A 72,089-nucleotide genomic window follows, 5' to 3' on the forward strand; every position below is an offset into this window, starting at 1 on the left:
GTTATAGTGAATCATAAATGGGTTGACAATTAAAGCTCTTAACTTCAGCAATAAATACTTCTATTACTGCTTGTGTGTGTAACGCTCGGTTTCCATTGTAGAAACACATATAAAGAACATATTGTTATCTCTTTCTATTTCAAATTAAATTATGGATAACTATATGTTTTCGTATTCGGTAGTGATTACCAACATTATAAAATATATTATATCGATTTAAAAAACATATTTTTCCACTAGAATTTAGAATTAATGTAATTATAATACTTCGTAGTTAATATTTCTAATATTTTAATTAATGTTTTGAATAATTAACTTTAATTAATGATGAAATTATAAATCTAATTAATGCTAATTAAAATAACAAAAGGTGATCGTTTATTACGTATACAAAAAAAAAGAAAACATTGATAAAGATCTCAAAGAACATTTTTTCTAAACATATTGATTCTAATATATTTAACCCGAACGAGATAATCCCAACAAAATCTGTTGTGACGTAACGAATAAAAGTTTTTAATAAAAATGATGAGGGTCAAAGTTTTCGGCCAAATGTAATTGGAAGATATTCGAAAAAACACATACGAGGACTTTTGTTTGTTCCGAAGTTATACGGAAGTATACGAAGTTGAAAGAGTAACATATGCTCTGAAATCTGACCTTTTCACTTTGAAAGGATGATTTTATTAGCGTTTGTTTTTTTAAATTGTGAAAATGACATCTTAAAAATATATTAAGGTTCAAAATGATAAATATCGATATTCTTTCGTTTCATATATTCGTAATATTTTATTAATTATGTTCTGTCTTATTTATAGTTCTAAAAAACACCCTGTAGATTTTTAGTCTGGATATTCTGATATTAAAAGATCCAAACTTTATGATCGCGCACTAACAGCAAGGCACGTACGCCCACTGTTGGTTTTATCAAGCGTATCAGCACGCGTCTCCATCTATATTCTGTCGATAAAATAGTGTGCGCAGAATCTCGTGCAAAATTGCGAGCTGCTATAAAGTTTGAATATTACTGTACTAAACCCTTTAATACGATGTAATTTTACAATTAAATATTAAAGTTAATTATTTGAATCACTGTTTATGATATAAAATTGTTAGTTATAATAAATGTTAGTTTAATAATATTTATATAAGTAGTCATACTATCTATATATAAACTTTCTACGTGTTATAAATATCACTATATTTTTCTATATAATCTAAAAGACTTTAAATTTTGTAAGTTAATCACTTTTATTAGAAGTTTTCTTAATTAACTTTTTTTCGCAGAAAATAAATCTATACAATTTCATACATCACTAGATTCTCGTGATGAAAAGATTTTTTTTTGGGAAATGCCTAACGCTTACTCATATCTGGGGAAGACAGTAGTTATGGACAGATTTACACTTTCGTTTTTACTATAATATTAGTAAAAAACGGGATTCTCACCACTGAAATATCGGGAGCTCAAACAACTCAATCCTGGTAAGAATTCCGGCTCTTACGAATGTTATTAAAGTTATGAACAGGACGTAAACTATAATTAACTATAACTGTTGTTAAGTTATTAAGTACTGGCAACTCCTATGGGAATGAAAAAGTACCTTATATTTCCTGTAATATTTATGAAGGTAAACGCCTTTTGTTTTCTCAATAGTAAAAGCTAATTATAAATTTAATTGGACTCTCTTTTGTTTTTAATTAAATTATGTAAATTAGTTTTGTCTTGTATTATCGGAAATAATTTCTTATGTATTTAGGATATTCTTTAATCGTACGGCTTATTAATTAAATATAAATTTACTAAATTTATAAAAAAAGTCTTATTTACAACATTGCTATTATTATATTTCAGGTACAAACATAATTTTTCTCTAGTCCTTATTTTCTAAGTTTTTTTTTTAATTCAGTCTTAGACTAAGCGTTTGTACAAAACCCTTATTACCCTGAAAGGGAAATTGAGCTTTAACATATTATAGTATTACAATTGTCTTTCTAACTGTGGGTTTCTGAAACTAAAATCTCTATATAAAACACATCGTCATCCATGACAAGAGATAACAATATGTTTTAAACGGGATTTCGGTTTCGGAAACCTACTGTTAGACCTCTAAACTTTCTAATTGAGTATTTTGTTTAACATAACTATATTATACAATGAAAATCAGTTTTAAACAATATAATCTAAAATACATATGGCCTATAAACGTTACTATTTTAGTAATTAATAAAATTCATCAAAAAACTAAATATGATAAATATATTTCAGTTTTTATATCAAAATAATAAAGATTAATTACAATATAATCGAACCTCTATAAGCGAGAGTTATCGTTCGGTCACAATGTACGACCTCTATAAGTTAGAAACTCGAGTAAGAGAGAAACCTAAGTAAAGAAAATATCGCGGACCTTTGGACTATCGCTTACCCTAATACGACTGTATATCTTTTGAAGTATAAAACTAAATTATTAGAAGCAACTTAAGAACTTTATAGACAGGATAAAATGGCCTATACTGACTGATTTCGTTCATTACTTCTTTCCTGAAGCGTTGCCACATTATGAAAGCGAAACGCAAGCGAAGCGAAGACAAATATGAACCTGTCATTAATTTGGTTCGTTCCGAAAAGCCTTAGAGAGCAAAAATCTAACGCGTAGAAAACTCTGCGTTCTTTTTTCAATTTGTTTTCATATGATAGCTTTTGTTTCGCTTTCATGACTGTGTGCTAGGTGCGAACTATACAGAAACAGCGTACAGTGAAGACAAATTGCATTCGATTCTATAAGGAACTTCAAAAATGTATAGAACTGGCATCAACTTTTAGTATCATGTATCCGTGGCACGGCGATTCAGTATGATTCATATCACCTATCTACATTTTGGGTTGACACGTTTTGAAGCGACAAGCCTGCGCCGCGCCTTCACTTTACGCCGTTTCTGTATTCGTGTCTGAGATGGATCAAATTAAATATACTTCTAGTTTTATTAGTTTTCAAGTTCTTTAAAATATTCAGTGATAGCGTTTATGTAATGAAAGTTATTTTAAAGTGTTATACTTTCAGAATACTATATACTATTATATATAAACTGTTTCTAAAGGAATCCTAAAACTGAGCCTTCTTTAGAATTAAGTAGTTTTAACTTAAGAATCTGTATACTTATGTTTCTATGTTTGAAAATATTTAATCCACGTATGACATATTTAATGATTAATATAGTTACAACATATAATGTGTGGTTTTATTTATGATTTCCTCTCTTCTTCTTCATCATCGTCTTTTTACAATAAAAAAGGCAAATGACCAAAAATACTGGCAGTGATCAAATGCCTCATAACCATTGAACTCTATAAATGGACAGGCTATAAACGTGATATTTTGTGCCTGTTTCATTTTCGCCATTTTGGCGCAGATTGTATGTGACTCTACCACAAAGGTAGTGAGAATTGGAACTACTAAAACAGATAAAATTAAATATCAGTAACAGTAATAGATGCGTTTTAGTCGGAACTAAGCAAATGCTGGCAAGCAATAACATATCCATTTAAAGAGATTAGTGCTTAAAACGAAATTAACCTCCTTTGTTTACAAATAAACAATTGACTCACTCTTGCGGTTAGCCGTCGTCAATGCGTCAATTCCGCGTGGCCGCTTTAGTCAGACAATCCCTGATGATTCTAATGAAATTTGACTTTTTAACAAAAATGTATTACTTAAAAGGCTATTTCTACTAGCAAGCCACTCGACTCTAAACGCGCGCCTTTACTCTTGTTTAGTCACAATCGCTTCAGTTGAAATAGAAACACCATACAAGGAGTCTCTACTTAGTGGAAATTGGATCTAAGCATTTTAATGATGTTGCGTCAGAATTATATTTTATTACTCTTTGTTTCCGAGAGCCATAACTTGTTACTTTCATTGTATGAATAAATAAGACAGAAGTTTGTCGCTTTCTGTGACTCTTTATGAATCATAAAATATTCAAGTAAATGCAAAAACCAGATGCGACTTCAAGAGCGCTGATATAAAATTTGTTTGTTTTCTATCTTGCTAATATTATAAATGCGAATATTTAGATGGATGGATGAGTGTTGTTTGAAGGTACCTCTGGAAAGGCTCAACGTATGTATATCGCTGAAATTTGTTGTAGATGTAGAGCATAATCTGGAAGAATACATAGGCGACTTATTAAGGTATTTTTAATTCCACGCGATCGGAGTCGTGTGCCACACCTAGTATCTGTATAAATACTTGGAAGTTTCTGTACGAATCATTGTACTTAATTTTATTTCATATAACTATTGAAATTTTAATATTATTTTAATTAATGTATAATGGCTTTTAACGTTCATTAGTTTTTAATAAGACTTTTAATTTAGCTGCGAAAGTTACGATGTTTTAAATATTAGCAGGTAAATTTTCAAGCAAATTAAGTAATAAAATATAATAATATTTGTTTCATCAATTTTGTTAATAAAACAAGCAAATCTTTTTTCATAAGATTGATCTGACAGAATTCAATTTACTATGAAAATGTAAAGTTTTCGCAGACGCGAGAGATCTCCACCTTTCTTATGAGAACAAACATTCTTACGTCAATGACATTATTGATGATAAAACGTGAAAAGCCTCAAAGAAGTTTACCAAACTCAAAGTGAGATAATTTTTTAACATAACGTTTTATAAAAAGTAATCGTAACGTAAATGAAATTAAATAAATAGTGAATACATGACGATCGAACCTACGACCACTTTTGTCACAACCCGTAAACAACTGAGCTATTAGCCTTTGTTACTTATCACTAAAGTTTACTGCACGTATGAAAGTTAAGGGTGAGACATAGTCAACTTAACAACTTAAAAAGCGTCAATAGCCTAATGGTTAAGGGTACGGATTTCCAAAAGGTCGGGAGTTCGAATCCCGCCATTCGACTATAGTCGTAAACCATATCCTAGCACAAGCCTACAGCTTAGTTGGAATGGTAAAAGAAATAATAGTAAATTTACAAAAAATCTGCTAATATTTATTGTAAAAAAAAAACTACGCTGGGCCAGTATTAGTTGACTTCACACTTTGATATTTTTTCACAGATATTTACAGCACCACAATGTTTACCTTCCCCATAAGAACGTCGGATAAATGTATATATGTAAATCGAAAGATACATTTAACAGCGGTAGAGCCCGCTTTAACATCTTCGCACGAATCGGCCCGGCTCGCCCGGTGAAATACCACGACCACACAGAAGACAGGCGTGAAGTGGAAGTAATTCCGCGTTTCGTCTGATGAGTGTGCGTCCCGGAGGCCTAATTTAGTCCTCTTTCCCTTCTTTTCTCTTTTCCTTTTTCTTAGAAGGAAAGGATGGGAAGTGGAAGTGGACTTTCCGGATGAGAGGATGCATGGGAAGGGAAAATATTTTCTTTCTGTGCATCCTCTCCTCCGTCGATTAAAGGTAGGCAACGCATATGCGGCTGCGTATGTCTATGGGCAACGGTCACTTCGCTATTTCAGCGATTTTGGGTGGCCGATTGCTCGTTTGCCATCTTTTGATATAAAAAAAAAAACATGGCGGGATTCGAATCCAGGACATGTAGATTACAAGTCAAGTGCTTTAAACGTTGAGCCATTGACGCTCCTCCGTAATTATATAGACGTAAATAATATAATTAACATCAGCGTATTTTAATAACCACCTTTGTATACAACATATTTTTTCTAGGAAATAATAATGTCTGAAATTTTATCAGAGTACAGCCTATATTCAACACAGCGTTTCTTTTGTAATGAATCTGATAATAAGAAACCGCAGAATATAAAAGATATTTTCCTTTCTCCAGGTTAATATAGAATATAATTTGATGTCATCTTGTCTTTTTAACATTCATGAAATCTGTCATAGGGTTGGACAAAAATTATGCACGATTTAATTAGGGTTGTCAACTCTTTTGACGCATATTTTCTATTTTTGTATTTCAATTTTCATTTTTCTATTAAAACAAAAAAATAATGATCTTAATTATAGTTTAACTGATTAATTAGTGTTTTAATTAACTTTGACTTAATATAAGTATAAATATAAGTTAGTTAAGTTAATTAACGTCTAAATTAAGTAAAAAATATTACACAATATTAGTAGAGAAAATTGAATTCTCTCCATCATTACTACTAAGGCGTTGGTTTTTTCTTTAATCAAAAGAAACAAAAGCTCTTTATTAAGACGGTGGGAAGACTCGAAGTATATTTTACTAAGTGCCAACAAACCCCAGGTGAATGGAAAGATAAAAACTTGACAAAAGACGATCGTTATAATATATCAACACGTAAGATTAAGTACACTCAAGTAGTTAAACTTTGCTGTGTTGTTTTTGCTGAGAATTTGCAAATGCAGCTATAAAACTACTAAAAAACATAAAAATAAGCAAGAATAAAGACTCTCTGAAAATGCTACAATTCAAATAAATTACAGAATGTAATCAACAGTAGACGCCAGCAAAAACATTCGTTGCAGAATGTGTCGGCTCGCCCGTTATACCACGACCACACAGAAGACACGTCTCATCTCGGCAAGGGGATACAATTCCCCGTTTGGTCTGAAGAGTATAGTGCCGGCATTCTAAGCACTCTTTTCCTTCCCACCCTTTTATTATAAGGAAAAGATAGGATGTGGAAGCGGATTTAACGGAAGAGATGACTCATAGGAAGAGGAAATAACCTCATTCTGTGTTTTAGTGCGTCCCCCTCATTAGTAGGCAATGCATCTGTAATTAAGGAAGTCTATGGCCAGCGGTCGCTTCATTTTTTCGGTGAATTCAGGTGGCCAGTTACTCGTTTGCAGCCTTATAATATTAAAAAAAGAGTTACATATACTATCACATTTCTTTCGAGATGTTACTGTTTTCATTCGATGGATACTATGTGAGTGTAAGTAAGACTTTTTTAATTATAAAATTTTCAGAGTGTAAAAGCCAATAAAATAAATTAACAATCTGTCTGTATGTAAATACACAGATTCTAAACAAAAGTTTATTTGAGAAGTAAACGTTTGAAGTTCGGACAGACCTAAATAAATAAAAAACAATTCGAGTCTGTATAAAATAATAACAAAGTTATTTCTAAACTCTTCAAAAATTTTAATTTGAACGAGAGTTATTTGATGTTTATAAAATATGTAACAATTTTTAATTAGCGGTTTTCAATTAATAAATGTTTAAAATAATTTATGTACATACCTTGATACTTGATACTTGATTTTAACCAATCTTTGATCTTAAAATAAATGTTATTAATATTATAATATAAATACGAATGTTTGGATGGATGGATGGACGTATCAAAGGTATCTCCAGAACTTCTGCAATGATCTCTATAAAATTTTGCGTAGATATCGAACATATTCCGGAACTAATAAAGTTTTTTTTAGTAACGCGCGGACGGAGTCGCGGGCGTCAGCTAGTAATTCATATTAGTACACGACAAAAGGTAGGGTTCAAAAATTGAGTGTGTAATGTTTGTATTTATTTACTCCCAGAATATGATAAGTATATTGAATACTTAGTACTTTAAAGTAGAAGAAATAAAAAACAAAAGACAAGCCCAGTTCATTAGCAAGACATGGTACCTTGACCTTTGTAAGGTGTAGCGATGTTGACGGCTCGTTACAATTTTGTGTCACCTGTCCCGTCACATTAAACATGTCGACTGACACAAATGCGACATGACACCTCATTAATTGTTTATCCAGCTTATATAACGTTTAATACAATATATTCTATCAATTATACTATGAGTTTCCATTGTCAATATATATTACTATCTCAGTTTTTTAAAAATGAGTAAGCGGGATGGTAGATTTCATCTGTGTACCTGAGTACCTAGTTAAAAAAAATGGCAATTTAGTTCTACAATTGATTTAGCACATAAATTTTTTTGTTGTTCTCTTTTTAAATTGTTATCAACAACTTCATCGATTTTGTGGCCAATGTCAAGTGCGCTTACCCTAAACCTTGTTAAGAGTAACTTAAGTTAAGCAGATCCACGAAAGTCTACTCATAAAATATTTAAAAAATATTAAAATATAATACTTATAATTTGTAATGTTGACTTAGTATTCATGATAAAAAGCAAGAAATATTTATTATATAATCTTTGTAGTAACATATATGATGTCAAAATACTTATTTAAAACAATTAAAGAAAGCAGATGTGAGTAACTTTTATGATAAATTACAAACAATAACCGTGGATTTCTAAGACAGAAATCCCAGTTTAAAATATGTATATCTGTTTTGTCAAAGATTATGAGAGGGATGGCAATATGTTTTTTGTAGAGACTTTGCTCTTAGAAACCAATGGTTATAGCCATTTTTAGGGTTCCGTAAAACTAAAGGAAAAAAACGGAATCTTTATAGATTCAGTTTGTTGTTCCTCCGTCTATCTGACAAGACCCTTTTTGTCAGGGATGCGTCAAGATATCAAGCTGGAATTTATTCATACTACGGTAAGGTAATTGCACTGAGTTACCTTATTTAAAGTTTAATTTATCTCGATTTAAAAGCTTGATAACCTTTTAAGAGAAGATATTATGCAACAAGCAGCAAGGTGATTAAAAAGATAATTAAAAACAGCAAAGGCTTGCTCTTAATATCAATTTCTGAGCTCGAGCCCGTAATGAAAGCGATGCCTTTGCGGAAAGAAATATTTGCAACATTACTTTCTTACCTCCTACAAAGATTTTATTATAAAATTAAAAAAAAAAACACTAGAACTCTACTACAAAAACTACTACTAGTTTGACGTTAGACAACAGATTAAAAAAATCTTTCTCAAATGACTCATTAATTGTATTGTTTAGTGCAGCATTAAACATTGCCAAAAACGTGGCATACTGGCTACTAAGAACTTTTGCCTTTTTAAAATAAAAAATATAGATGAAAAAAGAGAGAAGAGAATCGCGCGGGAAGTGTCAACTACGAACTACGTTTACAACTACGTTTGATGTTTTATTAATGTACATATTTATATGTATAATAGTTTTAACGAAAGGATTTTAACAAAGTAATAAATACACTTTGGCTGTCGTGCTTTTAATTTATACAGGTATAAAGTTGAGCGATAATTATGGTCACAGAATAGTGCAGCTAGTTGGCAGAGTGGTCGGCCGGTAGGTTTGCTCTGAAACTATTAGTCTGTAATTACGTTACCGCAGCGCTGCCACTCGCCACTCGCTCGCCACTTGAACAGTGCTGGGCCATGAAAATTGCGATACGTAGAATTTGAAATAAAAATTAAAAAAAAAAAACTTATTTATATATTACAGATTTTGCTGGTACGTGTCTGGGATTTTGGAATTATTTTTATTATAGTCAAAATGTCTGATTAATTAGATTTTCACAAATTTTCTCACAGATAAAATATATCACATTGACTAAAACAATTGTTGCACAACCTTTTTTCAATTTAATTAAACAAGTATATAAGAATTATAGCAAACATCAGCGTAAAGCAATCTAAAAATATCTCAGTCCATTTTTGCAGCGATATTTCTCTGTTTATTGGATTGAAAGTGATTTTGACAGGCGGCCATGTTTGTTTTCATCACGCCTGTTGATCAATACACCGACGGCCGGACTATTGATATGGCAAATTGTATTTCATTTTAAAATAGCAATTTCTATAGCAATCATACTTCAAGATCGTCTCTGAGAAAGATCAGTAAGTCAATTTTATATGACGCTATCGAAGTTTATATTTCGTTTTTCCACAACATTGATTGTTACATTTTCAATAACGTCTTTTGTTATAATGTTACTAATTTTGATAAGTTTTCTTTAGTAATTTAGCAAACAATTCCGCTCGACTGACTTAATAATGGATAACTTATGTATTTGATCAACTTAATCATACTGTCAGCAGCGACTATGTCGTATAAAAAACTTAATTAGTAGCCCATGTGCTCTTTCAGACTATGTTCTAGAACTTTGCCATTTCATCGAGATCCGTGCTGCTGCAGATACCTTGTAAAACATCCATCCATCTATCCAAACATACGCATTTTTAATATCAATAAGATAACAGTTACTTTTACTTAAACTTGATACTTGTGAATTTAAAATAAGCAGAAATTCTATAAAACTTTTCTGATTTAATTATAAATGTTATTAAAAAACATAACATAGATTTCTTCAGTTACAGAGTTAACCAATGTATTAAGTTTTTACCTTTTAAGGTACGCGTCTATTGGCACGCGCCGGGCACACCGTACGCACGGCCCGCAATGGATTTTAATTTCCTTTGTATGATTTTACATAGCACTGCGTCTATCATCCGCTTCAAAGAGAAAACAAATCCGTTTGATCCGTGCGTACGGTGCGTCCAGCGTGTGCTAATACACGCGTACCTTTATACGATTATCCTATTTTAATATCACGTTTAATTAAAATCTGTTATTAGATATTGTTTAAACTCAAAGGGAATTTAATCGTTCAACGCAGAATTTCAATATATTTTGTTAAAGCTAACTTTAATTACATGTTTGTGATATTTATCTTAACTGTACATACAAAAAGGATAGTATAGAACAAGTTGACTGAATAGAAGTGTGAAATATGAAGAGTGAGGTAACGTCGGAGCGTCGGTGGCTCAGTGGTCAAGCACTTGACTTGCAATCTGCAGGTCCTGGGTTCGAATCCCGCCATGTACCAATGTGTTTTTCGATGTCCGATTTACGTATGTACATTTATGCGACGTTCTTACGGTGAAGGAAAACATCGTGATGCAACCTGCACATATCTGAGAAGAAATTCAAAGATATGTGTGAAGTCAACCAACCCGCACTTGTCCAGCATGGTTGACTATGGCCTAATCACCCTCAACTTAGGGTAGGCTCCGAGCCCCTCGGTGGGGACGTATAGTGAGCTGATGATGATGAGGTAACATCCGATTTTCTTTTTAATTATTTACGGCTTTAAGGTATGATGATCATTTAAAAATGTATGTATACTTCTATAATATTTAATGAAAGTTAGAAGGAAATTATATATTTTACTTTTTAATAATATTATAAATGCGAATGTCTAGATGGATGGATATTTATTACATGATATCTCCAAAACTGCTCTATGGATCTCGCTGAAATTCGTCATAGATGTAGATCATAGCCTGGAAGAATACATAGGCTACTAAGTTTTTTTTTCGATTCCGCGCGCACGGAGTTACGGGTAACAACTAGTTAATAATATAATATAGTATACAAATTTGAAGGTCTTTCATATTTTAAGATATCTTTACTTTAATTGCCTTTAGATTGGCTGACAGCCAAAGCAAGCGTGAATAAGCAAATGATGAAGTGTTCTGAACTTTTAGAGTCGACAATCAAGAAAAAAAGCGACGTAGATCGATGGAAGTCTTTTGTGTGCGAAAAACTATTATCTGATAAAAATATAATAGAAATCGCTATTGTTTAAATTAGAAATATATTTATTACTTTATTTCTTACGACAAAGAAGTAATTTTTATTTAATGGACATATTTAATTAGTATTTCCTGAAGTAAGAATGATTCTATTATTATATACTAGTTGTAACATGCGACTTCGTCCGTACGAAATAAAAAAAAAAACTTAATTAATACCCAATGTGTTCTTATAGAATATGTCCTACATCTGTGCCAAATTTCAGTAAAAATCCGATGAGCCGTAAGTAACCTTTCTAACAAGCATCCATCCATTCAAACTTTCGCATTTATAATATTAGTAAGAGTACTACTTACTCACAGTCGTTTTTAACCATTTAACAATTCTGGCAGTGACACTTTATGTTTAGATTTTTAATTATCAAGTTATTCATAACTTAAGTTGCAAGTGTACTTTTATAGTTAGACTCTATTTTAAATTTCAAAGGCAACATATGCATGTTGTTCCGGAACTTTATGCTTTACAAAATGATGAAAATATAAACCTCAACGACGCCGGCGCAAAACGCGCCCCCGCCCCCTCAAGACGCGCCCTAAGAGCGCCAAATAATACCAATACTACTCATCCTGACAAAGGGCCCCCGATGGACTCGAAACTAGTCGGTGTCGCCACCGGACCAATATATGTGTTTAGCCGTTTTTATATCATTTTAATATAAACCTCGTTTTAACTTTAATTTAAATCCTAATTTATATAAGTCCACATTATTGAGGATAGATTTTCTAATCTGTAACTATGTCATAAAGATCCATTGATCCGTTCTGGTGATACCATCTAACAATCATCCATCCATCCATATATCTAAACATTCGCATTTATAATATAAGTAACATAATAACATTAAATTAGGCAAAACATATAGCTTCAAAATAAATATGTAGAGGAAAAAATGCAGAATGAATTGTCGACGTATCACAATAGCTGTGTCATCATGAAATGAGGTCGAGTCACTGCTCAATTCTAATCTGATCGAAGTCGGCAGCCATGGAGCTAGAGACTTTATATACATACTGTCATTTAAAAGTATTATGAATAGAATGAATATACCGCAACATTAATATAACCGCCATTATCTAGTCCTCTTTCCTTTCCCATCCTTCATCATCATCATCTCACTATCAGCTCACCATACGTCCCCACCGAGTAGCTCGGAGCTTACCCTAAGTTTAGGGTGAAGGGTCCCATCCTTGTTATAAATAAAACATAGAAAGTGGGACGGAGGTGGGGAAGTTAGATGTCTATTTGCAGCGGTCACTCCGTTCCATGGTATGATCCTAGGTATCTTTATACTATGTCGACATGTAGTCAAAGAATTATATTCACTTATCACATAGGATCGCACAATAAACTGTCATTGCGAGCAACAAAAACCAATAGGGTAGGGAATATTTGTCCTCTACTATACGTGACCATCATTCTAGAACTTTCCGGTTAAATTTTCCCAACTAATATGAATTATATAAATTAATGACACAAAAAACTTATAACTTATGACTTCCATTAATGTCTGGTAAATTACTAGCGCAAAGTTTCAAGGTAAATAACCTTAAAACATATGTACTTATACAAATGTCTGATCGTTAGGGCACTTGATTAATACTGCAGACCTTTATCAAGCAAACGCATTATATTTGACCTTTATGTAATTCGAATAAGCGACAAATCTTGTTCACTAAGTGCTTTGCGGGCACTCAAATCCATTTCCAGGGTCAAAATTTATGACCTCCTATCAATAAAATTTCATTATAAAAATTAAAAAGCTTCACATCAATAGTATTAAATATTAAACGAAGTTTATGACAATTGCTGATGTCCATGGGCGTCGTTGAACACCTCGATGTTCCCGCTGCTCGTTTGCCCCCTTCTGTTATAAAAAAAGGCAATATAATACGATACACATATAAAACACATGTTAACCATAGAGTAACCGTAGCTTTTCGCGCGGACAGTGCATTGTACTATTGCACCATATTTATATTTCACTGACATAGATGTCAGTGTATAATTACTAGAAGTGACAAATTAAATTCAAGAAACTGGTTCGGTCGAGCTCACCTCAGAGATGCACTATCAAGCCCCAGAATGTATACAGACCATTACTAAAGAAACACATTAAGAAAACTTGAGCCTCTTATATATTTTACACTTAAAATTAACATCGTAACTTTAAAACTAAACCTGACGTAGTAGATATTCAGAAGACATTGTAACGTAATAAGAATGATTACCACATCTATTATTCGTAACTCTATGGACCGTGGTGTCAAGTGTCCAATTAGAGAGGCGTCACACGATAGTGTCCGGAAAGCGTGTTTTCCGGATATAACCGCATTCATTGTTGTCTTTGGACTGCTAATTGCACATGACTAATAAACATTAAAGGTACCATTGGCCGGCACCAGACGCACTGCACGCAAGGCCAGCAACGGAGTTTAGTTAAGTAAGATTTTACATAGACAATCCGTGCGTGCGGTGCGTCCGGTGCGTCCGGCTTCCCTTAATATATGTCATCTTGTCTTATAGCTCACGGACTATTGATAAACCATTGTGAGCTTTTATTTCACAATAATCCTTAAACTTCTTTGATTACAGTTAACACGAATTGTTGCCGTCTTAATTGGTCTGTTTCACGAAACATATTCAAAGCCAATCAGCCTAAGGTAAAAATCTAGTTATTTTTTTTATTTAATTGATTAATTACTTTTAAATATGAATGTTTAGCTATGAGTCACCGAAGTTGTATCAAAAGTTAGCAGCTCTCCGACATCTTTGAGAATTTCATTTGCTTTATAACTTTACTTTGATTATTCAGTCGTGGCTTCAACTTTTACGTGTCTCATATAAATTGGAACGTTAATTAAAGCGACGGAAAGATACACTTTAATTGATACTTCACGTTTAAATGCTATTTTACGATATATAATTAAACACATTTAACTGTTAATACAAATAAAAAACACAACAATTAGACTAATGTGAAGATAAAACAATTTATAACTTAATTACTTAAAAAAAATAAAAATTACTTTACCCATTTCTATATATTATTTATGAAAACTAGCTCTCACCAGCGACTCCATCCGTGCGGAATTAAAAAAAAACTAAATGAGTAGTCTCTGTGTTCCAGATTATGTTCTACATCTGTGTCAAAAGTCATCGAGCCGTTGCGGAGATACCTTCTAACAAATATCCATCCTTGTATCCATTATCATTTACAATACGTAAATATTACTAATTTTTAAAACAGCTGAAACGAATTTCCTTTCGAAAGTTTACGGATTTATAAAAAAATAATAAAAAAATATATAATTTGCATTTCAATGACATCTCAAAGTGTATTTTCCCCGCAGTCACAGAGCTGTATTTATAACTTAATCAATAAATACAAACCTCGTATCGGTAAAAGAGATTTTTCCTTGTATCGAATATTGCTTCTCTAAATGCCGATATTTAATAATCCTAAATGTATTGGCTTTTACATAACAAAATCAATTATTTCTGTCACTTCCTTATATTCATCAACTATTTACTAATATTTCCTGTTGAATTTTCTTGCAATCTTATATCAAAATTACATATAAGTTTCATAAATAAAAACATGAATCGAAAAATGTTATACCCATCAGCTCAGTATTCGACCCCACTGAGGTGCTCGGAGCCTACCTGAAGTTAGGGATGACTAGGCCACGGTGGCCCAGTGCGGGTTGACTTCACACTTATCTTTTGAATAACTTCTCAGATAAATGTACATTTGTACCAAAACACATTGGTAAATGGGACTCGAAGCCAGGACCACACCACTCTCAAACCTTCTTTACTGTCTGTATACATAGAGAACAATTGGAAAATAAAAATAGTAATCGAGTACTCTTTTTAGAGACTATCAAGCATTTCAATTACTCTGTAAAATTGATTCATGAAATAACTTCCCGTTTCATCGAGGGATCCTTCAGTGGCGGAGCTTGCTCATTCAGCCGACAGTCTGACGTATGGCTTTTATTTTCCGTTACGAAAGCCTCACTCAATATGTAGGCTTTCAATGAATACATCAATACTTGTGATAGCGAAACATCTCTTATGAAAACACGAAATGGAAATGTTTTTATTTTTTTATTTAAGAGATAAATGTAATTTAAATTATAATACTATAAATTATTGTTCTTTTTTATATCTTTTCTGTTTACTATTATTAGATGTATTTCGTAGTTGTTTTAACAAAGTTCATACTTTTCTTACTAATATTATAAACGCTAATATTTGGATGGGTTGATGTTTGTTAAAAATCTCCGGAACGGCTGCATAGATCTCGCTGAAATTTGGCATAGACATAGTCTGGAAGAACACATCGGCAACTAATTAAGTTTATACATATAGAACAATAACACTATGTAGGACTGGTCACATGTGTATTCACATAGAGACGTATATCCGATCTCGCGGAGGCCGACCCTCGTCAAACAACAAAACGTCTTCCATTTAACGCGCGCTTTGTCTCCTATCAATGTAATTTCACGTCTTGATACAACGAAACTGTTTATTTCTTACTAAATTGTTTTTGTAAGCGAATGCTTTCACTAAACACATGTTTGTACATACTATGCTAACATATTTAGAAGAAATAAACATAACATTATATTTTGTACAAGGTTTTTTTAGACTAAAGGTAAAAAAGTAATTTGAAACATAACCTCATACATTTTATTGTAGGCTTCGATCCCACTAGTTTCAAGTTTCATCGTATTATTAACTGTGGGTTTCTGAGATCTAAATCTTTATAAAATATATTCCTTTCCTTTGCCAAAACAGTGATAATATTAGAGGGAGCAGAGCGGCAGTTACAGCAATAACGAGAATTTTAAACGGAGTTCCTGGTCTCAGAAACCCACGGTAATAAGGTTATTTAATTAAGTGAAAGAGAATAAATAAATAATAATAGATAATAAAAGAAGAAAAACGTTCACATATATTGTGGATGTAAAATATCGATGCCGGGAATTCATTAAACCCTTTTCCTCCCTCGTGTTCACATTACTCATCTAACCTACGGGATATCACTTCCCCAACGAATAAGCATAACGATTTTTTCTGTGCTGACGACGTCGCAGCCCACCACTAATCTTTTATATGAAATTCTCATGTCAAGATGTTAGTCGCCCTTTTCTGAAGTTTTATATACTACTAGCTGTCGCCTACGACTCCGTCCGCGCGGAATAAAAAAAATAATTAGTAGCATATGTGTTCTTCCAGACTATGTTCTATAATTATGCCAAATTTCATCGAGACCGGTTCAGCTGTTCTGGAGATACTTTCAAACAAACATCCATCCATCTAAACATTCGCATTTATAATATTAGTAAGAATTACGATATGTTAAGATCTGTTTTCTCATAGAGTAACTAGTAGATAGACGGTACAGCGCAACTAAGCAACCCTCTAAATATAGATTCTCTGTCTGTGAGCGTCGGTGGTTTAGGGGTCAAGCACTTGACTTGCAATCTGCAGGTCCTGGGTTCGAATCCCGCCATGTACCAATGTTTTTTTTCGATTTCCGATTTACATATGTACATTTATCCGACGTTCTTACGGTGAAGGAAAACATCGTGATGCAACCTGCACATATCTGAGAAGAAATCCAAAGATATGTGTGAAGTCAACCAACCCGCACTTGGTCAGCGTGGTTGACTATGGCCTAATCACCCTTAACTTAGGGTATGCTGCGAGCCCCTCGGTGGGGATGTATAGCGAGCTGATGATGATGTCTGAGAAAAAATATTCTGTGCTTAATTAATAATTACACATTACTTACTCTTATAAATAAAAACATATGTTTCTGTAAAATATAATTTGATTGCGTGCATTTCATAGCTCGTTGGGTTCGAGTCCCAAAGCGGCAGTTACAGCAATAACGAGAATTGTACATTAAATGATAGTACTTACCATATAAACTAACAATTCCCCAAAGAGATTTACTTTATTATTTTGTGTACATTTTAGAGTTACTCACATGTGTTACAGAAGATATTTGTTATAAATTAAAATGGTCTTGACAGACGGACGGACGGACAACAAAGTGATCCTATAAGGGTTCCGTTTTTTTTCCTTTGAGGTACGGAACCCTAAAAATTACACAAATACTAAAGTAAATTGTGCCTAAAATCTATTTCTTTTCTCCTTCTTCCCTCTGTCCTTTATTCGTCAAAGTCCCGTCAAAATCCATCCGTTCCGGAGATTACTGTGAGCCAACTTGGTCTTGCCGACAGACATACAGACATACAAATTTAAAAATTAGTTTTTCATTATTAGTAACGCAAATACTTTAGGTATACGAAATATGTTTTTTTTTTCGAAATGAGATAAAGGCTCTACAATTTTATTGTTATGATTTTTAGTATCTTTAAGTTGTCTTATATGTTATATACAAATACATAATAAAAGTGTTTCATCTTAATAGGCACTCACCTTTAGTACTTCCCAAGGCACGGTTATCTAGGTCAAGTTATATATAAACTCCTCGCGTACGAATAAAATATTTAACGTAAACATTTTTCACAACATCAGTAGCAATTTCATTTAAGATCTTTACCTACTTTTCATCTCAGTATCACATTTTCTGATCAAGTTTGATTCTGTGAAGTTACGAATTTCGTCAATCATATTATCAACAGCCGAAAATTAGTAAAATCGGAAACATGTCAAATTAATATTTGTTTCTTTGGATGCAATCGAATTTAAAATTATTTAATTTGTTTTTTTAAATTAAGTCTCTTGCATTTAATACAACAAATAGTCTACAGTTGACTAAAACTAGTTGAAACAAAAATTGTCAATTATCACATTTGCCCCGTAACATAAATTATCAAGTAACTTTAGTATTTGTCTTTGCGTGGTCGAATAGGTCTACGATTAAGAGAATTTATAGCAATGGCGACTGTGATAAATCGCTTTTGTCTTTCAAGTCTTTGAGTTGGCAGTAGTTAAAGCGATAAGAGGCATTTGATTAGGATGTTAGCCTTCTAATCTATGGTGATAGATCTTTTAAGGAAAAAAGAAGCTTTATTTACATGATATTTCTAAAGACATTACATTCTAAGATGTTCTACAGGTATATAAGCGAGAGCTATTTATATACTTCGAAATATTGGCTCTTATTTTACTTCTTAATGTACTAATATCATAAATGCGAAAGTTTAGATGGATGGATGGATGGGTGTTTGTTAGAAGGTAGCTTGTTGGTGTTCAACGAATCATATGAAATTTAATATAGATATAGAACATAGTCTAGAAAAACACATAAGCTTACTTAGTTTTTTTTCAATACCACGCGGACAGAGACGTGAGTCACAGCTAGTTTTATATAAGGTTAAGTTTACATTAACATTTACTTTATTAATTTATTTATTCTGAATAAAAACAAGAATAATTGAGTCGATTTTGTAAATCATTTTAGGGATAAAAATCTCTTTTTGCTATTTTATACATTTATATCAGATTTTTTTTTATTGGAGAAGGGGGCAAACGAGCAACGAATCGCCCAATATTATTTGATCCGACGCCCATGGACATCTGCAACGCCAGAGGAACCGCACATGCGTTGCTGGCCTTTAAGGAAGGTGTACGCTCTTTTTTTGAAGGCTCCTAAGTCGAATATTTTATTTTCTAACAATGGCTTTATAAAAACCTGATTACTTTCCTGCAATCATACAATTACTAGACCATTTCAATGATCCGTATCTTTATAATAAGAAGTATAGTTAGCAAATAACCGAATTGCGTAACACATAGTTCCCTGCCGCATTCATCAAGAGGGATTTAATTCACAGGGGTTGTAATGCCGCGGTGGCGTCACGCGACCTCGCAATCACTCGCAGACTCCTCTAATCTGATTACATTTGTCCGCGACCGAACAGGCCCATCTATGTACTAAGCTATTCTTATAGTACATAATGACATTTTAAATATTTATTATGCACTAGCTGTTGCCTGCGACTCTGACCGCATGGTAAAAAACTTAGTAGCGTGTGTTCTACCAGACTATGTTCTACATCTATACCAAATTTAGCCAGATCCGTTGAACTGCTCTAGAGATATCTTTTTGCAAACATCCATCCATCCATACAAACATTGGAATTTATAAAATTAGTAAGATTATCATGTGACTTTGTAAATCATAATCTCACTCTTTAAATGACGAATTAACATTCATACTGAGAAGTTTTATTTTTTAAATTCTTTTGATAAATCAAGTTCAAGAGTGCTACGCACCGTATCTGCTGCTACGGTAGTCCGTAGTAGCAGATACGGTAGTTTCGTAGCAAAAAATATTCATAAATAATCTTATTAATGAAAAGATACAGAGTAACATAAATCAGAACGTAAGTTCGAATAATTAAAAAGTAAGTTTCCCTTACAATTATTTCAAAAATAAAATAAAGTTATAACTGCTTAAAAACAATAGAACTTAAAATTCTTAACAGCTTTAATAATCTTGTCTATTAAAAGTGATAAATCATTTATAAAGTTTAAATTAAATACTTTCTCAACTTTTAGTTCGAACATTAACGATTACCTTGTAGCTTGTAGCTACGCCGTAGCTTTGCTGGTGCTACGCCGCTTATTAACAAAGTTAAGGGACCGAAAATTTTCATGTTCCCGACAGATTTATTTCCATTTCTATATTAATGTAATTCACGAAGTTTACTCGCCGGTAAATTGAATATATTATTTATTGTGATTTTGTGGCTTTTTGAATACACGTTTATCGGTTAAATTATATTTCATTTATATAACTTTATACAAACAATTTTTTTTATTACTGCATTTCTTATAACCCTTACATTGTAAATAATTACATTACTTTTCCATACATATCGAGGAATACGACCTTCTCCAACTAATTATGATGGGCAAAATCGAAAGCAAAAGACGCGCTGGACAAAGAAAGTAATCTGGTTGCGAAATATCAAGGAATGAACGGAATATTACCAGCGTGGAACATTTATTGTGACGGTGACGGCCAACCTCCATTAAATGGAGAGGCACTTTGAGAGAGAGAGAGAGCACAATTGCTGATGCCCTTTAATCGACGGATTAGTGGACGCACAGAAAGATGACATTCCCTCTTTCTGCGCTTCCCCTTCTGCGTAAAACACTTTCCTTGTAAGAAAAAGAGTGGGAAAGGAAAGAACTAAAATTAAGCCACCGACACCATACTCATCGGATTTAATGAATAGTTTCCACTTGACGTGTGTCTTCTGTATGGTAGTGATTGCACCGGTCGATGCAGCGCATTCCTGTAACAGATGTTTCTAGCGTCAACCGTTGATCTGAATTTACTTCGTATTTACATGAACTGTTTTTCACACAATTTATTCTTACGTTTTTCTTTATTAAAATACTACTTTATAGAAATAAAATAAATAAGACAAGCATGTAGGTTGTTATTAAAGTAACGGGCCGTAGAAATGGTATTTTGTGATAAATGGACTCCCCGCGTGGGCTCGCCTTTTAATAGCAAAACCAAGAATTACTATTAAAAGGTTTTCTTGTGTAGTCCATAGACGATGTGGGCTACGCCTTCTCTATATGTTACCTTCATGTATAGAGTTTTTGTTAATCATGCTATGTTATAATACGTTTATATAAGTTTATACATTTATAATTATTTTTATATAACGAATTCACCTTTAACAAAATCTATAATATATTTAAAATTATTAAATTGATTTGGAAAATACCGTAGTAGTATAATGCAGATTATTAATATCTAGTGGTCATATAATAATTATTTCAATTTAATTTATTGTAAGAAATTTATATAAAATATTGTCTTATTATTAATCTATAAAAATAATTTACAATCTAGCTTTAATAATACTAAGTAAGATTAGATGTTTTCATCTACTGTTGCTAAAAGGATTTGTTTTCTAAGAAGAGCTCTGAGTAAAGTACGAGACACTTTTATTTTCTAATAAATCACAGTCCGTCATTTGATTTATTTTTATACTATACATTTTTCTAGTATTACCCATTTTGTTCTTTTATTCACTGAAAAGAATTTTCTTTTCATTTTTTTCTCCACTTACAAAAGAGTAAAGTTTCTTGTTATGTTTTGCATGGATATATGTATGTATGAAGATTACAATGTACGTTAATATATTCTTTATTGGTGAAAAATTTATTTGACATTCGCCATAACTTTTTAAATTAATAAATCATTTTTTTTCGAGTATATTCTTAAATTAGACAATGTTACATATGTTATTATAAAAATACTAATTGCCGCACTCAGAGTTGTAAAGTCGTGAACTAAAACACTATTTAAACGACATGAGTGATAGAGATTAAGTATGTTCATATATCTTTTGATTTTGTATATATTTTATTAAAATGTTGGTGTCAAAGAAACAAAAAAAAAACAAAAAATATATTTTCCCTATTTTAATATTTTTTTTTCGTTCTTTAGATAACCATTCCTATAGACAAGTCACGCCTTTAAGCTTAAGTAGGGAAACTTTGTAAGTAAGTTGAAAGGTTGATATGTAAAAGGTTTCCTTCCTCGAGGTGAATGGAATATAAACGTTAGCTTTACCACGCGACATTTACAAACAGTAAAGCATTTATACAGGATTCACACATGTAGAGCCGCATAAATATGTAGAGATAGTTTATTGAATAAACTATCGATATTTGATCTAACGTTTAAGGATTTGGTTAACGGAAAACTTGTAAAAGTGATACCGATTCACGAAGTTTTATGAGGAAAAAATCAACGTATATGCATAGTTGATAAAAAAAATATCAAATCATCAAATTTTTGTCTGTCTCTCTATATGCCATGCCATATAATGCCATCATTCGAAAGCGCTGCGCCTCCTTACTGCGGCGAGGGAGTGGCAGCCCTAACAGGATCCTGAGCGCCTTGACGGATAGGTGGGACTCGGCGATGCTAGAGCATTGGATACATTTACATGTAGACTAGCGCATTCTGGCGTCGCTGAGGAACCTTCTTTTTAATTTCAATTGTTTATATTAACATTAGTTTTGAAGCTAATAAGAATATGGATCCATGTTATCTGAGATAAATAAATTATTATTATTATTATATGTATGTTTATCTGCAAGATCGCGTTTATTCCGGGTAATATTCGAAACGGCTGGAATGATTTTGACAGGACTTTGATGGGAAAGTAACTGATGCAGGCTGCCATGTTACAGGCTACTATTTTAATTCTGCGCTTACGAAATAGCCGGGTGCTAGGTTTTTGGTAAATAGGAAGTAATTCAAATATATATTGAAATATAATCGTGGTGAAAAATAACTTCTAATATACAATGTCGTCTTAAAAAACATATAATCATTACCCACACTTCAGGTTATTAAAATTAACAGCAATATCAAAATGTCGTTGTACAAAGTACATAATTAATATAAATCCATAGTTTGGAAAACAAGACCTTCATTAAAATATTTTCATAATTTCAATTTCAAGACAATATTTAAAAACAAAAGACGCCGCGCTCAAAATGTAAAGAGAAAATGTTCAAACATTATCTTTTGTATTGGAAAATCTAATTCAAAAGTTGCCGCCGTTTATTTTAAATTTGGAACTCTTTGTCTGTTCCAAATTCAAAATATATTCTTAATGTCGTTGAATTTTTAATACATTATGATAAGTTTCATAGAATTAATTTTATAAAACACAAACATTTTATTAAAAAATAAAATATAACAGTTCTATTTAAATTTAATCATCCCGAGGAAATTCGCAGGCGTTTTCTAGAAAACAACCAATTTACAAATTCCAATAACTTTAAAATTAAATTTAATATTAAAAAACAGGAGACATAAACATTTTTAGAAGCGTAGTAAAATTTAATTTAATGTCAAAGATTAAAAAATATCAGATGGTAAGCTAGTAAGAAAAATATACTTTTTTTAAGATGTTTTTCTGTGATAAAATTTAGATTGCTATTTTATCCGGCGTGGGAAGGCCTTCAACAGTAAAACAAGATATTGAATAAGGCTATTCAAACTTTCGTGAGACATTATACTAACCTGATATAAACATGGCTAAACACTCACGTATATACATTCGTCCGGTGGCGGCACCGACTAGTTTCTAGCCCATCGGGGACCCTTCATCAGGATGAGTGGTACTGGTATTATTTCGCGGACGCGGCCTGTCGCTGTCACTGTGTGAGTGAGCTCTAAGCTATAAAGCTCTTTGAGGCAACTCTTGTGGAAGATCGACGTATAGTCACAAAGTATATTTCTTCTTTTGTCTCATACTTTTCTACAATTTTTTAACTAGTTTTTAATTTAAAAACAAATAATAATAATTACTTATTACAGTAATTACAAAAAATATCAATCTATACGTATCATTGCAATTGATTCAAGGTTATTCAAGGTCGACCTTGAATTATTCATTACGGTTCAACAAAACACGTGGGCATTAATAGAAGCTAATCGGATGACTTAATGAAAGGTCAAACATAATGCGGATTAGAATTATTACTCAATTAACTGCCATCAATGATTAATGAGTAAACACTTATTGATTATAATTTAATAAAGTTGTAATTAAGCAAATAAAAGCCTACAACATTCTTTTACGGGGGATCGGCATAGTATGTGCATCTCTATCAACCGTCATATATGTATCCACCCCCTTCTAACGCACATCCTCTTTCACACAATGCAAACATACTTTTTTTGATCTTCATCTATCTTTGTAGCCGTCCACATTTAATCTTGTTGCTTTTTTGTTTATGTAATCATCATCCTTCTGCATAACATGTCCAAACCAATAACCTTTTGCTTTATAAGTTCTTGATCCCTGGCGCTACTTCCAAACTTCCTCTAATATACATACGTATTGAATAACACCAACCAGTTTAAAATTTAGTTAACCTTACGGTGAGTCTCCATACATTATCTTATATATATAAAAGAAAGTAGTGTTAGTTACACTATTTATAACTCTAGAACGGCTTTACCGATATGCCTGAAAATTGGTGAGCAGGTAGCTTAGAGCCAGGAGACGGACATGGGATACTATTTACTCATTTTTTTTAATTTATGCCTTGAAGAGCTGCTTTTTATTTAACTTATTATACTAATATTGGATGGATGTGATGTGAATGGATGGATGGGTGTTTGAAGATATCACTAGAACGGATGAACGGATTTCGATTAAATTTGGTATAGCACATAGTCTGAAAGAACACATAGGCTACACTAATTATATTTTTTTATATATACAGACAGCTAGTCTTCGATAAAAAGAGAAACAAAATAATTTCTTCAAAATATTTAAAACTTATATATAAAAATTCAAAGTTGTATTTTCTGTAACTTTATCTGTAATGTTACTTTACACATTCTGAAGACAATTGCGTATTATAAGAGAGTTAATATCTGTTCAAGTTTTAGTATATTGAAAAATTAATGGCTGTTCTCAGTCATGTTGCAATTTCATTGGAGCCTGCACGAGCGCACTCTCGGTAATTACCTCACGTAGATATTGACTATCGACCGCTTTGATGTTTAAGAGACAGGACTTGTCAATCCAATCGCATTTCCCTCTATTATACAAACAATAAGTTCAAAATTTACTTACTTATGTGCTCGTTTCGTTAAAAGCTAAAGGTGTTATATTTTTTGTAATCACTATAAGTAAAAAGGTCAAAGATATTTCATGCGTTTAATACATCTGTTAATAAATAAATATTTATTAAATTATTTTAACCATATTTCAAGATAAATAAATTTTTAATTTTTATAAATATAATTTGTTTAATATGAACTTATCTACAAAAGAATAAATATTTTTTAAACTTATTACAAAGTAATATGAATGTTTAAAACATTAGTAAACTTTCATTTAGCGCGAATTTACCTTCAATAAATAATAAATAACGCGCCGCTCCTAAAAGCTTTTGTCCTAATTGTTGGACTAATTCTTAACAGGCCTTTGTCAATCACAATTATTTCATACCTTAATATGTATATACTTGTAAGACTTTATTCTTTCTTTAGTGTGTCTTATTAATTAATTTGTTTTTCTATGCCGCTGTAACATACGAAACAAAAACATAATTATTATGAATGGGAAAGTTTAGATGGATGTTTGTTAGAAGGTATCTTCAGAACAGCTGCATAGTTTAACTGTGGCTTAGTTGTAGAAATTGGTATGGAAGATCACATAGGCTACTAATTAAGTTTTTTATATTCCGCGACTCAAGCGACACCTAGTGAAACATTTTTTATATCATAAGTTAGCAAACGAGCGAGCAGCCACTTAGACATCCGCAATTGCCGATGCGTTGATGCACAGAAACAGAATATTTTCCCTTTCTATGCATCCTCTCATCCGGAAAATCAACTTCTGCTTCCAATCCTTTCCTTATAATTAAAAGGGTGGGAAGGAAAGAAGTAAATAAATAACGCTGTGCTATTATCTCTATCAATTGAAATTCAAATTACCACCAGCATGCCTGTTGCATAAAACGTGGTTAAATTCAACAATTCATTGAGCAACGTACATTATGTGAGCTTCATACAGCTGGCAATTTTAGAAGCGATCAATACTTTATTGTGTTCATTTCCAACATAACGTATTGTCCATTTCATTTGTCGAATGAATTCAAGGAATTAATGTGTTTGTTAATTTACGTTTCGGCTATATTATGTTTCATTTAACGTAGGTTTCTGAAACCTATACTCCCGTTAAAAACATGTTATCTCTATTTTGTCAAAGATAATGACAGAGATAACGATATGTTTTATACTGAGATTTTAGTTTCAAGAACCCACTGTTAGTAAAGCTTGAATTATTTGTCAATATTAAGTGAAAACAGATATCTTTTTTTAAAACATTTATCTTAATTTCATGTGCATTAGTCTGCGTAGTATATTTATTAGATAGATTGAAATAAATCTACTACGCGTCGTTTTATCACACCTTATAACAAAAACCTTTTTTGATACAATAAAATATTGATTCTTTTTAATGTATATATACTTTGATTCCTAATATAATTTCAATACTAGGCGGTTGCCCGCGACTTCGTTAACGCACACGAAAAAGCAGTATCGATCTAACTGTACCGGAAATTACCTGGACCAAACGCGGCATTGCGGACGAAAATTAAAAAAAATTGGATATCAGTTACACAAATACATGAGTACGAAATATGATTTATTAATATAACTTCGATATTACACACAGAAACTCCAATTTCCTTAATATTTAAAGATAAGATTTTTGACGCTTTATAAATTACAAAAAAAAACAAAATGAGAATAATATCATAGAATAAAAAGAAAGTAAACATATACACTAATATAAAATAGCGGTGTTACAAAATACAAATTCAAAAATGTTTTGTACCTGTCCTTAAAACAATTCTAAAATCAAATCAAACGTCAAATTCATGTTGAACTTTACATAAAATAATTTGGGAAATGTTTCGTTGGAAGCCAGTTATTAAATTCCTGCCATATAACGAAATTACAAACGTTGTGTTACAATCCGACTAATATAAATTCTATTTACTGAAACATTTTCTAAATTACAACAACATTCGAAACATTCATTTCGTCGGGCAAATTATTTTAAGGAATTTAAATTGTATTTTTCGTATATTTAATATTTTTAATAGATCCGCTGTTTTCATGGCCCGGTATTACTTAGATTGCAAGGCGGGTCGCAACTTGCAGCGGAGATGCGGTTATTTAATTACCTTGGACATAGATGACAAACATTTGGCACGTTTATAAACTGTCATAAATTTATTAGAGTTTCAATTGGTCGACTCTGCAAAATACACCTTCTAATTTCCTTAAATTTAAGTTGGATGGAAAGTAACATTTAAAATTCTACTTTTTTCTTTCATAGAGAGAAAGATGTGGCAAATGTGTGTCAAAATAAACAGTTTTTATACGTAATAGTGCCAAATGTATATAAGAACACATGTACTTTTGTTGACAAACCAAATAAATAAATAAGTAACCTACAATTTAATCGTAGAATTCTAAGATTATTATTTTGTATAGTTTACATTACATTATTTTTAAAACATATAGATTACATATACTAGTAGTGATAGGCATAGAAAGAAATGGATATATTGCTTGAAATATTACGTGAATAAGAAAGGAATGGTGTCTGAGATGGCAGAAGAAGACCTGATGCCCCGACATTACACGCCTATGATACGGACGCATGATGATTTTTTGTGCCAAAACAAAAAAATGTTTGTAACCCCTGCATTAGTTAATGGTCTCGAAGCATCCCCGCTCGGAGTGGAGACTTGTTGCGCCGCGGCCACAACTTTGATAACCCAATTTACACGACTAATGAATTACATTATGCTATAAAATATTGCTACACGCTGTGTAGTTACAATTTAAGATTTTCACTTGCTGTTAGTTTTTCTAAGTTTTTTCTTATAAATGTAAAACAGGACACAAGTTGTTTATTGTGTTTTCATTTAAAATACTTGAACTAAAATATCAGGCTCAGGGGTTGTCAGTTAGCTTGCAATCTGCAGGTCCTGAGTTCGAATCCCGCCATGTACCAATGTGTTTTTCGATTTCCGATTTACATATGTACATTTAACCTTACGTTCTTACGGTGAAGGAAAACATCGTGATGCAACCTGCACATACCTGAGAAGAAATTCAAAGATATGTGTGAAGTCAACCAACCCGCACTTGGCCAGCGTGGTGGACTATGGCCTTATCACCCTTAACTTAGGGTAGGCTCCGAGCCTCTCGGTGGGGACGTATAGTGAACTGATGATGAAAATGTAAGTATATTCTTAATCTTCATTTTAATTTAAAAACCCGGGATGACATCTATTCTTACGAATCTTCGCCGTTGTGAATTCGCTTAGATAGCAGTGACGTCACATCATACATGTGACGTCAAAATCAAAGAGATTTTAATATAAATATATAGTTGGTTGATCTATGAACTATGTTAAATTGCTTTGGTCAAAACATTTACAATTTACTTATTATCTTTTATACTTAAGTATAATCTTAAAGTTTCAAATAAGTAGCCTTTGTGTTCTTCCAGACGGTGTTCTACGTCTGTGCCAATTTTCATCAAGATCCTTTGAGCCGTGTCGAAGATATCTTATAATAAACATCCATCCATCTAAACATTCACAATTATAATATTAGTAAGATAACAAAACGGCTATTATATTGAAAAATCGATAAAGTTGCGAGATAAATCCGTATCCAACTATTACGTGAGTATTTTCTTCTTATTATTCTGTGAGACTTTGATAGATGTATAAATAAGTGGTAACATGCTACTGGAAAAGCAATATCGTGTCGGAAAGATGAATAATACGTGTTGTACTCATGTCCGAGAGAAAAGGTTTAATCTATACATACAATTTGGGATATGTTGAGATATTTAACAAACTAAGCAATTTTAAAGCAAAGTGTAACCTTTTTAGTGGAATTAAATACATTTAATATAATATTAGTGATTTTTAAAATCGCTAAAATTGCTTTTTGCTAAAGAAAATGAATTAAATAGTGCAGTGTACTTTGCCATTTTGTAAAGCTTTTTGTTCAAATGAAAAAAAATAGGTTGTCTATATTTTAATCTTGCTGTTGTAAAATATTTGTATCCTAAAGTGAGTTTATGTTTACATCTAACTCTTAGACTATATAGTACAGGAGACAACAGTTCTTGAGTTTTCCGTACGTCTGTATAAATTAGATTGCACGAGTTCCGGAGCACTTCGGTTATTATGTTACTCGAAGTAACTTTGCGGCAAAGACTATGTACTATGTTATGTTATTAAAAAATTGTTTTAAACTTATACAAGATTCTTTAAAATTAAATACGTGACACTCTCATAGTAAGGGCTCAGTACGCCTGGCGTAAATATTCCAGAAAATTCATTCTTCATGTATCTTTTTTTAATTATTATTATAAAGATCGTCAATATTGTTGGTATATTAACTTAACAATTATAGTATTCTAGTCTTTAGTATTGTTTCATGTATACATTAAGACAGGGTAATGATTTTTTTATATACTTTTTTTGCTGTGAAAAGTTAAGCAAGTTTCTACAATGTCACTGTCAATAATGTCATTGACCTGAAACCAAATACTTTTGGCCACGATCCATTATACATGGAATAGATGAAACATTAATTTCCATTTTCTTTCGCACGCCGCAACTCCGCTTCAGTAGACTGCCTATGAAATTTATCTTGACATCAAATGTGCTATCATTTATGACGTATCCATCTCCTTTACTTTAATATTTTTTTTAAATTCATTATAATAAAAGCATCTTTGCAAAATCACTGAAAGTCACTTTAATATGGTATTTAATTATTTTTAATTATATGTACTCGTAATTTAAAAAAATATTTGGAGCCTATATGTTCTTCCAGACTATGTTCTATTACTATGCCAAATCTCAGCGAGATCCATGCAATCGTTCTGGAGATAATTTCTAACAAACATCGATCCATCCATCCAAATGTTCGCATTTATAATATTATTAAGATATGATTTAAAATTAATAAAAACCTCAGAAGCCGTAGTGAACTATAATTGAGGGAACTTGATCGTCGCAATTCCGAGATGTTTTGATATAATTATGTGTAGACGTGGAGTTGTTCCCGACTTGGCGACCGAATTGAATTAACTCGAGATGACGTAGTTGTTTACGTTACCGTAGACATCCATTGCCGTACTTTTATATTGTCTTCTCTTTTATCTTCTTTAACATAACAGGGACAAAAATATTATTAATACTATGCAGTGGAATACTACTGTTTTTATTGAACTTCTATAGAGAAAGTTATTTTTGTTGATGGAAAAGAATAAATTTCAATATTTTCAAATAATGTACCAATCTTACTAATTTCATAAATGCGAATCTTTAAATGGATGGATGGATGGGTATGTTAGAAACGAATTTATTTACTAATTAAATTGTTTTTAGGCTTAATATATAAGTAGTTAATAAGCTACATAATTATATTTAAACTAGCTGTCGCCCGTGACTCCATGCGCGGAATTGAAACAAAAATAATTGTAATAGCCTATGTGTTCTTCCAAACTATATTCTTCATTTATATAGAATTTCAGTTACATTCATGTAGTCGTTCTGAAAATATTCTTAACAAACATCCATCAAACTTTCACATTTATTTAGTAAGTTAGTAAGATGTAAATAGCAACGCTTGTAGACTGAACAACTTATAAAAATTTATAAGTTTTCAAAGCAATCAACTTATCCCCGCATCACTCGCTTTATGCGTTTGAAAGATCAAAAGGCAATCGTAATTTATGCGCACTGAAGCAGTGTTCTATTTTCAGTAGCGCTTTTAAGAGCTTTTAATTATTTAATTTGTCTTCTTTGAACACAATTAATTTATAGATTAATTAGTTTATTTATTATTTACTATTAATCATTTTATTATGAAATGACTAATTATTTAATTTAGAGACAGAAAGAAACCAGCGGTAAAATGTATTTACAACCTTTTGTATAGTTTCACCAATCAAATTAAAAAAAATACTTATTGAAATTACTTATTACGCTTACTAATTGAGATGAAAATTTAACATACACGTGTAAATCGCGGACAATAGCATAATTGTCGCCGATCTGATGATGAAGCTGAACCGTCCATAGGAACTTGTAAACGACACATTGGTCTATTTGTAAATATCTTAACGTTCTTTAAATTACTTAAACTTTACTTCTAATTTTTTTTTATTATCTTGAAATCGCTAGTTTCATGGCTCCACAAGCAATGTATTATATCGTAGCACCGTAACGGTCGTAGCCACGTAGCGGTCAAGGAGTCAATAATGCTACGTAATTGCCACAGAGTGCAGAGTGGAAAGCGGTCGTCAATACGCTCCCGATGGAATATGAGTGGATTGCAAAATTTCAATAGCAATTCACTGTTCATACAATTTTTATGTATGAATGTAGTCTAAAGCCTATAGAATAAACTACTTGACATGCTTTTTTTTATATCATAAGGTGGCAAACGAGCAAGCGGTCACCTGAAATCGCTGAAATAGCGAAGCGACCGTTGCCCATAGACATACGCAATTGCATATGCGTTGCCTTCCTTTAAGCGACGGAGGAGAGGATGAACAGAAAGAAAATATTTTCCCTTTTCATGCATCCTCTCATCCGGAAAGTCCACTTCCACATCCTTTCCTTATAAGAAAAAGGATGGGAAGGGAAAGAGGACTAATTTTGGCCTCCGGGACGCACACTCATCAGACGAAACGCGGAATTGCTTCCACTTGACGCCTGTCTTCAGTGTGGTCGTGGTATTTCACCGGGCGAGCCGGGCCAATTCGTGCGAAAATGTAAAAGCGGGCTCTACCACTGTTAAATTGTAAAATGAATTACATTTAAATTGCCCAATTGGTTAAAATATAAATGCGAATATTTGATCGGGTGTTTGTTAGAAGATATCTCTGGAACAGCTGCATGGATCTCAGATGGCTTAGATGTAGAACATGGTCTGGAAAGCATATACTATTTTTTTTCTCAATTACGTGCGAAGTCGTGGGCGACGGCTAGTTTTAACTAAGATTACTTAGTCAGCTTAAGTTATCAAAATATATTCATATATACAAAATTATACATCTATTTTGTTAGCCCAGATTTAACATAAACCCCTTTATAACAAACCTTAGACTAACTTAATTCGACTTAATCTCAAGGTATGATAAAAGGATTACTTATTGATTGTTTGTGTTAACGTGTTTCCATTGTTGTGAAACTTGTATTATTGTGTGTTTATAAAGAATATAAATTCTAAAAATCTTTGTGAAATTTTTGTTTGCTTCTTTACAAAAGCAAAATATCATCCTTTTATGTGCCTCTTTAATATAAAGCATATGTACTATACATATATATTATGTACGTTAATTTAAATTATAAGTCTTTTCTTTTAAAAGGAAGGATGGGAAGAGAAAGTGGATTTGACAGAGTACATATGAAGAGGAAATATTACTTTTCTGTGTATCTTCTCCGTCAATTAAAGGTAAACAACGCAATTGCAATTGCGGATATCTATGGGCGATCGCTTCGCTATTTCGGCAAATCCAGGCGACTCGCTCGTATGCTATCTTATAATATAAAAAAAGACAGACGGACGGACAATAAAGTGATCCTATAATGGTTCCGTTTTTTTCCTATGATGTACGGAACCCTAAAAATGATCCTCTATGGATGAATAAAGGCACCGATCTACATAAATGGATAGTTTATTACTGCAAATTACAGCTTTTGTTTTGTTCCGAATCAAACGCGCATGTTGAGTCTCTTGACAGTTCATTACATTATTAGTTCCTACTCTCACCACCACCGACAGGAACAATCAGCGCCAAAATGGCGGATATCAAAGAGGCACAAAATACCCCAGTCTATAGCCTATCCATGTATAGAGATCAGTGAATAAAAGACATGTGTACGGTATCCGCAATCATTTATTCAGGCACAAGAACACTTTCAGACACGGCTACCTATAACAAATTCATATTCACGCATCCAATATAACCTCGGAATTCACTTCCTTTAATCCATGTACATCTACTGTATAGTCTGTGACGTCACCGGCGGGGGGCGGGGCCGGCGCGGCCGGGGGCGGGGCCTGGCGCGGCTGGGGCCGGGGGCGGGGCCGGGGGTGAAGGCGGGGCTATACTCCCGATATGAGACCGGGTTTCCTCCCCGGCCAGGCCTCCTTTGCGTATTTCTTCTTCTTAGGCTCGCTGGACGGACCTGCTTCTTCCGGAGCTGTGGGAATCATGGATTTGTTTAGTTGTTAGTTATGTAGAAGGCGATGTGAATTTTGTTACGCGTTGTTATATTCTTTGTTTTTATTTACTATGGTTATGTACATATTGTGTTAAATTGGATATATTCTGTAAGAATGCTATATAGTTATTAATAAATAAATAGATAAATAGAATTGTAAAACTAATACTAGTATTTTTACTGAACTAACTTAAGTAATGTTTTTTACGTATGTATTTTTTTGTAAATTTCATTGTAACCTGTGATTTCAACGACATTATCAATTTTGACGTGTGAAGTGTCATTTTAGTCCCATTCTTATACAGAGTGTCATAAGAAAGGTCATAGGGTGTCAATTTTTTGAAATGAATAAACAACATGTATATCAGACCGGCGTGTGGTAGGGGCGGGTGTATGCTGAGATGTGGCTCTGGACCCTCCAGCTCCACGTCGGGTGCGGGGTTCGGCAGTGACAGACCTAATCTGAAATTTACATATATGTAAAGTTATTTTTTAACTAACGGTAACACGCGACTTTGCACAGAATTGAAATAATTAATCTATAACATGGTCGTGTACTTCATCTCCCTTCTAATCACAGATTCGTCAAAATCGATCTAACCATTCCGAAGACTACCCGGAACAAAGGCGGACTTGCAAAGTTTTGTCTGTCTGAAGCAGGCGGCCATGTTATAAGCTACTCTCTTCTGTGTTTACGAAGTCGCGGGAGACTACTAGTTAAACAATACCCATGTATATAATGTTAGATATGTAGTAAGTAGTACGACAAACCTAGCACCGATGAGACTGAGATGCGAGGTGGGCGCGGGCAGGTCTGAGTACAGATTGTTGCCGCGAGATATCTCCTGCAGCCGCAGCGAGTGATGCTGCTGATCTGTACGCACACAAACAAACATACATAAAAAAAAGATAAAGTATTTACTGCCACAGATAAAACACACAAACATTGATCTTTATAAATAGGTAGGACATTAAATTATTCAAACTTTCGTCAGACATTATACTGAGCTGGGGGCCGCGTCCACGAAATAATACCAGTACCACTCATCCTGACGAAGGGCCCCCGATGTGCTCGAAACTAGTCGGTGCCGCCACCGGACGTATATACGTGAGTGTTTAGCCGTTTTTATATCACTTTAGGTAGGAAATTACTTGGAAATTATAGCTTTTGTTTTGTCTGTAGAAGTTCCTATCTATGTTATTAGTACGAATCCTGACCAAAGCTACGGAGTACAATCAGCACCAAATACATCAATTAAGCACAATATAGCATGGTTTATAGCCTGTCCATGTATAGATGGCACAAACTTGATATAAAAGAACTGTAACTGACCAGGTTTTAGCCGACATCTTTACAAATTCAACAATCAATCACTAACTTAATGACTTTAAAATCTAATTAATTTAAAAGACGCGTTACATGACAGAGATGCAAGATATAACATACAAGGAGATAGAAAGAGACGGCATACCCATTTTGAATTATATTACAAATGTATCAGTTTTAGTGTTTGTTGTATACGATAGTGGATTCAGGGGGTCCGTGTTGTCATAGTCATGGGGTCATGAGGTCATGAGGTCATGTGGTGTGGTCTTACTGTCATCAACCGCATGCAACTTGAGTTTCCTTGTCCCAGCGTTGGCATTGGGCACTATGGTAGACCGCACCAGGTTTCTGAAGCGGCCCACACTGGGGTCGATGTCTTCAGGGTTGATGATGTCCACCTCCTCATTGAAGGATACGTTGCGCTTCTGCTTCTTGGCGACACCCACTGGCATTGATGAGGAACGCTTCGTGCCAGCAGCGGGCTGCAGAACACGGGATGTAAGTAATCAAAGTACTTGACTACTTAGTACTTGACTAACGGATGTATCATAATTCAAGGTTCCCTTAACTTTAACACACATTTAAAGTAACTCTATTTATCTCGCTTTCACGCAAAAACTACTGAACCGATTTAAATAAAATTTGGTACTTAGTCTAGAGCCTGAGAAAGGATACAAGTTACTTTTTAATACGAAAAATTGTTGAAAATTGAACGGGGATTAAAATATTGTATGGAAGTAACATTTTTATATCTGGAAGTTTTTTTATTCACATTATTATTACTATGATTACCACAAAGAGAACATTATTCATACATCTTACTAATATTATAAATATTTAGATGCATGGATGGATGTTAGAAGGTATCTCCAGAACGGCTCAACAATACTTGATGAAATTTGACACAGATGTATAACATAGTCTGGAAGTACACATAGACAACTAATTAAGTTTTTTAATTCAAGACAGACAAAGTCACGGACGTCAGTTTGATTGCTGTGCGTCTTAAAATAATTTATCGTTGGTATTGAAGTAAGAGAAGAGTAGATGTAAGTTACCTTGATAACATCAGTGGCGTCCTCAGTGGATATTCCCAGCATGGATATCCTGCGGTTGTGAGCCGTGTTGAACTCTGTTAAATTCTAAAATGATACTAACTTAATAATTCTACATGTTTCAATTATATAAAAATTTACATTAAAACAAATTAAAAATATAGGATTTATTCGGTGGAAATTAACAATTCATCATCAGCCTTATCCTGGTAACTGATGTGCATCAGTTTTTCCCGATGCTTTCTACAATTACCATATATTTGTAAATAATTAAATAAAAACTATAAAACAAAATCTATAAAACAAGCTTCTGAAGTAATTTATATAATAATTTTAGTAAAAGATGTATCAAATTTTTCTTTAAACTACATTTTTGTGAATTTGTAAAAATTTAAATATTATAAGTAGGCATAAAAAACTAAATTATGTTAAAATCTTTAAAAATAAAACAATATATTAAAATGAAACTTACATCTAACTCCGTCTGTGTTTCAGGCAGTCCGAGCAGAGCTCCTTCCGTTTCAGTATTGGGCAAATCCTCCATTATACCCCTAGAGTTGCCTGTCGGACGTTCCCTGAAAGTAACCATTCAAGTTCTCATGTAAAAAAAATCTAAATTTCAGTTCTAAATAAAGAAAAAAAATTGTTAGTTTAGTCTAAATAGCTTTTTTATTAGCAAATGTGGCTTTACTGTTATTATTTTATACTCATTCCATGCCATTAGACTTTATTAGGCAAGTGAACTTGTCAGGCAAGTACGGTAGCACTGGATGTGTTAAGTTGAAAGATTAACGAAGGAAATTTATGGCGCGAAAGGGAACAGTGTCGGTAAAACTATCTTAGACAGACTTTTACAGTACAGATGAATGAAATACTCAAGAAGGGTGGTTTGAAGAGTTCCCGAAACATAAGTGAATGTAGAAAGAAGAAAAGTGTGTCAGGGCCATGTCAAATGGAGGTCTGTTGTCTCTGCCTACCCTTCTGGGTTATTGGTGTGTTATTTGTTATTATAAGATATAAAGGTTACCTTATAATATAATTTCTAGTAGAAGCACCAAAATGGAAGGTAGAGTCGATAGGCAACTGCGTTGGCTTATTGGCTTCTAATCTCATTTTGCCTATATATGTGCCGTGCGCTGGAAGACAAATTATAAAATAAATACATAAATAGTCTACAGTAAACTATTATATTATATATAACTATTGAGAGAACATTGTTATTTAATTAAAGAATACTAATAGCAGTATTTTTTGAGGAACAAACAAACAGATTACCACAAAGTTTTTGATGTATGATAGATTTTTCTAGCATGTAAATTAGTGAAACGACAAAAGATAATCTTAGGACAAGTATTCATCCATATAGTCAAACCTTAATAAGTGAAAAACCTTTATAAACAAGAATCATTGTTAAGTCCTGACAGGTGAAATGCAAAGGGAATAACTTGGAATAGACAAAATCTATAAAAAATATTGTGGTTCCTTGGACTATTACTTATCTAGGTTTGACTGTACTTAACATTAAATACTATTTCTGAAACTTTTTTATATCATAAGGTGGCGAACGAGCGAGCGACCACATGAAATCGCTGAAATAGCAAAGTGACCGTTGCTCATAGCGTATGTCAATTGCATATGCGTTCACTACCTTTAATCGACGGAGGAGAGGATGCACAGAAAGAAAACATGTCCATGCATCCTCTCATCCGGAAAGTCCACTTCCACTTCCCATCCTTATAAGAAAAAGTATAGGAAGGGAAAGAGGACTAAATTAGGCGGGATGCACACTCATCAGACGAAACGCAGAATTGGTTCCACTTCACGCCTGTCTTCTGCGTGGTCGTAGTATTTCACCGGGCGAGCCTGGCCAATTCGTGCGAAGATGTTAAAGTGGGCTCTACCACTGTAGTACTTTTTAGTTAAAAGTTTTCCAACATATATAATATAGATTTACTTACTACTTCCTAAATCAACAAGAAAAGCTCGATTCAAGTCTTTATGATAAACAAATGCTGCATGAACTCTTGAGCAACTCGCATGATCAATACAGAAGTCATTCATTTGTGGATTGCGACCAAATAAATAACATTTTTTCTCATCTATCATTAGTTTTTGTATTAATTTATCTCCTTTTAACACATCCAAGTGCAAACCTGTTGGAGGTTTACCAGCCCTGAAAACAAATCAATATTACATGGTGGAAAAAAAATTACTCTATAGTTAACCTTAAAATTCGACAAAATTATTACTAAAATGTATTACATAGCTTCGATAGTAAAAATGCAAACATTAATAAGACAAATTTTATTATAACCCTATAAAAGGTACATAAATAACCGACAACACTTATCAGTAGCAGCTAAATAGAATCGTTTAGGCGAGGGCTTGCAATTCAAACATGCAGTTGTTGGCAATTGTTGCAAACAGTAAACGTATGTTATTATATAGGGAATATTCAACAATCACAAGTTATTTATTAAACAAAAGCATGCAATAACGAATCAAAACTAAATGGCGGCATCATCCTCCCGAAGTGAAGAAACGAATAATCTCACCAACTGGGCACTTCATAATGATTCGCCATAATAATTTAATCATCTATTATATATAAAACAACTGGAATTTTTAACGTATCATAATTTTAACGCCACAATATACAATATTTTTTTTGGTTTGGAAACCTTCGCCGCTCAAACGCTGTCACTTTGACATTTTTTCAATTACACAAACCACAGATAAACAAGAGTTCATAGAGTATAAATAAATATCAAAAGATGTGGCATCTGCACCAAAGAATTTTATGAAATCATAATCAAAGAAATACCTGAACAAAATAGAAAGAAAACTTTTATATACAGTAGGTATTGTACTGCACTTGAAGACAAAAAAAGAAACAGCATACAAGAAACATTTAAATTTTATTTAATTTACAGTAAACTTACAATCTAACTAAAACATGTCATTTAGAAATTAAAATCAGTTAAACAACACTGTATATACCATATACACATTATGTTTAAATTGTAATAATATTACTAATGTCATACGTAGTTTACGAGAAAAAAACATTCATAGTACGATTTCTTCTTTCCCGCCCTTTCCCGAGAACTCTATGTTCCATCCATGGGCGTTGCTCTGTTTGTCAGAAGAAATGTAGATATGAATGAGTGTGTGCATGTCAAGTTCTCCGTCTTTTGGCGGGAACTGTCGCAGGCGGGGTAGAGGTGTTGGCGCGTCGCCGACCTCGTCGTGTGCTGCTGTCTTCATCTATAAGAGGGGAATCCCAAGCTGAGGAAAACCATAGATAATAAAATCATACATTATTAAACAAAACAAAAATCAGTGTTTGCAAGAAGTCTATAATTTGTGCAAGAAAAAATAGAACTAAAAAATAACATGTAAGAAAAGTAATAAATTCATTTTTTTATTAATTATTTTTGGCCAGTTTCGTTTTTATTCAATAATTTGGACAAAGAAAATATAATATGTTATAGACTTATTTTTACCTGCTACCGAAGTAACTTTGGACTTTGTGGTTTTATCTCTTTGTGGTACTGATTTTCGACTAGTTGTACTTTCACGAGGACCAGATGCATTTGAGTCTCTTGAATCCCGTCTCCTATCTAACATACACCAAACAAAAAATACATACAATTAAAAAAAAGTAATTATACTCTGTTTTACATTCATACAAATATTCATACCATATTCCTTCTCGGATTTGATGCTAGGAGTATCAGTTGATGCGTATGAACTGCCACTCTCTTTCCTTGTCTTAGTAGCCAGTGCACTTAAACTATCCTTTCGACCTGAGTACAATAAAATCATTTAGCTGGTGCCTGACCACCAGATAATAAATGTGTAAAGAATAAAAACACACCTTTTGTAGTCCCATCTTTTGCATTTCCTCTAGAATTACTTCTGGATGTTGCAGTTTTTGGAGATGGGCTTCTGCCATCTAAAAATTAAATTAAGAAAAATCCTATTAATAAGAAAAATGTAACATCCTGCATTTCTAAAATATTTAAATCATTGTCCCGTTGTTGGAAAATTAGCAATGTATATCAAATATGTTCATAATGTTATAACTTTACAAATAAGTCATTAGAATTGAGAAAAAATAGCTCCAATAGTATAATGGTTAAAGTTACACATTACAAATAAAGTTGTAGGTTCAAATCCTCCATTCAACTGTTTTCTTAAACCATATCAAGCACAATTTTTTAGCTTAGTTGAAAATGTTTTCAAAACTATAAGTAAAAGCATCACAATCTTACCTCCATCACTATCATCAGCAAGTATAGCTTCTTTGCATTTTTGTTTGATCAGTGGTCCAAAGTCTTGTTCCGGTAAATTGAAAACGACTTCGTTATTTGGAAATGGTATAGGCTCGGTATCCTCAAGCATAGCCATGTCGTAAAGTGTGTCCAAATGTTTCCAAATATCTTGTGTTGATATTTCTTTAGTTATAGAATTAGTTAACTTTTCCCAAATACCGACCATATGAAAATGTTTCTTTATACCAACCGGCTTATGGTTAGCCATTGCGTAAAATAGCTGTATTTCCATATCAACATCCCATTCTAGATTATCGTGCGTTTTCATCTCTGATTCCTCTTCACTGGATACCATTTTATTTTGGAATGGCTAAAATGTTCCAATACTTCATTTATATTTTAGCAATATAATTAAAACAACAATGCAATACAACAACAAAGATGTAAAGTATTTTGAGTAAATAAATTGAAACTTGACATTGACAATGACAGTTATCGAGCGATGCAAAGATTAAAAATGTGTTTTTATTACATAAAAGTTAATATTAAAAGACAATTTTGTAAATGTAAAAAAATATTAAATTTTGTGAATACCAGTTAACTTCAAAACTTAGCGTGACATACCAGCAAACGATTGTATTGAAAATCGCGAGTATCATTTTAAAAACTCTTCGATGTAGGTAATAGGTAACTAAGAAGTAAGAAGTGACGTAAACATACTCTATTCTTTGCACTTTGCTATAAAATTCTGACTTTTCTCGAAGTGGCTGGTTCGTTTTAATTTTCCTATAATTTTCTTTCCTAATTTGATAGTATCACAAAATGGGTGTGGATGTAGAAACTCTTTCTCCTGGAAATGGTATGCAAATAAATATTTACTACCATGAATATTATTTCTACGGGTATACAATTTGACAGGTTACACATTCACTTGTTTATTATTTCAGGCACCAGCTATCCTAAGCCTGGTCAAACTGTAGTAGTTCATTACACAGGAACACTACAAAATGGGAAGAAATTCGATTCATCGAGGGATCGCGGACAACCCTTCAAGTTTACTCTTGGAAAAGGTGATGTTATCAAAGGGTGGGATCAAGGACTTGCCAAAGTAAGTCAACACTTTCAGTGCCACCGGCACACTCTACCAAATCATTTAAATAAGTAAAAGTGTAGTATTATTCAAAGTGTTAATGTGTTGTTTTTGTTACAGATGTCTGTTGGAGAAAGAGCGAAACTAACATGTACCCCAGACTTTGCCTATGGCTCTAGAGGCCATCCAGGTGTCATCCCTCCTAACTCCACTTTGATTTTTGATGTTGAGTTGTTACGCGTAGAATAACTTTGTCTCCATTCATTATATTGTTGTAACTTTATAAATTTATAAAAAAAAATAGTATTTTTTATCTATAATTTTGTTATGAGCAGTATTTTTTTTGGTTTGTGACTTAGTTTCTTTTGTTTTATTTGAAACAGAGATGTTGCTATTAGCTACAACGATATTGTCTATGGTAGTTTAAACCTTGAAATAAGATTCTAATTTGGATAGTCAAGCTAGATTTTTGCATAATATAAAAGAAAATTGAAATGCCTTTTTAATATTAAATATTTATTAATCTCTTTTTGAGGTAACTCTCTATTACAAATAACTAATTTCTTTGCAGCACAAAAACACAAATTGTTATTTTTCTAAACAACTGCTCAATAAAAATTGGTTTAGAAATGTGATATGATCAATGAAAGTTCAAATAGAAATTAATTATTACAATACTAATGTTATTTTATTAAATTATAAAGATAAATGTAATATTATAAATAGCATTTTATTTTGCATTTACTTAACATTGCTGAATCTCGGAAGACTAATATTAAGTAGGTTGTAAATTTTAACAACTTTATAACTTTTCTGTTCCTTAAAGAAATATTTTAACTTATGTTTAATGATAATTGGGAGTTAAATAAAGATTATTCATAAAAATTACAGTTTTATTATCACAGTCACCATAAATGTTTTAATTATAAACTTAACAATTTTAATATGAAAATGTCATCCAATCTTATGTCACTTTAATATTATAAATGCGAAAGTTTAGATAGGTGGGTGTTTTTTAGAAGATTTCTCTAGAATGACTCATAGGTTTTCAATTAAATTTGGTAAAGATGGCATAGTCAGGGAAAAACATAGAGTAATAATTAATTTTGGAATGGCATATCTTCGAAATTGTGTAAAATATTATCTTCCAATTTCTCATTGTTTATACCTAAGACTTGGTGTGGGCGGATTTAAAAAAAACGCTTAATTAGTATACTATGTGATTTACCAAATTGTTTTCTACATCTATGCCAAATTACACAAAGATCTGTTAAACTGTTCTGGACATACCTTCTAACAAACCATCCATCTAAACTTTTGCATTCATAATATTAGTAAGTTTTATTATTATACTATAGTTCTCCAGGGTAATAATTCATAAGTGGTACAACTGTATTCTTGGTAAAAGGTGAGCGGCACAAGGGACAACTTTCCAAAGGCCCATAACAACATTGCAAACAGAACACATGTCCACAATGCAATACACAAGGCTGCAGTATCTCTTCCAAACATGCCACACATGTCGTGTTACTGTCTACCTCATTAGCAAAGTTTGATAATTGTTCCATGTTCTTTTTAGCATCATACAAACATTTCCCGCTTGAAATAAATGCATGCAACAATGTAACTAATCCTAGCAACCTTAAATGAGCATAATATGCTGCTGCTGCAGGCCTAACATGTACATAATCAATCCCAGTTACTAATTTTCCAATCTGTAAAGGTCCACCATGAATATACGATAGTGCTCTGTGTACACTTTCAATTTGAGGAACTATCTCACTTAATGTTTTGATAACAATTAAAATACTGTTTTGTATTCCTGGTCTTAAAGTTGCGGTGAGTTCTACGTTCTTTTCAATATGTCGCAGTAATCTTCGAGTTATATTTTCACCGAATGCTGATAATAGGATGCTAAGCAAACGATTGCTGAATGTTGGTAATTTGTGATAGGTTTCGTCAACTTGAACTATTCCTGAGTATTCCTCGCCTAGTGTTTGGAGATCTTTGAGAGTTGTACAAGATTTATAAAGAAGGGAAGCTATCGGAACAGCTCTTGGTGCATGCTGAGAAGGCATTATTCGTCCCAATGATCCGGCGAGTTGTTTCTCATAAAAATCATCCTTTTGCCAAGCTCGTAATACTTCTGCTGGCTGTGCACGTGGTAGCGCCATATTTTTCCTTGTATACGCTTGTAAATAAAGAAGTTAACTTTTAGTTTTGGAAGAAAAATTCACTTAATAACCTTTTTTAGAAGTGTTTTTGAGAATGACATTGACACAAATTGAACTGACGTAAAACACAGCTGATAATGGTAAACAAATTTATTTTCCTTTCTAAGCAGTAATTTAACCAATTCTCATGTTATAACAAGAAGTCATTGTAAATTGATGTTAGTGAAAAACGTAAAAAAATTTAAAAGTTTATCAATATCTGAAAACTGTTTTACTACGTACAGTTAAGTTAGTACAATGCAAAAAAATACAGAGTCTGCAAGAAATCTTTTTGTCACAAATTTTAAATTAAGCCACATTTTTATGCATGGTTGTTTGATTCCTCATAGCCTGTGTGTCACTAAAAACGCTCGTCTTGCACATTTAATATGTTATTTACACTTTACACACTGGCATAAAGTCACGGACTGATGTCATACACAGCAATAAAAAAAATAAAAAAGTCAAACAATAAACAGTTGAAATTTAAATTGTTTAAGATCGTGATAGCTTTTATATTTTATTAGTTTTGTAAATATTTTCGCCGTTTGGATGGCATTCGGTATTTGATATGTTTGCGTAATTTCAAATAATAACATCATTTCACATATTGTGTCATGGAAGTAGACGGAGTTGAAAATTGGAACAGTGGGACTGGGAATGCGGCGGATGCTGCTAAGTTTGCCAATTTAAAAGCTTTTGTGAATGCTGCTCGTGAATTCGAGGCAACTCATAGTGAAAATGCTATAAATTTAATGACTCGGTACTTAGGTGTAAGTATATATTAGTAATCTTTAAAACTTTTAATAATAAAAGTAAACATAACATTGTATCGTGGTGTTTTTGGGAGTTTTTAATTGATTTTAATTGTAATTTGTTACAGCTAATAACGTCGTCGTGTGATCTGTCGATATTTTCACCTGGGCGTTCAGAAGTGTGTGCATTTTTCAGTTCTCTATGGAGAGTAATGAGCGATGGACGAGGGCCGCACTGGGCCGGGGTAGCGGTGCTAGCGCGCGCCGCCATAGAGCCGAGTGCGAAGCACGCCCTCACACACACTTATAAGTTAGTTAACTATGTTTTTTGTATAAACTTACTGTCAAGAAAGAAAAGCATTGATGTATCAATCATTAGGCTATTTAATCTTATTACAGCATACAAACATATTGATTTATTCATTTTTTTTTCAGGTTTATGCCAATTCTTGCTCGCCTACTATGTAATGTTATATCAAATGACAAGAAAATTAAGCTTTTATCAGTTATGCAGGTAATTTATTTCTCTAAACCAATAAAAAAATTGGTATAACTTTGTAATTTTGTATTGCCATAAAAAATTATAAAGTTATACAACATTTATTACTTCAACCATTATATTATATTATAAAAGAAAGTAATCTAATTGTAAACAATATTCCAGGACATCTCCTATGGTATCAAAATCAGTTGGCAGGAATCATATTTATCAGGACTTATGAAACAATTGACTGACTGGATCCTACAGCCTATGACGGAACCACAGCATCGTGCAATCGGACACAAATCCTTGACTGTCCTTGTAAATGTGTGTTACTCAAATCTACCAGCTATATATGCGTTAATGAGGACTGTTGATACTAAGGAGTTCGTTGTACACCTAATTAATTTAAAGGTATTATCATTTGAAAACTGTATTTACTAAATATAAAAGGTGACTACATTTATCCAACATTCTTACGTTAACAAAAACATTGTCAATCTCCACATATTTGTGAAGATCAAAGCAATGTGTGAAGTTAACCCGCAGTGAGCCAACGTGGCCGACTATGGCCCAATCTCTCCTAACTTTGGATAGGCTTCCAGTCCCTCAGTGAGGATGTATGATGATAAAGCAGACTGTTTTCCTTGATTGCTAGTCATGAAATTATGGAAGGTATAGATTTCTGCTATTACATTGACATGTCTGTGTCAGGATGGTGGTTATGGTGGTGTGGAGGTGTGCAGACTGCTACTGTGCCTGTCGGGTGCCACACGAGGAGCTGCATCAACACGCCAGGCGGACGTACACAGCTATCTATGCTGCACCATGCGAACATTTCGCAATGCCATCATGTCAGTATACCATCATCTTGCTAATATTATAAATGCAAATGTATTAATAGATGGATGGATGTTAGAAGGTATCTCCAAAACCTAACCTTCGTTATTTAAGCGACTAGCTTAAAACCTTTTTCCACTGGGACAGCTTTGTGTTAAAATATTTACAGTAAATGGTCGGTAAGTTAAGTTTGTATTTATATTTGCAGTGAAAGAGATGCAACACAGTTATTGCACGCCTACACATTTATAAATGACCTCTGCTCGGACCCCAATCTACGGAATTATGTCTCTACCTACCCAAATTTCAATGGACCATTACAGGATGCTATAAAGGTAAGAATACACATAATATAAAGAGTATATGACCTATATGTGAATGTTTCTTTAGTGTAAACCCATGGTGACATGTTTCAGGACACAGAGGGCTTGTGCGTGACAGCAGCTGACGACACAGCAGAGCCGGAGTCTGCAGTCACCTGTCTGCAGAATATACTAAAGTTCCTTACTGTCCTCGTTAGCTTGGGTAAGCATATTTAAACCTGGTTTCAATACAAAACCCTAATCATAAACAAACTACACATCCATTTACACTGTTGAAGCACTTGTCCTTCTCATTTATATGAAAAAAAATAGAGAAAACACTATGCAATACAAGTGTTATGATTGTAATTTCTCGATTACTCTACTCATACATTCAACTTAAACCTGAATAAGCAAGAAACCTTTATAAGAAAATCTTATATAGGTTTCTCTCCAAAGTGTTTCTCTCTTAAGCGAGAAACACTTAAGAGGCTAAAAATCTTGGTTCTTTGGACTCTCACTTATTGAGATCCTAACGTAAAACTTTGTTACCTTCTATACCGTAAACTATTCAATTGATTTTCACGTATGAGGTGTCAATCGAATCGTACTTTTTTCCCTGAGTGTCATAAGGGTGAAGTCAGTGTTATTTGAATGTGTGTTAACACTTTCAGAGTTGTACTCAGTGCGGGCGCAGCACGGCGCGCTGGCTGCGCTGTGCATGAAGGCCAGCCGACTCTGTTTGCCGCACGCATTGGAACTGTTTGCCGCTATAGTAACGCAATACAGAGGTATTAATCATTATTTTTTAGATTAGCTTATGCCTACATCTTTGTCCGCACGAGGTTGTAAGAAAACTTAGTTAATAGTCTATGTGTTCTTCCAGACTATGTTCTACATCTATACCTTTCAGCGAGAGAATAAACATTAATCCATCCAAACGTTCATATTTATAATATTAGTAAGATTTGAATTTATTTTGTAAGTGATAAGTTATGTTGACATTTGAGACGAGGGCCGGTTGCCGCCGAGCCTGCTGGCAGTGATGAACCAGGGTCTGCCGGCGCTGCTCGTGCCGCCCGCGCTCGAGCCCGGCAAGGTCGGCCTGCAGTGGGTCAGTCACATTTTATCTATCACATTTAAATGTTCCAATGATTTAGAGTTGTTTCAATGAACGTATGGTCTATGTACATGTGTCAGCTGGTGGTGGTGGGCGCGCTGTGCGAGTCCTGTGAGACGCAGCAGAGCGTGCTGAAGGAGGTGACACCGGACAGCTTCGAGGACACACTGTACAGCGTGCTGCATCACACCGCACAGGTCATTTAATATATCACACGAAAACAGTTATATCTAAAGAGGTAGAACTTTTTTCGTTGTATGGGTTATAATGAAACAAAATACATGTGTCAATTACAAAGTATTTGTCTGTATGTGCTGGAGATTTATTCTAGTTCTCTTCCCTTCATTACCCTTATATAACTAAAGAAAGGGATGAGGAACTAGTTTTGGTGAGGAAGCGAATGTAAGGGAGTAATGCAGGTACAGATTTTTTTACAAGAATAAACGACATGTATAGACTCGTGGTTTGTATTATTTTTTACACTGTCTTTAAATATTAAATAACACATTTTGTTTTACTTTTCCCTTATTTGTGTGTATTTTAGTAGTTATTATGAAAGTTTGTGTTGAGAGATGTGTGTGGTGTGTGTTGTGTGGTGCAGAGCGGTGTGGTGGGCGCGGAGGGAGGTCAGCAGGCGGTGGTGGTGTCGTGCCGCACCGCGCTCTCGCTGGCGCCGCTCGACCCGCGCTGGGAGGCCGCGCTCTGCAGGCTGCTGGCACACCACCAGGTACACAGACTCCGACATATCGTACATCGATGTATCACAATTATTTCTCACAACAAAGTTCCTGTGAAAAAAACTGTATGTATCCTGCGACTTCATCATTCAGACTGACACATATGCCAAATTTCATTCCATTCAGCCGGAGATACCTTTAAACAAACATCCATAGAAACATTCGCATTTATAATATTAGTAAAATATACTGTACCTGTAAAGGTACGCAAGTTGCTGTGCGCAGGTCTGACCAGCGGCAACACACAGCGACGTAAGCAAGTGCTCCAGCTGGTAAAGCATCACTACTTTCCTGTTGATCAGATGAACCAGGTAACTAACTTATATTTGTCAAACCAACTAAGTTAATATAGCCCAGTGCGAGTTAACTTCACACATATCTTTGAATTTGTTCACAGACGACACAGATACAAACAGTATAATGTACATATATAATTAGAAAATCTATAAACACATTGGGTGATAACTCAATGGATTCGAAATAAAAATAAGTTTTATATGACTCGAAGGATCATAAAAATATTGAATGTTTTTGATTGTAAGGTGTTCGGGGAGGGCGCGGCGAGCTTGTCGTGTATGTCTGAGGGCGTGTCGTGCGTGACGGAGGGCGTGACGTGTGTGTCAGTGGGCGGGGCGCGCGAGGAGGGCGAGGCGGCGTGGGCACAGCGACTGTCGCCTGCACAGGAGCATGCCATTGATGCACTCGTTGATAAACTTAATGACGCGCTACGGAACGACAAGGTATTTTATTCTCTTATATTTATAAATACTTAACTAGCAGCAGCCTGCGACTCCGTTCACGCGGAATTAAAAAAAAACTCAATTAGTTGCCCGCGGTTTCTTCCAGGCTATGTTTTACGTCTATGCCAAATTCCAGCGAGTTTGTATAACCGTTCTTGAGATACCTTTTAACAAACATCCATCCATCCAAACATGTATTTATAACATTAGTAAGATTTTTAATACATTTTCTTATTTGATACTGTATGTTTTAGATATCAGACATAGCGACATCCAGCGTGATGGAACTGTACGGATACAAAATGTCGTGTTTGGAGCAGCGGCTGCACTCGCACACGGTCGCGCTGCAGGTGACGCACTACTTAAACTTACTTATTTACAATTTTGAACAATACAAATAATTGGAGATAGTAAAATTTAGCGCCACCTATAATCATATCAGAAAAACAATTTTGATTTACGGTTTTATTGTAAATATTCCATAACAGATGGCGCTGAAATTAAATTATGTGAAATAATGCGGTAATACAATTTAATGAAATAATTGTATGTATAATTTTTGTGAACGTGACAAAGGGCGCGACGGAGCACATGGCGTCGCTGCAGCACGCGCTGGCGCTGCTGCAGGCCACCAACTCCTCGCAGCAGGACGTCCTCTACACCACGCAGATGCAGAATGAAAAGTATTATTTTTTTTGTTATTTATGTATAATGTTATTGCTACCCCATGAGTCGCTAAGATATTTGAAAAGAGTTATATCATGAATTTGATGACCTCGCTATAAGCATCGGTGGTTCAGTGGTAGAATGCTCGCCTGCCACGCGGGCGGCCCGGGTTCGATTCCCGGCCGATGCATTAATCTTTTTTCATTTATATATTTTCAGTAAATATTCTTTCTCTTAACGTTATATACAATGTTCTTATTAAAGTTTAATAAATTTGTTGCACGTAGACACAAGAAGACAATAGAAGAGATGCACAAGCAGCTGGAGGACGCGGAGAGCACGCTGCGCGGGTTCAGAGCCAAGCTCGCCGCCGAGCGCCTCGACAAGGAGCACGTCAAGGACAACATCAAGAAGGAGTGCAACGCGCAGCTCGCTGTCTGTCTCACTCACTCTCACTCACTCTCACTCTCACTCTCTCATACAACGCTTACTGTCGCCTTCTGACAACTAAATCTTACTAGTATTATAAATGCAAACGATTAAATTGATTGATGTTTGATGTTTGAACATATCTCAGGAACGACTGAACGGATTTCCATGTTCTAAGTACACAAAGCCATTGTACAAAAACTTGTCCATTATTTTTCTTAAAAACAATAAGTATAGTTTTTAAACACGTTAAATATATAGAATTCGTTTAATTTGTGTTAAAATGTATAACAGAACATGGAAGCGGAGACGCGGCGGCGGGAGAAGGAGGCGGAGGATCGTCTGCAGCAGGCGGACACTGAGTACAAGGCGCTGCAGAAGAAACTCGAACAACAGGTCACACATACAAACATTATACACTAGATTTTGTCCACTCGGAACTAACATTTTAAAGCTATTTTAACTGTAGGTGAAGAAAATACATAAGTGTGTAATTTGTATATACACAGTGTCACAAGAACAGCGAGCTGGCGAATGTTCTGTCCAAGTTCGAGGAGCGCGTGCGACAACGCGAGCGCCGGCTGGAGGAGGCTGCTGCTGCTGAGGCCGCACTGCGCAAGGATCTTGACCACAGGGATGCTGTAAGTGAACATCTCACACTGTGCACTGTTGTACATTGCTCAAGTCTGGAACACAACATAACACATGGCTGTACACAATTGCACATAGTGGAACACGATTGTACCCAATTGCACACAGTTGTGTATACGCGTACTGTCGCACATGTACACAATTACACACAGAATACACGGTTTCATATGATTATACACAGTTGAATACGTCTATACACTATTGCACGGCATTGTACATAGTAAAACACGATTGTACACAATTGCACACATATGTGTGTACACGTATATTTGCACAGACGTGTACATAACCTGCATACAATGAGATATTGTAGTAGATAGAGAGACAGAATGTAGCCGTAGTATTTGTGCAGGTGATAAAGCAGCTGGAGAAGAGCGTGGTGGAGCGCGAGGCGCGGCTGGGGCAGGTGACGGCGCAGCTGGAGGAGATGCGCCGCGTCCAGGAGATGGTCGCCAAGCTGATGGCCAAGACCGCGCACACCAGCAACACGTCCGCGTAGCATCTGCACGTAACATGTTATATGTTTATTTCAGCAATACAAATAAGCAACATGACTATTGTTATGTTTATTGCTCGTTTCCATGACAACAGTGATATTCCAGTGTGGACATCTCAGTGACAAATGTTATCGAAGTGGGTCGGAAATAAATTTCCTCTACTAGAAACTATACTCTGTTATAAAATGGATGTTAGAAATATTTCCATACAAACTCTATAACGTTCAATAGTAAATTTTATAAATCATGGATTAAAGTTGTTAATATTATGTGTGATAAACTAAGCAAGCGTAATTTTTTTAATTTGTTTTTTTTACAGATTGTCTGTGCGAGAAGAGAGTGATGTAGAGTTGTGTGCGCGCTGCAAACATTTTTGTAGATCTTTTTTTCATATTGCTCGTATGAATGAAATGATAATTATGTCAATTATTAAAAAAATGTCAAATTATTGTATACAAAATGATATTAAGAATAATAAATCACGATTGTTATGTAACAATGTTTTATTTCTAAACTAAAATTTAACTCACGCTTGTAACCCAGAGGGGTAGGTAGAGACCACAGACCTCCATTTAACGCGGCTAAACGAACCTCCACTATCTACTTTTTTTTTTGCGAGAATTCTCAGATATGTGCAGCATCACGATGTTTTCCTTCATCGTAAGGACATAAGATAAATGTACATATGTAAATCGGAAATCGAAAAACACGTTGGTACATGGCGGGATTCGAACCCAGGACCCGTAGATTGCAAGTCAAGTGTTGACCACTGAGTCACCGACGCTCTTTTTTTTATTTTCATTATTTTGTGATGACCTTATCCATTACACATCTTAAAATAATCCTCAATTTTCATATAAAATACTATTCCTGGCAAAATTTACTCAGTTTATAAATAGAATGTTTGTCCGTTTGAGTCAACGCGTTAGTAAAAACAAATATTGTTTCAAAACAAAACGAGTTATTAGACTCGGCTCTTTATTTATTTAAGATATTGCTACTTACATAAACTAAAGTTGTATTCCTTTATATTACAGTGGGTTTCCACTGACTTGATACTTATTACGAAGCTTTTATCCCTTTATAAGTTAAAGGGGATATTTTCACCATCATGATTTTTATTTTTTTTATCACCGAAATTCGCTCTGTGCATAGTACTTAATATGTTTTAGTGATTTTCATAAAAAATTAAATAAGATTTTTGTAATAAATATAAAACTTGATGTTTGCAAAATTTCTTATTTAAAATACAACCAAAAATAAATTATTGTTCATAATTAATACTATAAGTGCAACATCGTACAAAATATAAAGTTCAACGACCTTACTAAAGCTCTTTTCTGTAGAAAAACTCATTTGATCCTTAAAGGCCTTTGCGTTTTGTTAGATGTTTATTGTTATAGTACGAGTTAAGCCTGCGCTTGTAAAAACTCACCCCAACTCACCCCTGTTTACATTACCATGTGGATAAAGTAAATTACTATGCAAAAAACCTCTGGACTCAGTTACGACGACACTGTAATTTGCATACGTGTTATATTGTAGATTTTTGTTAGAAAACTTTTTGTCCGAAGATATTGCTTATAAGCGTTAGCTTCCACTGGCGAAACAGATTAGGTAATGGAAATATCCTCTCCCTCCTCTATCTAGGTTAGACAAAGCATCGATAACTTGTTATTATCGATATTCGATATTTTAGTGAAATTAGGTGGCGGCTTGCTCGTGTTACTAAGTAATACAAAAACACAATATGCTTGTTTTTTCAAAAATAGTCATAGAGATGTTTTGATACAACAACAATGGTAGAGCTCGCTTTAAAATGTTCGCACGAATTGTCCCGGCTCGCCCGGTGAAATACCACGACCACACAGAAGACAGGCGTCAAGTGGAAGCAATTCCGCGTTTCGTCTGATGAGTGTGCGTCCCGTAGGCCTAATTTAGTCCTATTTCCCTTCCCACCATTTTTCGAAAATATTTTCTTTCTGTGCATCCTCTCTTCCGTCGATTAAAGGTAGGCAACGAATATGCACTTGCGTATGTCTATGGGCAACGGTCACTTCGCTATTTCAGCGATTTCAGGTGGCTGCTCGCTCGTTTGCCACCTTATGATATAAGCAAAAAATACAAGTGTTAAGGGAAACTCTCTATAATAATGCTACTATTTATCTGGGTCATGCCAAAATCGTTATGCAACAAGATAAAACATTTAAATTAATAAGATTTGAATTTAAACTTAGTTCAGTGGTAGCGCTAAGGTGCTTTGGCAAAGATTTAGAGCGCAGACAAAACTAGTTTGCCTTGCTAAATAGTTCCGCAGTGAAACACAATTTCTGCATAGAACTAAACAACAATACGGTGAACTTTCTATCACTCCATCCTTGTTAAGTCAAAATTCTCACTAACCGTGGGTTTCTGAATTCAAAATCTCTGCATAAAACATATCACCTCTGTCATTATCTTAGACAAAAAAGAAACAACAATATGTTTTAATCTTGGATTTTGGAAGTAATATGTTGTAGGTTATGCAATGTGTTTGTTATGGAAATATTTGAACAAGGAATTGCAATTTACGATCATTTGGCGGCGCTGCCAGCTTCATGTAGAGACATCTGGCGATTACTGTTAGTCCATTGCTACAATATTGCTTCTGAATTATTGTAAAAAAATATCAATTCTAACAATGTTTAATATACAAATTACAATCCTTCGCCCTCGACTCAGTCCGCATAGAATAAAAAAAAACATAATTAGTAGGTTACGCGTTCTTCCAGACTATGTTCTATATGTCCAAATTTCAACATCTGTTCAACTAGAGGTACCTTAAACATCCATCCATCTAAACATTCGCATTTATAATATTAATAAGACTAGTCAAAAAAGCGTAAAAATTAAAATCTGTTTACACCTGATAAAAAGATTATTAATATTAGAATTCATTAAATTCTATTTTTTATTGCATTGCTTTTATTTCGTGCCTGAATTTCGTTAACTATGCGAGTCACGATAGCACAATAAATTAACTTTTAATTGTTTTGTTGCCTGACACAATAGACGATGCTTCGTGTTATTATTTTTGTTGTGTTAATAGACAAAGAAAACGTATTAACTGGAAACTTCTTATTAATATTCTTATTGATTCTTCTAAGAATGTATAGCGTATATTTAATATGAGTAATTTAAACTTAACACCTATTTAAAAATGGTTAAACAGTCATCATCATCATCAGCTCACTATCGCTCACACACTCGGAGCCTAACCTAAGTTAAGGGTGATTAGGCCATAGTCAACCACGCTAGCCAAGTGCAGGTTGGTTGACTTCACACATATCTTTGAATTTCTTCTCAGATATGTGCAGGTTGCATCACGATGTTTTCCTTCACCGTAAGAACGTCGGATAAATGTACATATGTAAATCGGAAATATAAAAACACATTGGTACATGACAGGGGTAGTACAACACAATAATTAAGATGTCACTTAAAGATATTAACCAAAGTTAGATGCTTTAGTTTTTTTGTATTTACTCATTCTATTTTGTTTTGACTTTTATGTTCCAATACATAAATCTTTAAGTTTCCTATAAATATCCCTTTTAGTTGTGACAATATCACCGTGCTTTCTTATCTTGTTAAAACATTATACAAGCACTTTGTGTCAGCTATTCACCTAGTATAAAACGGTAATAGCATGGTTACCAGTTCAATCAGAACATAATGCTTGTGTCACACGAAGGTAGTGAGCAGAGCAGAAGGATAAAACAGTACTAATATTATTTGATACTGTTGTGTACAACTAAATTAAATAACTCTTGTATCACTTGTTGCTATCTTCATTCCCTAAACAAAAAGTAGATTACAACATGTATTAAATAGCTGTTCTGATTCACGTGACTCTGTCCGCGCGGAATTATAACAAAAACTAGTAGCTCATGTGTTTACCAGACTATGCTTTACATCTGTGTTAAATTTCAGTGAGATCCGTTGAACAGTTCTGGAGATACCTTCTAACTTACGTTCAATCCAAATTTTCTTTAGGGTATTCATCATCAGCTCACTATACGTCCCCACCGAGGGGCTCAAAGCCTACAATAAGTTAAGTGTGATTAGGCCATAGTATTATATAGTATAGCAAGATATAAATGTTAAGGCAGTGGAATTCCACGGTATATATGAGAATAAATAATAACAGTACTGAACTGTACACTACACTGCCACACTCCCCAGCCCTCGTATGAAACTACCACAACAGCCTCCTCCGCACATTACGCGGGCGATTACCTCCCCACTTTGGTAGGGTTATCTATGTTGACACGTTTGCCTTCTTCACTGCTCTATACAATAACATTGTCATATAAAAATATATTTTGTATATCGCACGTGCGAGAAAAACCTAGATAGTTTACTTTCCTACTAAATATTTAAATTAATTTACATATCTATGCATTATTGTCGACCCTCTTGCTAATTTATTTGTGTCCTAAATTAAACTGATATAATAATTTGCATATTATTTTTATTATGCACCAATTACGTTAAAGTTGAAGCGTCAGTGACTTAGGCGTTAAGTCCTTGACTTGCAATCTGCAGGTCCTTTTTTTTCAGAGAGGAATGCTTTAGGCATACTCCTCGGGGAAGGCACGGTAGTTATATGGGATTCTCTCCCCGAATGGGAGCATACTCACTTAACCCCTCTGTTCCCTCATAGCCTTAATGTGGGACGCCACGGGATCGTGTTAACTTACCACCGCCACGCCCCACTGGCAATCTGCAGGTCCTCGGTTCGAATCCCACCATGTACCAATGTGATTTTGAATTTACATATGCACATTTATCCGAAGTTCTTACGGTAAAGGAATCAACCCGCACTGGGCCAGCGTGGTTGACTATGACCTAGTCACCCCTAAGTTAGGGTAGCCTCCAAGCCCCCTCGGTGGGGTCAGGTTGATGATGAAAGTAAAGTCTATACTTATTTATCTGTAGATAAGTCTATAGAAAAGGTTAGGAGTCAATTGCTACTTTTGTTTCTACGTAACACGTTAAAGTGCTTAAGTAATACTTAGAACAAAGTACATTACTTAACAAAGGTTGCTTAATGACGTCTGCTAATTCCATCCCATGTACTTTAATTATTCAATCTAATTCACGAATCTGCTTTCGCTACGTTTGTGGCATTTCGCTGTTTTACATTTAACAAAAATGGATATTAGGAAACGTTTTAAATAAAGTTATTTTTGTCTTTGTTAAAGAGATTTTATTACCATATAATCTAACGTTAAGCTTAGTAGGCTTCTCGAACTAAATCTACACTAAGGGATGCCTTTAGTGACCTTTAAAGTCAGTCACGTAAATATATTAAGATGATTCATAGATATAGAAAAAGGTAAACATAGTTCATCCCTATCTTTCTCCTTGCAAAAAGTGAGACAATATATGTGAGTATTTAAAATTTCTCGGTTATCTTCTAAAGCTTGAATTTCAAAGTTATATACAAGTTCGAACAGTAATATTCAACGACGTTGCGTTCAATACGTGCACACCCCGGCTCATGCAGCCGTACCAGCTGCAGTACGACGTTGTTTTGTTCCTGTTGCCAAATGGAACATGTTCCCTAACAAAATTTTAAAGCAAAGCTTAAATCAGATTTGTTTGATGTTTGTGAATACGTTGTGTGATTGAATATTAACAATTTAATTTGTGCACTAAAGTTTAAATTTATTGAAGTATTTGCCTCTTAAATACAAGAATCTTCTTTGGTATTACTGACTCTATTAAAACTGTATGTAAAATTTCAATTACCAATATTGGTAATATTATAAATACAAAACTTTAGATGGATGGAACGATGTTTGTTAGAAGGTATCACCAGAACAGCTTAACGGTTGTCAGTGAGATTTCGCATAGGACTAAATCTAAAAGAGCACATAGGCTACTAATAATGTTATTTAAATCCACGTGGAGTCGCGGGCAAAAGCTATATAGTATAATATCAAATAATCAATAAGAAAACAGTAATCATATCGTTTCTTACTCATGCCTTTCGATCTTTGATACTCAACGTAAATTACAGTGTTCGTAACATAAGACCCATCACGCAGTAATGTGGGTCTACAAAGGGATTTACAAATCCTCTTTATAGTCGACGTGGTGCGAGCCGCGCACGACACGCGCACGTGATTTGAATGTGAGGAGCGTTTTACGCAGAATTAGGTAGGAAACTTTCTTTCTTATTGAATTGACTTCATTTAATTTTTAGTATACTAAAGTACACAAGTGAAGTTAGTCTTTTTTGATAAATTTACATTGTTTTCTTACAACAATTTGCATTGAATTGGAATTATTAATTGTCTCTTTATGTAATAAGGTATTTTAATATGTTAGATACTATAACAAGTATGAAAGTTGTTTAATCCTGGCTATCGCCTACGACTCTGTCTGCGCGTAATTTAAAAAAAAACTAATTTAGTAGCCTATGTGTTCTGTCAGGCTATATTCTATATGTGTGCCAAATTTTATCTAGATCGGTTAAACCATTCTGGAGATACCTTCAAACAAACATACATCTAAACATTCGCATTTATAATATTATTAAGATGTATCGACTGGAGTGGAGTCGATGTAACAATTTACCAACAAAATATGTATATATTTTGATATATTGTTACTTACCCTTTATTATAAGGTAATCTATATGCAAAGGCTTCTTGCGTAGATTGCTTGATCTATTATTCAGTGAGCCGCTGACCCTCCGCCGCCGCCGGATAAAAATATAATAGCTTTTGTAAAGGTTAAACAAACCTACATATTCCAAATGTTTCTGTATTTTATACAGACAATGAAATTGTTCAATTAATACGCTATTACGTCTTTGTAACAATAGAAATCAAAAGTTACTTATATCGATTTATTTAATATTCATTCATAGTAATAATAATTACAGTCACCTTCGTTTCAACTTTACCTTTAAATGTAAAGAAGTAATTAAATGTATACCACCATATACCAACTTATAATAACTTTACTACGTCGTAGCAGTTAACGTAGATGCGTCGTAGGTAATAGTCAACTCGTAGCCAAAGCCATAATATTGCTACGAAAAACAAAATTTTTGGGTTGGTATCAGAATATCGCGCATAGGGGGATGTAAAATATTTAACATTTCTAAATTTTTAAGTAGCGTAAAATTTATATAACGTCACCCTATTAAATCTATACAACGTCTTAAACAGTGGACGTCAAATGGAGGGAGCAACAAGATTTATACGTTACTACGATTATGATCATTTGACAAAAGCCTGTCGTCGTATAAAAACAAGAACTAAAATTCATATACCCCGGTACGTCGCTGGAAGTAAACACACACTGTATGATAAAACAAGAAAGCAGCAAACAAAAGAATGTACACAATTGCAGTTAGAACGTTCGACAACTTAATGGCTTAAATGCCGCATTTTCAACGTTAAACAGAGTGTGTGCGACGTTATATGGAGCGAAGTGTTAATTTATGAAAAACAAGATAAACTTTGAGACGCAATTATGACATTTATGTTACATCCAATGACATTTTATGGAGACACTGTAATTTCAATATGATTCCTAATGATTACCGTTTGATGGAGTGTACGAATAACTAGGTAAACCCTAAGTACGCAATTACGACGTTTTAAGAAGTTGACGTTATATGGAGTTTACACAATAATTTCAATATGATTCCTAATGATTGTCACTATATGTAATGTTAATGTATGGAAAAGAAAGTAAACCCAAGGTTTTAATAAGTTTGACGTTTGACCGACGTTACATAGAGTTTACACTGTTTCTTTAAATCAAGTTAAATTTTGACCACAAAACGATTACCATTAGTTTAATACTAAATAGTACTCGATATCAAACTAATACGTTAATATAAATTGATTACTATTCGAACTGAGCTGCGACACTAATTGCTAATTACGTTCGGAACGCGCTAAATAACGCTCCGTTGCTTTTTCAGCGTATTTTAATTAAAAAGCTGTTCTATTATTTAAAGTACTAATAATCAGACCATTAGATCACAATAACTTTGTATCTTTGAATTTTATGTATAAACTTTTTCCGGTGAAATACCACGACCACACAGAAGGCAGGCGTGAAGTGGAAGCAATTCCGCGTTTCGTCTGATGACCGTGCATCCCGGAGGCCTAATTTAGTCCTCTTTCCCTTCCCACCTTTTTTTCTCATAAGGGAAGGATGGGAAATGGAAGTGGACTTTTCAGATGAGAGGATGCATGAGAAGGGAAAATATTTTCTTTCTGTGCATCCTCTCCTCCTTCGATTAAAGGTAGGCAACGCATATGCAATTGCGTATGTCTATGGGCAACGGTCACTTCGCTATTCAGCGATTTCAGGTGGCCGCTCGCTCGTTTGCCACCTTATGATATAAAAAAAAACTAGATATTGGACGAGGCTCCGTCTGCGGAGCGCTAAAAAAAATAAGTAGTGTGTTCCTTCAGACTATGTTCTACATATAAGTGCCAAATTTCATCAAAATACGTTGAGCACTTCCGGAGATACCTTCAAACATCCATCCATCTAAATTGTTGTATGCGACCGTGCAAATAAATATATATTTGTATTCTTGCAGAATATGTTCCATGAAGCTGTTCTGGAGATACCTTCTCACAAACAAACATCCATCTATACATCCATGTTTCTTATGAATTAAATACAAATAAAATTATACTAATGTGTCATAATTTATTTACTGTATTTGTAGTATTTTTAAATAAATTTATGTAGATGTTTATATTTGCAGCAATAAGAATCCGAGCGGAGTAATGCCGCAGCGACACAGCGTCGCATAATCACCCTCGTTACGAATTAATGTGATAGCCAGTTTTTGTTTCACGAAAATTTTGCTATTGTTATTAAAAAGCTAAATTATAGTTGTTTTATTTAGTTGAAAACAAACAAATGTAAAATATTATCTAGCCATTTATATTGCTACAAGAGTTTGAGAACTTTTGTTTTTTGTGAGAACTTTTTGCAATCGATGTGTCAAACTTTAAGTAAATAGAAATGAAAAATCTATTTACTTATTTAATAGACAACCAACATATGATTTACCGCTTTGTAAAAAAAATGCCAAACTGATTGCACTATATTTAAACATAGCAGTTGCCTGCGTCTTCCTATGTGCGGAAATAAAAATCCTTGTGTCTAGCTTTCCAGGAGAGAAAGAATTTTTGAAAACAAATGAACAAAGAAATCGAACTACAAACAAACATCTTACTAATATTATAAATGCGAATGTTTGAATGTAAGTATGGATAAATGGATGGATGTTAGAATGTAGCTCCAGAACGGCTGCATGGTTCGTGTTGAAATTTGGGATAGATCTATCTATCCTTGTCTTTCAGGTTATGTTCTATATCCTAGAGGATCTATATCGTTCAATATATATCGTTCTAGACATTATAAGTTTGAATCCTTTGATGCGAATGACGTGCTTTCGTTACCAAGTCAAGTGTCAGAATGATTAGTGAGGGGACATAAACGTCGACATTTTAGTAAGGCTAGTGTTGCGCCAGTACACCGGCACAGTGTCGGAGTTTTTTTTAATTCCGCGCCGACAACATCTAGTATTAAGTATAGATATATTAAATGTGCTTTAAATATTCTAGTACATAGATAGCCGAGTATTGCGGTTGACTTGGTATCGTATATTCGAGTTAATTCGGTGTCGGATGACCGCAGCGCCGGTCAGTCGGGTCCGTGTTGATTAACTACGGGACTATTTCTGATATGCAGTGTTACTAAATTGGTACCTTATAAATTAATATTGCCATAGTTATATAGTTTGAATTTCTAGTGTAGTCTATGGTTGTTTGTTTGTTATTTAATAGTAGGCTTCCACCATCAAAATAGTATAATAGTATAAATTATTGTCATCCCTTTCATTTACCCCAAAAATGACTGAGATAATAATATGCTTAATGTAAGAAATCTTACGTTAAAATATATTTGTAATTAATTTTCTTTTTCTTTACTACATTGAATAGTTAAATTCTCTTTGATTCTTTTGTAACAGTATTGATGATTGTGTTAGTTAAATCGCGGATAATATGCGTAAAGTTAATCTTAAGCTAACTACTCACGTCCACAGTTTTGACTGAACAGTCGGATTGCAAAACTTGTGTGCAGCGAGCTTTAGACGGGGCGATGTCGCATTGCGTTAACCTTTGTTTAGCAAAATGTTTTATTGTCTTCCATGACAAAGAACACACTTTATGATAAGAGGTTTAGTGAAAATGGGTTTTAATTTTCTTCGTTACCTCGCTTTAGTCTATGTTTTGTTTCCTTTATTATTTGTTAATTAAGATCAAGTTTATTGAAAGATGAAACCATAATGAATAATAAAAAGATTCATCAAAGTCCCTTTTTTGTTGTAAGAGAACAATTTCGTGGGCGTCGTTAATTATTTTCGATTGTTCTGTACATTTCGTGTTCTCAACGGAGACAGATGGAATCCGACTAATTAGTAACATTTATAGGAGCATTTTTAACATAAAATAACAGAATGAGGCTATGTCATTTATGTATACTAGAGGTCGCCCTCGTATTTGTCAGCTCAGAAGAAAAAAAACTGCCAAAATCGGTTCAGCCGTTCCGGAGAATATTCAAAACAAACGTGATCTTGTGAACAAATATTCAGACAGACAGACAGATAGAGAAAAATTAGATAAAAGGTTTTTCAAAACATATATATACGCTCAGTAATATGAACAATCAAACAATACGAAAATAACTTTTTCTATAAATTTTCCACTGCAATAACATTTCTGTTATATATTGTTATCCCTTTCATATTCGTTGGAATAACAGAAACAACAATATAAATACAAAGTGCAGCGAAATTGGACTTTTGTACAAACATCAATATCGTATTGGTTCTCAGGTAAAAGTGGACTCTTTGCAAAACTTCAAATAACATTTCTTAAACTACTACATATAATCTTACTAATATTATAAATGTAAGATTAATGGATGGATGTTTGTTAGAAGATATCTCTAGAACGGCTGAACGGATCTCGCTGAAAATTGGCATAGATGTAGAACATAGTCTGGATAAACGTAGGCTACTAATTAAGTTTTTTAAATGCCGCGTGGACGGAGCCGCAGACAACAGCTAGCTATTAACAAATGAAATACCTAATAGTATTTTATACGTCGTAATATAAACCTTAACGTGAATAAGTGCGCCATTATCTCACAAGTATCTCTCTTAAAGTATCGGGTTACTTTTTATTAACATTGTGCGAGGAAGAATTTATTAAGTGATTAAGTCAATATTTTCTTTACATTATATTGAAATAGAGTAATATATGCGTTGAGTCTTTAATTATATTAAATACTGCACTTAAAAGATTTAATGGATACTTAGTAATTAAGTATAGATTAAATAAATTAAAAAACTCGTTTTGAAATCAATTGCTTAATATTTTTCTTATTACTAGTTTTCGCTCACGACTCCGTCCGCGCAGAATTAGAAAAAAAAACAAAAATATGAATATGTAGTCTTCCAGACTATGTTCTACATCTATGCCATATTTCAGCAATATCCATGCAGCCGTTCTGGAGATTTCAACTTCTAACATTCATCCAAACAATCGCATTTATAATGATAAAATTTAAATACCAGCTAAAATCATCTTCTTAGTATCATGAACTGGTCATTTTATGTCATAATACTAACATTTATATAATATAATCAAAAGTTATTAACGTCAAGGGAGGTTGTAGGCGGTAGTTAAATTACAACGCTCCACTTGTAGCTTTAAGTTAACTAAGCGAGGTCGAACTTTAAAAAATTCAAAAGGCAACTCGGCAACGATTATGTAACAATCGAAATAAATATTCTTTCAGACAGACCGTTTTATTCATAAAAGCCTACTTACATCTTTATACGACAAAAAAAACCTTTTAGTGAAGGCGAATAAAGACACAGACAGACAAACTAATTATTATTTTTTTAATATTCCGAGCGGATGCTGTCTCTGTCAACAGATAGTATATTATGCATGTTGATTATATTATGAACGTCTTTGACATGATATAGACTAACAAATTATAATCGTTTTGATTTCATCTAAGAAAACATACGTAGGTTATATTGTTGTCTTTATTTTATTACAGAAAAATGATAGAGATGGCAATATATTTTAAAATAACTGTGCCTGACTTCGCCCGCGTGTGATACTATCTTTGTTTGTCTTATTTATCTTAAATAAAAAAATCTAAAATAAACGTCTAAGTTATTCCTTATTACATCAGACAGAAACATTGTAAAAAATGTAATTTTGGTGTATTTACCATTAGATGTATTAAAAAACAATTTTAACAATGGTAGAGTCCGCTTTAACATCTCCGCACGAATTGTCCCGGCTCGCCCGGTGAAATACCACGACCACACAGAAGACACGCGTGAAGTGGAAGCAATTCTAACTACAGTTTGATGAGTGTGCGTCCCGGAGGCCTAATTTAGTCCTCTTTCCCTTCCCACCGTTTTTTACAAGGAAAGGATGGGAAGTGGAAGTGGACTTTCCAGATGAGAGTATGCATGGGAAGGGAAAATTGCGTATGTCTATGGGCAACGGTCACTACGCCATTACAGCGATTTCAGGTGGCCGCTCGCTCGTTTGCCACCTTATGATATAAAATAAAACGGTTTTTTTTCAATATTACAAACGGACAATCCAATTTTACTTATATGTATAGATATTTCAACAATTACAATTCAATACATATAAATGTATTCAATTCGTTTGACACACATATTAATGTATTTTTAAACATCTCTCCATTCACTTGTAATATGCAAAGTATTCAGAAAGTACTTACAAGGAGACAGGATGCTGAGCGGTCGTTAATCAAAGCTCCAAATACGTCCAGACTTAGCTTTCAGTCCCTTTCTGTTAACTAAATGGATGATAATACGTAAAATGTAAAGCCTTGAAAGATTTTAGTACAAACTTAAGTTTTGACGTTGATTGATTTAGTTTATTACATAAAATAAATACAAAACTGACTAAGAATGAATCACCTGTAAATAAGTAATGATTTTTTTACCTATTAATTAACTAGCAGTCGCCCGCGACTCGGTCTGCGTAGAATTAATAGTCTATGTGTTCTTAATTAGTAGTCTATGTGTTCTTCCTGCTTATGTTCTACATAGTCTACTGTTCTGGAGATATCTGTAAACTAACAAGGCTATTTTTTTTTACTTTATATGCTAGGTGGGGACCTTCTCTGGAATATCTATCGCTGATCTTCCAGAAAATTGCTATAAAATTTACAGATTTTTCACTTATAAATGTAACATACATTTTCGACCTAATTGCACTTAGCGGCAATAGCTTTCTATGGGAATGGAATAAACGTCCCACACTACCACATTTTCTCGAAATGGGTATGGAATAAACGTCCCACACTGTACCTAACCTAAAACTATTAGTTGCAAACATCTGGCATGCTGTAATTAAGAGCGCTATAAATCACTTGCCGTCAGATCCAGGACTGGAGGTCAAGGTGACGAACAAGACAAAATTAAGTGGAAAATTCAATTAGTTTCAGTTAGCCTGCGACGTCTGATACCTATCTAATGAACAGAAACTTAATTATATTGAAAATTGTAAGTTATTCAAGCAAAAAAAGATTTCCAAACATATATTAAGTTCACTAAAAGTTCCCTATGTAATTCTTGTTAATTGTATCGTAGAAAAATATAAAATAAGTGATCCTATAACTTAACTTTGACTTGACTTAAAGTCCTATGTCGCCGTAGTGGGGCAGAGGGCGTCCAAGGTACGCCGCCATTTCGCTCTATCTTGGGCTCGCCGTTGGTCTCGGGCCATGTCAGTCCAATTGCCTATAGATCCTATAAGGGGTCCGTTTTTTTTTCATTTCGAGGTACGGAACCCTAAAAACTTTTGCAGAAACGTAATACTAATTCAGGTTGGTATATAATATTAGTAAAAAAACACGTTTTATGGCATCTATTTATTGAAATTCGTAATATTATTAAGTATTTTATAGTCTCGAAGAAATAATTATTACCAAGTAATAACATGAAACAATTGTTAGAGCAAGTTATCATAGAGACATCGAAATTAAATATTGATTCAGATTATTTAACCGTTGGCTTCCATTGTCTATGTTTTCATATTAAGTATGTTAAAAAAATCATAAAACAATAATCAATTGTTCAGTGGAATTCGATGGTTACTTTAAAAATCTATTTCAAAGGTTACCTTTTTTTTGTATCAGAAGGGAGCAAATGAGCAGCGGGAACACCGAGGTATTCATCGACGCCCATGGACATCAGCAATACCAGAGGAAGCGCAGATGCGTTGCCAGCCTTTGAGATGTTGATAAGCTAGCTTCTTGAAGGACCCTAAGTCGTAGCGGTTTGGAAATACCGCCGAGAACAGATTCCACAACGCTGCTGTACGAGGCAGGAAGTTTCGCGCAAACCGCACGGTTGTGGATTGCCAGCCATCGAGATGGTGTGGATGGAACCTGGCGGTCTGTCTTGTGTTTGATTGCACAATAAATAAAATCTACTATTGCAATATATTACGTTATTTTTTTTGCTAAAACATTTCTACATAAACAAAAAGTTGTTCATCTCATTCTGTTTGAAAAAAACAAAACAACAATATTTTCCAAAATTCAGATATTCCTGAGGGCCTATAGATATATGAAAAATTAAAAAAAACATGACAAGACAGCACAAAACAAATGCTTGTAGGATGTATTGACATATGGGCGCTAGTGAGCCGACATAATTAAGTTCAATTTATGACCGGGTCGGATAACTTTGTCGGTGTTAGGTACATCATGTAATTACAAATGTAATTCAAAAAACTCCCATGAGAACTTGCTCTAAATAAACTTTTCAGCGATAACAGAGTACTAATAGTATAATTAAATAATTTATTATCGTAAATTTAATACTATATTCTAAAATAAAAATTTACAATCGTGGCGATTTTTTTATTATATTTGAGGTAATTTTACGTGCATTTAGACGGAAAAGCTTTGCAAATTTTTTTTAATATTCTTCGAAATGTTTACAGAGTAATTCTTTACTAAAAGCAAATTTTTAAATTCATAACTACATAACTTGCAATATATTTGGATGCGTAGAGTTTTAAAATAATACCAAATTGTAAGTATATTTTTAAAAAAAGGGAAAATATATTCAAGATCAATTATTAAAAAAAATTAATATAGAAAAAATTTAAACTCTGATAATAATTCTTCATCATGAACTTGTAAAGACTTTCTTATTAAAAAGTTAAACATAGAAATTATATCTAAAATGTGTTCTATAATTTTTAAATAAAACTTTCGTGAGACATTATACTAAACTGATATATAAACACGGCTAAACACACACGTATATTCGTCCGGTGGCGGCACCGACTAGTTTTTCGTCCGTAGTTCAGTGAGCTGGGGGCCGCGTCCGCGAAATAATACCGGACGTATATACGTGAGTGTTTAGCCGTGTTTTTATATCAGTTTAAGATATTGTCATAACTAAGAATCGTCTAAATGCACTTTAACAATAAATAACAATTTTAAACTTCTTATAATGTAAAGAATATTACTTAAAAATAATATTCAATGCTTACGAATAAGAATCTTATAGTGACGCAAAATTATATTTTAAAAAACGTTGGATTCAATAATACTAGATAATTTAAAGGTACGATTACACTACACATCGTGTCACTGACCTCTGTAAATGGACTGGCTATAAGATGAAGTAATTTGTGCCTATTTCATTTACGCCATTTTGCAGCTTATGGTAGAGTTTGTAGTAGTGGTGAGGACTCGAGGAACATAGATAGTATTTTACTATCACGTAACACCGACAAGCGCGTTCAAATCGTAACGAAGCGAAGGTTGTCACTTCCAAGCAATCGCCTATCCATTTATAGAAAATAGTGATCCGTATAAACCATGAGTGTCTTTGATTGCTTTATTACAACACAATAATTAGTGTCGGATCAGCCGTTACGTAAAAACCCGTCCAAGTGTAAACAGTACAGTCAGCTGCAAAAATATGAAAACATTAATAAAACTTTACAAACTGATAAGTAGCTTCGGTTTTTAAAATACTTATGAACGTATTCGTCATTATCATGTTTTTATCGAAAGAATACGGACGGATACGGGCATATATATTTTTATAACCAAATCTAATTACAAGTTTGTAAAGCTTCGTATAGATACTTATGCTAGCTGACTGTACTTATATTAGTGTCGGATATTTTAGTCGGTATTTTTGTCTTAGTGTAATCGTACCTTAAGTCAAATATAAATAAACAGCAACATGTAAAATTACAACAGAACAATTTCTTACATCGAGGAAGGCAAAATCACAATGTGTGCGTTAATTATCGTCTTAGCTCGACCATGCAAATACATACAACTTCTATTCCAGTTTTAAAATAATTAAAATAACACTTATTTAATAAATAATATAAAAGTGCAATTTATGTTGGCAAATAAATAAAGATTTAAACATGTAAATAACTCACCAAGTTGACAACTAACGTTAACTCTTTTACCGTTGGTTTCTGAGGTCAGAAACCTCTGTATAAAATATTTCGTCATCTGTCATTATCTTTGACAAAACAGAGATAAAAATATATATTAAACGGGGATTTTGGTCTCAGAAAACAACACTTACTTAGTTACTTACTAGTAAGACTTACAATAACCTTTTTTGAAGTTAATATTCGATCTAATAAGAGTATGATTGAGTGGTATACAATGACGAATGAATCGATTTGGAAGACTGAGAACTTGTGACCCTACACAGAGTGAAAAGATAGAAAGATGACATGTCTTATAATAATATTGTGGAAAGCATTAAACCTAACTTTTGACTTAATATAGAGAATTAAAAAGAAATTATTTACTATTATCTGTCGCTCGCGACTCCGTCCGCGTGAAATAAAAAAAAATGATTAGTTCCCGACATTTATTCGATTTTTTTAGCCGTAAACATCTTTAAACTTCAAGGAACGTTTAAAAAAAAGAATTGGCCAAATTGGTCAAGGCGTTGTTGATTTCTGCGTTTACATTTTGCGATTCATTTTAATATTATACATTATTAGCTTAATATATTTACTTGTAGCAGAAAATATTTAGTTTTTAAATTATTACGCGACACGTTTTTTTTCACGCATCGTATTTTAAAACTGGAATAGATAGCTTGGAAAATATCAAAATTGGTGTTATATAACTATATAATTCTTGTGTACACAAAATATATCGTTTGAAAATATATACATAATAAATAAAAATAAAATTTAAATATTTACAAAATGTAACCGAATACCAGTATTATAAATAATATTGCAAAATTAATTGACGATTTTCTTAATATTAAGAAAAAATATTCGAAATAAAAAAAATATTCAAAAAAATGCAATAAAATATATGGACATTATTATTTTTATGTGATAAATATACAGAGATTTATTTTATAGGTATTTATTTTGTCAAACAAAAGTTATTTTAAATGTGAAATTGCTAAATTGCATAAAAATTCCCGGAAAAGATGTGTGAAGAAAAATAAAATTATTTTAAATACGTGTGCAATGTTTTATTTATTTTATTAATTTGCTATTTAAATTTTAATTTGCCTGATTTAAAATTGTGTTTAAGAATGTAACATTCTAAATTTAAAAAAAATTAATTATTACGCAATAATTATTTATTTATTTAAAAATTTATTTATTAACTAATTTATTAATAAAATACTTCACTATAATATTGGTCTTTACTAAAATGTTAACACTATAAATAGAGATGATTCGAACAATATTACTAGAAACATGCAAAAATTTGAAATACTTACAAGAATGAGCAATTTTTCAATGATCATTTACAAAGTACTAGATTTAAATTTGTAACTGAGCGTTTACACTGACGAAACATGTACAACATTTTCTTGTACAAGTTTAACGACCGTGAAAACTGAAGGTTACATTTTCACTTAAATTTAACAGACTACTCGAAAAGTCTAATTTAACATCGTATTTTCAAAAATTTCTTGGTGTTTTTATTATTGCATAATTTCGTAACTTGTTAAAAATAAAAGCTTTTGAAATAAAACAATATTATTTCGTAAATCAAATAAAAAAAACCTGGTACACTTATAAAAAGGCACTGTTACTACGGCGGGTGAAATGTAAATAAGGTTAACACTTTAACTGCCGCCGCACTTAAAGTCATTGGTCAATATGGGCGTCATTTTTAGACTGTCAGTGCAGCAATTAGCAACTTAGACATATAAAACAAGGCAAAGAATCAATAAAAAAAAGTTTTTTTTACATATATCTTACTTTACAAGGAAACAAAATAAACTTTGGAAGGTTAATTTGTGGTTTTAAATAAATATACAACTAAAAGAAGGCGTTTGAGATGTGTTACATAAATCACATGATCGCTAAGATTCCATTACCTAAACACGTACTAAAACATTCGTTTTGAAAAAACTTAGATTTTGAATGTTTATGTACTGGTGTTTAGGCATTTAAAAGTCATGTTTACATCAAGTATATATGTATTATGTAACGCCTTATAAGTTACTACTAAGATCACAAAGTTCATTGACTATATAACTACGTGTAGCTTAAACCATTGTCCTATATACGACAAATATTACGACACAACGCGATTCGACATAATCCAAGAATAAGTCTCATTCCAAAGGAATGCTTAAATTTTGCAAATATTCCAACGTCAAATTTCATTACAACATGAAATTGTGAATTTAGAATTTATGACTTTTGACGTCTAATGTAACATGTTACATGTAACATTCGACGTCAAATATACTAACATGTGCCATGTTTTTTTTTACAAAAACGCTTTTGGAGGACAAGGTACAGACGCGTAATGTCGTATCGCGTTGTTGGATATCGCTAGTTGTCGTGTTAGGACAATATAAAGAAGATTCATCTCAAGTATAGTTACACTATAAACGTCAGACCTTTGAAGCATTCGTTTCTCTAATTGGAATTTACATTGGAAGTTCATAATCTTCTTAAAGATTTAAATAGCTAAACAAAAGCTCTTTTCTATCAACTAGAGCTATTAATTTAAATTATTTATCACAAAGATGGGTTCTTCTTTGGTAAGGTAAATGTTAAAAATTTTAGAGATATGGATGTGTTGTACTACTGTTTTGTTTTCTTATGTCCGTCGATTTCTATGTCAACTGTCCGTGTCACCTGGAATACGATTAACAATAAAGTAACAGAAATGATTACTTTAGTAGGTAGTCCCCTTTTCTTATCTTTGATCACTGTCTCCCACTTCCCAAAAGACACGTAACTCTTGAATTATTTTATGGATCAGTCGTTCGTTTATCGTCTGCTGTAATTAAAGATAACAATTCTTTAGTATTACCTCACCAAGTGTAGAGCTCCTCATCTTTCCACGTATCTCAGTCAAGGTTACCACCGTTCCTGAGGCCCGCCTTGGTCTCTGGTGGTACTTGCTTGCGGAAGCAGTCGTCCAGGAAGGAAGACATCGTGCGGTACAAGTGTCGCTTCACACCTCGCAGGCTGTGTCCCTCGTCCGGATAAATCTAGACATATCACACGGCCTAAGGTAAAGATCTGGGTAAAATTTAAGTTTTTTAACGATGCCAAAAGAGCTCGTAGCTTGAGCTGGAATATGGTTCACAAAAGTCGAATGATGAGATTGAGTAGTTGTCACCTGCTGGCGGAACATGCTGCCCTGGTCTGCGAGCGCGCGTGCAAGCGCCATGGTCTGCTGCACGTGCACGATGTCATCAGCTGCTCCGTGCACCAGCAGCAGCATCTTGTCGTGCAGCGCCGCCGCCTGCTTCGTCACGTCGGCGTCAGCGTACCCCCGGTAGTTGCCGGTCGCGTTCGGGAAACCCATGTACCGTTCCGCGTAAGCAGACGCTAACAAATGACATGAGTGTACTTAGTATCACGTCTTCAACTTGATAATACTTCTAAGGCCATGATGATGATGAGACACGTATATTGAGGTCTTCGTTAGCGTTGTTCTACTCACCATAATATCGCCAACGCACTATGGGTGTTAGTATAACACCACAATGGAAGACATTCAGTGGACTGGCGAGCGCCAGTGCCGCCAGGAAGCCGCCGTGCGCCTGACCCCACACCGCCACGCGTCGCGCGTCAATGAAGTGCAGCGAGTCTCGCAGGTACCTGAGGTATAAGATTGCCGTGCATTTTCGTGGAGGCCTCTATGACTAGCAGGTTGGTATAGGCTGATGATGATTATGATGATGTAAAGTTAAGTAATTTTGTGTTCTTCGTAAGTTGCATCAATGTTGTTCTTACTCTGCGACCTCCAGTTGATCAGCAAGCTCCACAGTACCAAGTCGGCGATGCAAGCTGTGGTGTGCAGCGAGGCCGCGGCCGCCAGCTCCGCGCGCGTCCACAGCGGCCACCACAGCGCCGGCTCCTGCAGCCAGCCAGCCCCAGTCCAGCGCCCACTGCTCCGTCACTAGTTGACTTCCTGGCGCACCATGTCTATACCCAATATACAGGGTGATCAAATCCGATGTTGATATCTTTCAGCAAAATGTACCCTTGAAACCCTTATGTGTGATCCTAATAAATATTTCTAGTAAAATTAATAAGTTTTCTTTGGTATGAGTGTGCAAAAAGGCGTCCGATTACTAAGTAGAAAGTCATAAGAGTAATTTTAAGCTTTTAAAAAAGCACTTTCATGTTGCTAAAAACATTTCCGAGGTTGTTTATCTTTTTAATTACTTTTTCCACTATTTCATTTCTTTTATAAATTTCAAAGCGCATTTTTAATTTCATATGAATGTTGAATGCAAATTAAAGTCAACTGTTTTATTTCCTTCTTTAGAACAACTTTTAATAGAACAAGTTTGAGAAATTCAACTATAAAAATAAGGTACGATTATAAACGATACAGCACAAAAATATTTAACTAAGTAACTACTTTCTTTTGTTATTGGTGCTTTATTATGGCACGGCCAAATAAAATTAATTTTAATGAACTCGCTCCAAAAATCTTTAATTTTGAAAAGAATTTATTAGAAAAATTAAAGAATTTCTGACTTACACTTTAAGAACTAATGGATACTTGGTGACCTCGTCCTCCCTGAGTCCTGGCGGCAGCAGCAGGCGCACTCTCGCCGCGTGTCCACTCGACAGCTGCACTGAGAACGTGCGGGGAGTCGGCAGCGCTATACCTGACAGACGCTCCTACACATAAAAATACCATTTATAGGAAGATTAGCTGTCGTCTGCGACTCTATTCGCGTGGAATTAAAAAATACATAATTAGTAGCCTACATGTCCTTCCAGGTTATGTTCATCTATGCCAAACATAAGCTAGATCCATGCAGCCGTTCTCGTGATACGTTCTAACAAACATCCATCCAAGCATTCGCAATTATAATATTAGCAAAAAGTACTTCCTTATTCATAGCAGATGAAGAATACATAATATAATATATACCAATAAAACATATCGTCATCTCTGTCATTATCTTTGACAAAACA

The 72,089-nt window shown here is 33.8% G+C and overlaps 6 protein-coding genes and 1 non-coding gene across 10 annotated transcripts in view; 3 read left to right on the forward strand and 4 right to left on the reverse strand.

Annotated features, from left to right (window-relative positions):
- Positions 1 to 33,145: 33,145 nt before the first annotated feature.
- Positions 33,146 to 38,426, reverse strand: NiPp1 (nuclear inhibitor of protein phosphatase 1). The gene is made up of 9 exons (XM_013316103.1): positions 38,248 to 38,426; positions 37,651 to 37,865; positions 36,720 to 36,828; positions 36,165 to 36,267; positions 35,696 to 35,779; positions 34,909 to 35,119; positions 34,082 to 34,184; positions 33,681 to 33,772; positions 33,146 to 33,289 (listed from the first exon to the last, which is right to left on the reverse strand). Exons 1-9 carry the CDS (start codon positions 38,274 to 38,276, stop codon positions 33,192 to 33,194), a joined length of 1,044 nt encoding a protein of 347 aa, XP_013171557.1. The 5' UTR covers positions 38,277 to 38,426; the 3' UTR covers positions 33,146 to 33,191.
- A 225-nt stretch (positions 38,427 to 38,651) lies between these two features.
- On the reverse strand, positions 38,652 to 40,439 carry MrgBP (MRG/MORF4L binding protein). Of its 3 annotated transcripts, none has more exons than XM_013318695.1 (5): positions 39,970 to 40,439; positions 39,573 to 39,650; positions 39,397 to 39,501; positions 39,199 to 39,315; positions 38,653 to 38,959 (listed from the first exon to the last, which is right to left on the reverse strand). In XM_013318695.1, exons 1-5 carry the CDS (start codon positions 40,322 to 40,324, stop codon positions 38,871 to 38,873), a joined length of 744 nt encoding a protein of 247 aa, XP_013174149.1. In that variant the 5' UTR covers positions 40,325 to 40,439; the 3' UTR covers positions 38,653 to 38,870. The 3 variants fall into 3 exon arrangements, with proteins under 3 accessions (XP_013174218.1, XP_013174149.1, XP_013174064.1); XM_013318610.1 differs by having other exon boundaries at positions 38,657 to 38,980; XM_013318764.1 differs by lacking the exon at positions 39,397 to 39,501 and having other exon boundaries at positions 38,652 to 38,980.
- Positions 40,440 to 40,663: 224 nt separating this feature from the next.
- LOC106122383 (12 kDa FK506-binding protein) lies at positions 40,664 to 41,346 on the forward strand. The gene is made up of 3 exons (XM_013318364.1): positions 40,664 to 40,828; positions 40,917 to 41,077; positions 41,180 to 41,346. Exons 1-3 carry the CDS (start codon positions 40,792 to 40,794, stop codon positions 41,306 to 41,308), a joined length of 327 nt encoding a protein of 108 aa, XP_013173818.1. The 5' UTR covers positions 40,664 to 40,791; the 3' UTR covers positions 41,309 to 41,346.
- Positions 41,347 to 41,998: 652 nt separating this feature from the next.
- Positions 41,999 to 43,332, reverse strand: Pex10 (peroxisomal biogenesis factor 10). The gene has a single exon (XM_013317521.1). It carries the CDS (start codon positions 43,231 to 43,233, stop codon positions 42,412 to 42,414), a length of 822 nt encoding a protein of 273 aa, XP_013172975.1. The 5' UTR covers positions 43,234 to 43,332; the 3' UTR covers positions 41,999 to 42,411.
- A 387-nt stretch (positions 43,333 to 43,719) lies between these two features.
- LOC106113423 (uncharacterized) lies at positions 43,720 to 50,986 on the forward strand. 2 transcript variants are annotated; one of them, XM_013306168.1, is made up of 20 exons: positions 43,720 to 44,045; positions 44,156 to 44,337; positions 44,463 to 44,541; positions 44,692 to 44,922; positions 45,223 to 45,362; positions 45,557 to 45,683; positions 45,765 to 45,873; positions 46,325 to 46,441; positions 46,661 to 46,764; positions 46,851 to 46,967; positions 47,372 to 47,497; positions 47,711 to 47,818; positions 48,050 to 48,247; positions 48,502 to 48,597; positions 48,824 to 48,930; positions 49,201 to 49,348; positions 49,637 to 49,738; positions 49,852 to 49,983; positions 50,346 to 50,508; positions 50,810 to 50,986. In XM_013306168.1, the coding sequence occupies exons 1-19, from the start codon at positions 43,890 to 43,892 to the stop codon at positions 50,490 to 50,492; spliced, it is 2,526 nt and encodes an 841-aa protein (XP_013161622.1). In that variant the 5' UTR covers positions 43,720 to 43,889; the 3' UTR covers positions 50,493 to 50,508; positions 50,810 to 50,986. The 2 variants fall into 2 exon arrangements, with proteins under 2 accessions (XP_013161622.1, XP_013161631.1); XM_013306177.1 differs by having other exon boundaries at positions 43,954 to 44,045; positions 44,224 to 44,337.
- On the forward strand, positions 49,033 to 49,103 carry TRNAG-GCC (transfer RNA glycine (anticodon GCC)). Its single transcript has one exon. It is a non-coding gene; the product is annotated as a tRNA-Gly (tRNA).
- A 17,914-nt stretch (positions 50,987 to 68,900) lies between the features above and the next one.
- Dpp10 (Dipeptidyl peptidase 10) overlaps positions 68,901 to 72,089 on the reverse strand; it is a 29,121-nt gene continuing 25,932 nt past the window's right edge. Inside the window, exons 13-18 of the mRNA XM_013306610.1 lie at positions 71,647 to 71,789; positions 70,890 to 71,081; positions 70,597 to 70,754; positions 70,270 to 70,481; positions 69,958 to 70,138; positions 68,901 to 69,779 (exon numbers count right to left, since the gene is read on the reverse strand). Coding sequence (XP_013162064.1) covers positions 69,995 to 70,138; positions 70,270 to 70,481; positions 70,597 to 70,754; positions 70,890 to 71,081; positions 71,647 to 71,789 — 849 coding nt within the window. The 3' untranslated portion in view covers positions 68,901 to 69,779; positions 69,958 to 69,994. The remainder of the gene's footprint in view (positions 69,780 to 69,957; positions 70,139 to 70,269; positions 70,482 to 70,596; positions 70,755 to 70,889; positions 71,082 to 71,646; positions 71,790 to 72,089) is intronic.

This window comes from Papilio xuthus, unplaced genomic scaffold, assembly GCF_000836235.2.
Source record: "Papilio xuthus unplaced genomic scaffold, Pxut_1.1 DF829758.1, whole genome shotgun sequence".
Taxonomy (NCBI): Eukaryota; Metazoa; Arthropoda; class Insecta; order Lepidoptera; family Papilionidae; genus Papilio; species Papilio xuthus.

Bases quoted from the DNA above. Each gene is read 5' to 3' on its own strand.
- NiPp1 (XM_013316103.1), bottom strand. From the start codon at position 38,276: ATGGCGAATCATTATGAAGTGCCCAGTTG. The intron at 36,268-36,719 runs GTAACCTTTATA...GGTTACTTTCAG, and splicing joins ACTAGAAATTATATTATAAG to GGAACGTCCGACAGGCAACT. The intron at 33,773-34,081 runs GTTTGTCGTACT...TGTAAATTTCAG, and splicing joins CTCAGTCTCATCGGTGCTAG to ATTAGGTCTGTCACTGCCGA.
- LOC106122383 (XM_013318364.1), top strand. From the start codon at position 40,792: ATGGGTGTGGATGTAGAAACTCTTTCTCCTGGAAATG. The intron at 40,829-40,916 runs GTATGCAAATAA...TTATTATTTCAG, and splicing joins AACTCTTTCTCCTGGAAATG to GCACCAGCTATCCTAAGCCT. The intron at 41,078-41,179 runs GTAAGTCAACAC...TTTTTGTTACAG, and splicing joins GGGATCAAGGACTTGCCAAA to ATGTCTGTTGGAGAAAGAGC.
- Pex10 (XM_013317521.1), bottom strand. From the start codon at position 43,233: ATGGCGCTACCACGTGCACAGCCAGCAGAAGTATTACGAGCTTGGCAA.
- LOC106113423 (XM_013306168.1), top strand. From the start codon at position 43,890: ATGGAAGTAGACGGAGTTGAAAATTGGAACAGTGGGACTGGGAATGCG. The intron at 46,968-47,371 runs GTCATTTAATAT...TGTGTGGTGCAG, and splicing joins TGCTGCATCACACCGCACAG to AGCGGTGTGGTGGGCGCGGA. The intron at 49,739-49,851 runs GTCACACATACA...GTATATACACAG, and splicing joins AGAAGAAACTCGAACAACAG to TGTCACAAGAACAGCGAGCT.
- MrgBP (XM_013318610.1), bottom strand. From the start codon at position 40,324: ATGGTATCCAGTGAAGAGGAATCAGAGATGAAAACGCACGATAATCTA. The intron at 39,651-39,969 runs GTAAGATTGTGA...TTTAATTTTTAG, and splicing joins TGCTGATGATAGTGATGGAG to ATGGCAGAAGCCCATCTCCA. The intron at 39,502-39,572 runs GTGTGTTTTTAT...TATTGTACTCAG, and splicing joins AAAAGATGGGACTACAAAAG to GTCGAAAGGATAGTTTAAGT.